Below are 72,089 nucleotides of genomic sequence, written 5' to 3'. Positions count from 1 at the left end.
ATAGGTATTATATTATAGGTATTATATTATAGGTATATGTATTATATTATAGGTATAGGTATTATATTATAGGTATATGTATTATATTATAGGTATAGGTATTATATTATAGGTATAGGTATTATATTATAGGTATTATATTATAGGTATAGGTATTATATTATAGGTATTATATTATAGGTATAGGTATTATATTATAGGTATAGGTATTATATTATAGGTATAGGTATTATATTATAGGTATATGTATTATATTATAGGTATATGTATTATATTATAGGTATATGTATTATATTATAGGTTTAGGTATTATATTATAGGTATTATATTATAGGTATAGGTATTATATTATAGGTATATGTATTATATTATAGGTATATGTATTATATTATAGGTATAGGTATTATATTATAGGTATATGTATTATATTATAGGTATAGGTATTATATTATAGGTATTATATTATAGGTATAGGTATTATATTATAGGTATTATATTATAGGTATAGGTATTATATTATAGGTATATGTATTATATTATAGGTATATGTATTATATTATAGGTATAGGTATTATATTATAGGTATATGTATTATATTATATTATAGGTATGTATTATATTATAGGTATTATATTATAGGTATTATATTATAGGTATATGTATTATATTATAGGTATTATATTATAGGTATATGTATTATATTATAGGTATAGGTATTATATTATAGGTATAGGTATTATATTATAGGTATAGGTATATGTATTATATTATAGACTTTTATCTCCCTCACCAACTTCAAACATCTGCTATCTGAGCAGCTAACCGATCGCTGCAGCTGTACATAGTCTATCGGTAAATAGCCCACCCAATTTTACCTACCTCATCCCCATACTGTTTATATTTATTTACTTTTCTGCTCTTTTGCACACCAATAACTCTATCTGTACATGACCATCTGATCATTTATCACTCCAGTGTTAATCTGCTAAATTGTAATTATTCGCCTACCTCCTCATGCCTTTTGCACACAATGTATATAGACTCTCTGTGTTATTGACTTGTTAATTGTTTACTCCATGTGTAAATCAAATCAAATCAAATCACATTTATTTATATAGCCCTTCGTACATCAGCTGATATCTCAAAGTGCTGTACAGAAACCCAGCCTAAAACCCCAAACAGCAAGCAATGCAGGTGTAGAAGCACGGTGGCTAGGAAAAACTCCCTAGAAAGGCCAAAACCTAGGAAGAAACCTAGAGAGGAACCAGGCTATGTGGGGTGGCCAGTCCTCTTCTGGCTGTGCCGGGTGGAGATTATAACAGAACATGGCCAAGATGTTCAAATGTTCATAAATGACCAGCATGGTCGAATAATAATTAGGGAGAACAGTTGAAACTGGAGCAGCAGCACAGTCAGGTGGAAGTTGAAACTGGAGCAGCAGCATGGCCAGGTGGACTGGGGACAGCAAGGAGTCATCATGTCAGGTAGTCCTGGGGCATGGTCCTAGGGCTCAGGTCAGTTGAAACTGGAACAGCAGCATGGCCAGGTGGACTGGGGACAGCAAGGAGTCATCATGTCAGGTAGTCCTGGGGCATGGTCCTAGGGCTCAAGTCCTCCGAGAGAGAGAAAGAAAGAGAGAAGGAGAGAATTAGAGAACGCACACTTAGATTCACACAGGACACCGAATAGGACAAATCAAATCAAATCACATTGTATTTGTCACATACACATGGTTAGCAGATGTTAATGCGAGTGTAGCGAAACGCTTGTGCTTCTAGTTCCGACAATGCAGTGATAACCAACAAGTAATCTAACTAACAATTCCAAAACTACTGTCTTATACACAGTGTAAGGGGATAAGGAATATGTACATAAGGATATATGAATGAGTGATGGTACAGAGCAGCATACAGTAGATGGTATCGAGTACAGTATATACATATGAGATGAGTATGTAGACAAAGTAAACAAAGTGGCATAGTTAAAGTGGCTAGTGATACATGTATTACATAAGGATGCAGTCGATGATGTAGAGTACAGTATATACGTATGCATATGAGATGAATAATGTAGGGTAAGTAACATTATATAAGGTAGCATTGTTTAAAGTGGCTAGTGATATATTTACATCATTTCCCATCAATTCCCATTATTAAAGTGGCTGGAGTTGGGTCAGTGTCAATGACAGTGTGTTGGCAGCAGCCACTCAATGTTAGTGGTGGCTGTTTAACAGTCTGATGGCCTTGAGATAGAAGCTGTTTTTCAGTCTCTCGGTCCCAGCTTTGATGCACCTGTACTGACCTCGCCTTCTGGATGATAGCGGGTGAACAGGCAGTGGTTCGGTGGTTGATGTCCTTGATGATCTTTATGGCCTTCCTGTAACATCGGGTGGTGTAGGTGTCCTGGAGGGCAGGTAGTTTGCCCCCGGTGATGCGTTGTGCAGACCTCACTACCCTCTGGAGAGCCTTACGGTTGAGGGCGGAGCAGTTGCCGTACCAGGCGGTGATACAGCCCGCCAGGATGCTCTCGATTGTGCATCTGTAGAAGTTTGTGAGTGCTTTTGGTGACAAGCCGAATTTCTTCAGCCTCCTGAGGTTGAAGAGGCGCTGCTGCGCCTTCTTCACGACGCTGTCAGTGTGGACAGGAGAAGTACTCCAGATATAACAAACTGACCCCAGCCCCCCGACACATAAACTACTGCAGCATAAATACTGGAGGCTGAGACAGGAGGGGTCAGGAGACACTGTGGCCCCATCCGAGGACACCCCCGGACAGGGCCAAACAGGAAGGATATAACCCCACCCACTATGCCAAAGCACAGCCCCCACACCACTAACTCTGTGTTGTCTGTTCACACTGCTCTGCTTTATCTTGGCCAGGTCGCCTTGCCAATGAGAACTTGTTCTCAACTAGCCTACCTGGTTAAATAAAGGTGAAATAAAAAAATATATAAAAAAATAGGTATTATATTATAGGTATAATACTGGATAGCAAAAATCTGCCCTTTCCTAAATTAGCCATGAACGGAGATAGGGATTCGGACTTGGTGGTGGGTTTTACTTAATTCTACGTGCTGGTCAATGATTAGAATGGTCCAATCAGTAGTTCATACATTGTGCCCCTGGCCTGAGAGGATGGGAGTTTAATATGTAGCTATATGTAGAAGGCTAATGTTAACCAGGTAGGCTAGTTGAGAACACCTTTATTTAACCAGGTAGGCTAGTTGAGAACACCTTTATTTAACCAGGTAGGCTAGTTGAGAACACCTTTATTTAACCAGGTAGTCTAGTTGAGAACACCTTTATTTAACCAGGTAGGCTAGTTGAGAACACCTTTATTTAACCAGGTAGGCTAGTTGAGAACACCTTTATTTAACCAGGTAGGCTAGTTGAGAACACCTTTATTTAACCAGGTAGGCTAGTTGAGAACACCTTTATTTAACCATGAGAACACCTTTATTTAACCAGGTAGGCTAGTTGAGAACACCTTTATTTAACCAGGTAGGCTAGTTGAGAACACCTTTATTTAACCAGGTAGGCTAGTTGAGAACACCTTTATTTAACTAACTAACATTGCCCATGAAGAGAAGTTAGGCTAGCGAGAGAGCAGGTAGCTTAGGTCAATAACAAATAAAAGTGTGTACTGTATGACAGAGTCGTACACCGTTTCGGCAGTGATACATTTTTTTTTAAACATTACAATACATTCATAACATATTTAACAACACATTAAGCGTGAGCCCTCAGGCCCCTACTCTACAACCACATATATACAACACAAAATCCATGTGTACGTGTGTGTATAGTTTGTATGTTATCATGTGTGTGTGTTTGCATGTGTCTGTGCCTATGTTTGTGTTACTTCACAGTCCCCACTGTTCCATAAGGTGGTTTTTGATCTGTTTTTTTAAACCTAATTTTACTGCTGCATCAGTTACCTGATGTGGAATAGAGTTCCATGTAGTCATGGCTCTATGTAGTACTGTGGAATAGAGTTCCATGTGGTCATGTCTCTATGTAGTACTGTGGAATAGAGTTCCATGTAGTCATGTCTCTATGTAGTACTGTGGAATAGAGTTCCATGTGGTCATGTCTCTATGTAGTACTGTGGAATAGAGTTCCATGTAGTCATGTCTCTATGTAGTACTGTGGAATAGAGTTCCATGTAGTCATGGCTCTATGTAGTACTGTGGAATAGAGTTCCATGTAGTCATGTCTCTATGTAGTACTGTGGAATAGAGTTCCATGTGGTCATGTCTCTATGTAGTACTGTGGAATAGAGTTCCATGTAGTCATGTCTCTATGTAGTACTGTGGAATAGAGTTCCATGTAGTCATGGCTCTATGTAGTACTGTGGAATAGAGTTCCATGTAGTCATGTCTCTATGTAGTACTGTGGAATAGAGTTCCATGTGGTCATGTCTCTATGTAGTACTGTGCACCTCCCATAGTCTGTTCTGGACTTGGGGACCGTGAAGAGACCACTGGTGGCATGTCTTGTGGGGTATGTATGAGTGTCTGAGCTGTGTGCTAGTCGTTTTAAACAGACCACTGGTGGCATGTCTTGTGGGGTATGTATGGGTGTCTGAGCTGTGTGCTAGTAGTTTAAACAGACCTCTGGTGGCATGTCTTGTGGGGTATGTATGGATGGGTGTCTGAGCTGTGTGCTAGTCGTTTTAAACAGACCACTGGTGGCATGTCTTGTGGGGTATGTATGGGTGTCTGAGCTGTGTGCTAGTAGTTTAAACAGACCACTGGTGGCATGTCTTGTGGGGTATGCATGGGTGTCTGAGCTGTGTGCTAGTAGTTTAAACAGACCTCTGGTGGCATGTCTTGTGGGGTATGTATGGATGGGTGTCTGAGCTGTGTGCTAGTCGTTTTAAACAGACCACTGGTGGCATGTCTTGTGGGGTATGTATGGGTGTCTGAGCTGTGTGCTAGTAGTTTAAACAGACCTCTGGTGGCATGTCTTGTGGGGTATGTATGGGTGTCTGAGCTGTGTGCTAGTAGTTTAAACAGACCACTGGTGGCATGTCTTGTGGGGTATGTATGGGTGTCTGAGCTGTGTGCTAGTAGTTTAAACAGACCACTGGTGGCATGTCTTGTGGGGTATGCATGGGTGTCTGAGCTGTGTGCTAGTCGTTTTAAACAGACCACTGGTGGCATGTCTTGTGGGGTATGTATGGGTGTCTGAGCTGTGTGCTAGTCGTTTAAAGAGACCTCTGGTGGCATGTCTTGTGGGGTATGTATGGGTGTCTGAGCTGTGTGCTAGTCGTTTTAAACAGACCTCTGGTGGCATGTCTTGTGGGGTATGTATGGGTGTCTGAGCTGTGTGCTAGTCGTTTTAAACAGACCACTGGTGGCATGTCTTGTGGGGTATGCATGGGTGTCTGAGCTGTGTGCTAGTAGTTTAAACAGACCACTGGTGGCATGTCTTGTGGGGTATGCATGGGTGTCTGAGCTGTGTGCTAGTCGTTTTAAACAGACCACTGGTGGCATGTCTTGTGGGGTATGCATGGGTGTCTGAGCTGTGTGCTAGTCGTTTTAAACAGACCACTGGTGGCATGTCTTGTGGGGGATGCATGGGTGTCTGAGCTGTGTGCTAGTCGTTTTAAACAGACCACTGGTGGCATGTCTTGTGGGGGATGCATGGGTGTCTGAGCTGTGTGCTAGTAGTTTAAACAGACCACTTGTTGCATTCAACAAGTCAATACCCCTCACAAATACAAGTAGTGATGAAGTCAATATCTCCTCCACTTTGAGCCAGGAGAGATTTACATGCATATTGTTAATATTAGCTCTCTGTGTACATCCAAGGGCCAGCCGTGCTGCCCTGTTCTGAGCCAATTGCAATTGTCCCTCTTTGTGGCACCTGACAGCATGACTGAACAGTAGTCCAGGTGAGACAACACTAGAGCCTGTAGGACCTGTAGGACCTGCCTTGTTGATAGTGTTGTTAAGAAGGTAGAAACTAGGGCCTGTAGGACCTGCCTTGTTGATAGAGTTGTTAAGAAGGTAGAAACTAGGGCCTGTAGGACCTGCCTTGTTGATAGTGTTGTAAAGAAGGTAGAAACTAGGACCTGTAGGACCTGCCTTGTTGATAGTGTTGTTAAGAAGGTAGAAACTAGGGCCTGTAGGACCTGCCTTGTTGATAGTGTTGTAAAGAAGGTAGAAACTATGGCCTGTAGGACCTGCCTTGTTGATAGTGTTGTTAAGAAGGTAGAAACTAGGGCCTGTAGGACCTGCCTTGTTGATAGTGTTGTAAAGAAGGTAGAAACTAGGGCCTGTAGGACCTGCCTTGTTGATAGTGTTGTTAAGAAGGTGGAAACTAGGGCCTGTAGGACCTGCCTTGTTGATAGTGTTGTTAAGAAGGTAGAAACTAGGACCTGTAGGACCTGCCTTGTTGATAGTGTTGTTAAGAAGGTGGAAACTAGGGCCTGTAGGACCTGCCTTGTTGATAGTGTTGTTAAGAAGGTAGAAACTAGGGCCTGTAGGACCTGCCTTGTTGATAGTGTTGTTAAGAAGGTAGAAACTAGTGCCTGTAGGACCTGCCTTGTTGATAGTGTTGTTAAGAAGGTGGAAACTAGGCCTGTAGGACCTGCCTTGTTTATAGTGCTGTTAAGAAGGTAGAAACTAGGGCCTGTAGGACCTGCCTTGTTGATAGTGTCATTGAGAAGGTAGAAACTAGGGCCTGTAGGACCTGCCTTGTTGATAGTGTTGTTAAGAAGGTAGAAACTAGTGCCTGTAGGACCTGCCTTGTTGATAGTGTTGTTAAGAAGGTGGAAACTAGGCCTGTAGGACCTGCCTTGTTGATAGTGCTGTTAAGAAGGTGGAAACTAGGCCTGTAGGACCTGCCTTGTTGATAGTGTTGTTAAGAAGGTAGAAACTAGGCCTGTAGGACCTGCCTTGTTGATAGTGTTGTTAAGAAGGTAGAAACTAGGGCCTGTAGGACCTGCCTTGTTGATAGTGTTGTTAAGAAGGTAGAAACTAGGTCCTGTAGGACCTGCCTTGTTGATAGTGTTATTATGAAAGTAAAGGCATAACACATACGTTTTTCCAGCAGCAGACTATGATAGATGATGTCAAAAGCTGCACCGAAGTCTAACAAAACAGCCCCCACAATATTTTTATCATCAATTTCTCACAGCCAATCATCAGTCAGCGTTTGTTGCAGGCATGTCATGCCCAAGTTTGCTAATCTTGTCAATGAAAAAATAATTCAAGTAGTTGGCAATATCAGTGGGTTTTGTGACGAATGAGCCATCTGATTCAATGATTGATGGAGCTGAGTTTGCCTTTTTGCCAAAAATGTAATTTAAGGTGCTCCAAAGCTTTTAACTATCATTATGTCAGGATCGAGGCAAAGATGAACGGAGCAAAGTACAGTGAGATCCTTGATGAAACCTCCGGAGTTTCATCGGTCTGCAGGTTGTATAACTTTTTCATTACATTTCATTACATTTCATTATAGTACAACGGTCTGATTTGTCTAATCTTAGCAATTTCCTCTTAGCTAGCTACATAGTCGTCGTTGTATCAAAGATAATTGCGTAATTATCGTATTTCGTCGTCTCCTATCTGTCCAACACGTTCACCGTCTACCGTAGCACTGTAGTACTATCACACTCAACTGAACGTCTTGATTAGTGTAGTGTTAGCTAGCTACATAGCTAGCTACATAGTTGTCTTTGCTGTCTTCGTATCCAAGATAATTGTGTAGCTTAGAGTGTGGAGTCTTAGAGTGATAATTGCGTTATTATCGTATTTCGTCGCCCTCCTATCTGCCTAGCAGCTAGCATACGTTCACCGGCTACCGTAGCACTGTAGTAACTATCACACTCAACCGAACGACTTGATTAGTGTAGTATTAGATAGCTACATAGTTGTCTTTGCTGTCTTCGTATCCAAGATAATTGTGTAGTTTAGAGTGTGTAGTCTTAGAGTGATTATCTTAATTCACCGAGGTTAGCTAGCCAGCTATTTTGTCGTCCTTAACGTAGGAGACACTCCTAGCTAGCCAATAGCCAGCCAACGTCTACTGAATAGAACTTTCGCATTCCGGTCGCATTCCGTCGCTCCACAGGTAGTATCACTTTTTCACTTCATTTCATTACAGTCCCAACGGTGTGATTTGTTTGATCGTAGCTAGCTACATAGCTAGCTACATAGCCGTCTTTGTTTCAAAGATAATTGTGTAGTCTAGAGCGATTTTCTAGGTTAGCTAGCCAGCTATTGTCGTTCTCCTACGCAACGTAACGTAACCAACACTGCTAGCTAGCCAGCTAGCTCCCGATAAGCAGCATTGTAGAAACTTCACACTCAACGGTACGACTTGATTAGGGTAGTGTCAACAACGCAGCTAGCCTACCCCAGCAGTACTCTATCATTTTAATCATTTTAGTCAATTAGATTCTTGCTACGTAAGCTTAACTTTCTGAACATTCGAGACGTGTAGTCCACTTGTCATTCCAATCTCCTCTGCATTAGCGTAGCCTCTTCTCTAGCCTGTCAACTATGTGTCTGTCTATCCCTGTTCTCTCCTCTCTGCACAGACCATACAAACGCTCCACACCGCATGGCCGCAGCCACCCTAATCTGGTGGTCCCAGCGCGCACGACCCACGTGGAGTTCCAGGTCTCCGGTAGCCTCTGGAACTGCCGATCTGCGGCCAACAAGGCAGAGTTCATCTCAGCCTATGTCTCCCTCCAGTCCCTCGACTTCTTGGCTCTGACGGAAACATGGATCACCACAGACAACACCGCTACTCCTACTGCTCTCTCTTCGTCCGCCCACGTGCTCTCGCACACCCCGAGAGCTTCTGGTCAGCGGGGTGGTGGCACCGGGATCCTCATCTCTCCCAAGTGGTCATTCTCTTTTCTCCCTTACCCATCTGTCTATCGCTCCTTTGAATTCCATGCTGTCACAGTTACCAGCCCTTTCAAGCTTAACATCCTTATCATTTATCGCCCTCCAGGTTCCCTCGGAGAGTTCATCAATGAGCTTGATGCCTTGATAAGCTCCTTTCCTGAGGACGGCTCACCTCTCACAGTTCTGGGCGACTTTAACCTCCCCACGTCTACCTTTGACTCATTCCTCTCTGCCTCCTTCTTTCCACTCCTCTCCTCTTTTGACCTCACCCTCTCACCTTCCCCCTACTCACAAGGCAGGCAATACGCTCGACCTCATCTTTACTAGATGCTGTTCCTCCACTAACCTCATTGCAACTCCCCTCCAAGTCTCCGACCACTACCTTGTATCCTTTTCCCTCTCGCTCTCATCCAACACTTCCCACACTGCCCCTACTCGGATGGTATCGCGCCGTCCCAACCTTCGCTCTCTCTCCCCCGCTACTCTCTCCTCTTCCATCCTATCATCTCTTCCCTCTGCTCAAACCTTCTCCAACCTATCTCCTGATTCTGCCTCCTCAACCCTCCTCCCTCCCTTTCTGCATCCTTTGACTCTCTATGTCCCCTATCCTCCAGGCCGGCTCGGTCCTCCCCTCCCGCTCCGTGGCTCGACGACTCATTGCGAGCTCACAGAACAGGGCTCCGGGGCAGCCGAGCGGAAATGGAGGAAAACTCGCCTCCCTGCAGACCTGGCATCCTTTCACTCCCTCCTCTCTACATTTTCCTCCTCTGTCTCTGCTGCTAAAGCCACTTTCTACCACTCTAAATTCCAAGCATCTGCCTCTAACCCTAGGAAGCTCTTTGCCACCTTCTCCTCCCTCTTGAATCCTCCTCCCCCCCCCTCCTCCCTCTCTGCAGATGACTTCGTCAACCATTTTGAAAAGAAGGTCGACGACATCCGATCCTCGTTTGCTAAGTCAAACGACACCGCTGGTTCTGCTCACACTGCCCTACCCTGTGCTCTGACCTCTTTCTCCCCTCTCTCTCCAGATGACATCTCGCGTCTTGTGACGGCCGGCCGCCCAACAACCTGCCCGCTTGACCCTATCCCCTCCTCTCTTCTCCAGACCATCTCCGGTGACCTTCTCCCTTACCTCACCTCGCTCATCAACTCATCCCTGACCGCTGGCTACGTCCCTCCCGTCTTCAAGAGAGCGAGAGTTGCACCCTTCTGAAAAACCTACACTCGATCCCTCCGATGTCAACAACTACAGACCAGTATCCCTTCTTTCTTTTCTCTCCAAAACCCTTGAACGTGCCGTCCTTGGCCAGCTCTCCCGCTATCTCTCTCAGAATGACCTTCTTGATCCAAATCAGTCAGGTTTCAAGACTAGTCATTCAACTGAGACTGCTCTTCTCTGTATCACGGAGGCGCTCCGCACTGCTAAAGCTAACTCTCTCTCCTCTGCTCTCATCCTTCTAGACCTATCGGCTGCCTTCGATACTGTGAACCATCAGATCCTCCTCTCCACCCTCTCCGAGTTGGGCATCTCCGGCGCGGCCCACGCTTGGATTGCGTCCTACCTGACAGGTCGCTCCTACCAGGTGGCGTGGCGAGAATCCGTCTCCTCACCACGTGCTCACCACTGGTGTCCCCAGGGCTCTGTTCTAGGCCCTCTCCTATTCTCGCTATACACCAAGTCACTTGGCTCTGTCATAACCTCACATGGTCTCTCCTATCATTGCTATGCAGACGACACACAATTAATCTTCTCCTTTCCCCCTTCTGACGACCAGGTGGCGAATCGCATCTCTGCATGTCTGGCAGACATATCAGTGTGGATGACGGATCATCACCTCAAGCTGAACCTCGGCAAGACGGAGCTGCTCTTCCTCCCGGGGAAGGACTGCCCGTTCCATGATCTCGCCATCACGGTTGACAACTCCATTGTGTCCTCGTCCCAGAGCGCTAAGAACCTTGGCGTGATCCTGGACAACACCCTGTCGTTCTCAAATAACATCAAGGCGGTGGCCCGTTCCTGTAGGTTCATGCTCTACAACATCCGCAGAGTACGACCCTGCCTCACACAGGAAGCGGCGCAGGTCCTAATCCAGGCACTTGTCATCTCCCCTCTGAATTACTGCAACTCGCTGTTGGCTGGGCTCCCTGCCTGTGCCATTAAACCCCTACAACTCATCCAGAACGCCGCAGCCCGTCTGGTGTTCAACCTTCCCAAGTTCTCTCACGTCACCCCGCTCCTCCGCTCTCTCCACTGGCTTCCAGTTGAAGCTCGCATCCGCTACAAGACCATGGTGCTTGCCTACGGAGCTGTGAGGGGAACGGCACCTCACTACCTCCAGGCTCTGATCAGGCCCTACACCCAAACAAGGGCACTGCGTTCATCCACCTCTGGCCTGCTCGCCTCCCTACCACTGAGGAAGTACAGTTCCCGCTCAGCCCAGTCAAAACTGTTCGCTGCTCTGGCCCCCCAATGGTGGAACAAACTCCCTCACGACGCCAGGACAGCGGAGTCAATCACCACCTTCCGGAGACACCTGAAACCCCACCTCTTTAAGGAATACCTAGGATAGGATAAAGTAATCCTTCTCCCCCCTTAAAAGACCTAGATGCACTATTGTAAAGTGGCTGTTCCACTGGATGTCATAAGGTGAAAGCACCAATTTGTAAGTCGCTCTGGATAAGAGCGTCTGCTAAATGACTTAAATGTAATGTAAATGTAATTATTTATGTAATTCATCTTTGTTTCATTGTGTACTTTCTTCTAACCCTTTTTATTCAGTTTAGTCACATGATTTCTCAATTTGCAGTACTTTTGTCAATCAGTTTTGCAGCCAGACTTATTTGCCATTCCTTTTGCCTCATCCTTCTCAACCATAACATTTTTCCTCATCAATCCACAGGGATTATAGTCATTTCCTTAAATGGATGCATACTTATTAGTAACTGGGATAAGCACTTGAATAAATATGTAAAGTGCAGCATCTGTTTGTTCCTCATTACACACCACGGACCAACAAATATTTTTTACATCAATAACATAGGAATCGCTTCAAAAATGATTGTATGACCTCTTAGATACTATATTAGGCCCAGCCCTTGGAACTTTGGTTTTCCTAGATATGGCTACTATATTGTGATCACTACATCCGATGGATTTGGATACTGCTTTCAAACAAATTTCTGCAGTGTAAGTAAAGATGTGATCAATACATGTTGATGATTTCATTCCTGTGTTGTGTTGTTTGTAACAACTCTGGTTGGTTGATTGATAAACTGAACCAGGTTGCAGGCGCTAGTTAGAGTTTGAAGGTTTGTCTTGAGTGGGCAGCTTGATAAAAGCCAGTCAATATTTAAATCACCCAGAAAATAAACCTCTCTGTTGATATCACATACATTATCAATCATTTCACACATGTTATCCAGATACTGACTGTTAACACTTGGAGGTCGAACGCAGCTTCCCACCAGAATGGGCTTTAGTTGTAAGGCAGAACACAGGATCCGCGTCGCGGAAAACATATTCTTGGTCGTACTGATGGTGAGTTGACGCTGATCTTATATTCAGTAGTTCTTCTCGACTGTATGTAATGAAACCTAAGATGACCTGGGGTACTAATGTAAGAAATAACACGTAAAAAAACAAAAAACTGCATAGTTTCCTAGGAACGCGAAGCGAGGCGGCCATCTCTGTCGGCGCCGGAATGAGAGCCTCAACCGTAAGGCTCTCCAGAGGGTAGTGAGGTCTGCACAACGCATCACCGGGGGCAAACTACCTGCCCTCCAGGACACCTACACCACCCGATGTTACAGGAAGGCCATAAAGATCATCAAGGACATCAACCACCCGAACCACTGCCTGTTCACCCCGCTATCATCCAGAAGGCGAGGTCAGTACAGGTGCATCAAAGCTGGGACTGAGAGACTGAAAACAGCTTCTATCTCAAGGCTATCAGACTGTTAAACAGCCACCATTGAGTGGCTGCTGCCAACACACTGTCATTGACACTGACCCAACTCCAGCCACTTTAATAATGGGAATTGATGGGAAATGATGTAAATATATCACTAGCCACTTTAAACAATGCTACCTTTATATAATGTTACTTACCCTACATTATTCATCTCATATGCATACGTATATACTGTACTCTACATCATCGACTGCATCCCTATGTAATACATGTATCACTAGCCACTTTAACTATGCCACTTTGTTTACTTTGTCTACATACTCATCTCATATGTATATACTGTACTCGATACCATCTACTGTATGCTGCTCTGTACCATCACTCACTCATATATCCTTATGTACATATTCTTTATCCCCTAACACTGTGTATAAGACAGTAGTTTTAGAATTGTTAGTTAGATTACTTGTTGGTTATCACTGCATTGTCGGAACTAGAAGCACAAGCATTTCGCTACACTCGCATTAACATCTGCTAACCATGTGTATGTGACAAATAAAATTTGATTTGATTTTGATTTGATTTGAATGGGCTTTAGTTGAGGTAGATTAACCTGTAGCCAGATTACTTCAACAGTATTTAACATGAGATCCTCTCTAAGCTTTACAGGAATGTGGTTCTAGATATAAACAGAAACACCTCCACCAATGGCATTTCTGTTTTTCTGTAGATCTTATAACCATGTCTTGCTACCACTGTATCATCAAAGGTATTATCTAAGTGAGTTTCAGAGATAGTCAGAATATGAATGTCATCTGTTACTAGCAAATTATTGATTTCATGAACCTTGCTTCTTAAGCTACATATGTTAAAGTGGGCTATTTTTAACACTTTTCTGGAATGCTTGATTGTTTTCATTGCTTTACTGGGAAGCTTATCAGAAGTAGACATGCTCATGTTATTTATGTTGGTGCAGGGTGAGATGCACACAATGGTCTTCCTACTAGGGCACACCGCCTCAGTGTTAACAGTATAACTCTGGTTTATAGGCACATGATTACTGCATACAATACCTGTAGGATCAGCTGAGGCATTCAGGGCAGTTAGAGGGACATACATTAGGTTACTTACATTGTGTCTGCCAACGCCCCTGGTTTCATGTCCATTTGCTGAAGCATTATGACAACTCAGCGACACAATGGTAGGGATTAACTGAGCTGGGCTCAGGTCATTAATAAATCACTGTCTCAACGCAGCCTTATAATGCTGTGAAAGGATCCTGGAACCCAAATGATTTGGGTGGATCCCATCCTACCTTATATAATGTTACTTACCCTACATTATTCATCTCATATGCATACGTATACACTGTACTCTATATCATCTACTGCATCCTTATGTAATACATGTATCACTAGCCACTTTAACTATGCCACTTTGTTTACTTTGTCTACATACTCATCTCATATGTATATACTGTACTCGATACCATCTACTGTATGCTGCCCTGTACCATCACTCATTCATATATCCTTATGTACATATTCTTTATCCCCTTACACTGTGTATAAGACAGTAGTTTTGGAATTGTTAGTTAGATTACTTGTTGGTTATTACTGCATTGTCGGAACTAGAAGCACAAGCATTTCGCTACGCTCGCATTAACATCTGCTAACCATGTGTATGTGACAAATACAATTTGATTTGATTTGATTTGATTTTGATTTGAAGGATCCAGGAAACCAAATGATTTGGTTGGAACCCATCCTCCTTATAATGCTGTGAAAGGATCCAGGATCATTTCCTCTTTATAAAACAAACTTTGTTTCCAGAAGGCATCAACATTGTCAGTTAATGTTTCACCCACAGAGCTGTAATAGTCTGGTAGCCAGTTATGGAGGGATACAAGTCTGTTGAACTGTTCAATGCCACGATTTAGGGAGGGCAGAGGGCGTTTGTTGGTGTCAAGCAGAGACCCAATAAATTCTTTAAAATCCATCTTCAACTGTTCTGAGCTGCCAGTCATAATGTCATTTGACCCCACATGAACCATGACAGTATCAGCCCCCCGGTGACTGACTCACAGCCTTGGGAAGCAACCTGGTGATATCCTGAACTTTGACCCCACATGAACCATGACAGTATCAGCCCCCCGGTGACTGACTCACAGCCTTGGGAAGCAACCTGGTGATACCTGAACTTTGACCCCACATGAACCATAAGGCTCAGTCCCCAAGTGACTGACTCACATCTTCAGGAAGAACCTGGTGATATCCTGAACTTTGACCCCACATGAACCATAAGGCTCAGTCCCCAAGTGACTGACTCACATCTTCAGGAAGAACCTGGTGATATCCTGAACTTTGACCCCACATGAACCATAAGGCTCAGTCCCCAAGTGACTGATATCCTGAACTTTGCCCCAGGAAAACACAAAGTCTTTGATCCCAGGTACAGATATTTGCTTCACCATCAAGCTCCCTATCACAATATCCGGCCTCTGCCGTGTCTCAAAGCTGATTGCGTGGCCAGAGTCACAGCACTCACCTGAGAAGAGTTTGCTGAGCCGCCGGCTGCGTGCAGGCCACAACAGCCAAAGGTACAGAGCTCTGATCCAGAGTGCATGGCCACGGTGATCCAGGATGTGCCCAGGCAGTTGACTGGGGAGAGGTAGCTTGAGGGACATCCACAGCCACGGAGGGAACACCCAAGTCCCCGGCAGAAGACAGCTGGTACAGGGGCTCAAAGCAATTTGATAGTCTTAAGTCCGCAAGCGGGGGAAGAAGGCAGGCGAGTCGAGAAAGATCCTTATCCTTCTTTCTGGTTCCAACACTCGTTTACGCTCACCTGGAGTTCAACAATGAGCAGCCATGTTCTGGTTCTGGTAGAGGGGAGGAAACTGATCATAGTCCAGGAAGTTCCAATTATTCATCCAAGAGATGTTTTGATAGGAAGCATTTAAAGATGTGGATACTCTCCCTTTTTCAAATGTTGTATTTCTTCATGAAGAGTAATGATCCTTTCTTTAGCTGCAAACAAGTTCATTAAACATTTTCATAAATGAAGGTATCCATCTGACCTTTCCCCGTGACAACTACGAATCTTACTGGTAACTCTCTCTGGTTCTAAATCAATAGTTGTTTACTAGCCCCAAATTCTTGGAAACATCAACTTGCTTGACCATGCTGTAGGTCATGTAACTGTTTGTTGTTAAGGATCAGCTTAATATTGTGGAAAGATTGTTGCTTCCATCAATGTAATTTTCTGCATCATTTCCAATCAACCGTATATTTTTGGGGGGGTAAATAGATATATATCCATATACATGCACGTATGCATATAAATATACACATATATACATACACATACCTATATAGATATACATACTTTTTTAAGAATGTCTATCTTTATTATTCCCCAAACCCTACCACCCTTCCCCCAATTGGAGTAAACTAATAAATACTTAGGCTTCTACCTTCAGTTTATACATCTTACACACATTTTACAGACACAATCTATTTTACAATAGTTATATTTTGTTTGTTTTTAGTCCTTCCTCTATTTCTGATGTCCATCCAGTTTGATTTCTATTTTGTAAAACAACAACATAATTATCAACACAATTATCACAACCCTGTCACGTCCTGACCTTAGAGAGCCGTTTTATATCTCTATTTTGGTTAGGTCAGGGTGTGATGTGGGGTGGGCATTCTATGTTCTATTTTTAAAGTTTTATATTTCTTTGTTTTGGCCGGGTATGGTTCTCAATCAGGGACAGCTGTCTATCGTTGTCTCTGATTGAGAACCATACTTAGGCAGCCCTTTTTCCCACCTGTCTTTGTGGGAAGTTAACTTTGTTTGTGGCACTTACCCGGTAAGCTTCACGGTTGTTTATTTTGTTTGTTGTTTTGTTGGCGTCATTCCAAAATTTAAAAAAAGGAATATGTACGCTCACCACGCTGCACTTTGGTCCGCTTCTTTTGACGGCCGTGACAATAACTACCCACCACAAAAAGGACCAAGCAGCGTGGCCAGGAGTATGAGACAACCTGGGAGGAGGTAGAGAGGTGGTCGGTCGACCCAGGGAGAGTGCCAGAGCCCGCCTGGGATTCTCTGGAGCAGTGCGAGGAGGGATACCGGAGAATGGAGTTGGCGACACGTACAAGGCGAGCGAGGAAGCCCAAGACGCAGCCCCAAAAAATTATTTTGGGAGGAGGCACACGGGGGGTTTGGCTAAGTCAGGTTGGAGACCTGAGCCAACTCCCCGTGCTTACTGTGGCGAGCGTCGTACTGGTCAGGCACCTTGTTATGCGGTGGAGCGCACGGTGTCTCCAGTGCGCGTTCACAGCCCGGTACGCTACATCCCAGCTCCCTGCATCTGCCGGGCCAGGGTGAGCATCCAGCCAGGACGGATGGTGCCGGCTCAGTGTGCCTGGTCTCCAGTGCGTCTCTTCGGCCCAGGATATCCTGCGCCAGCTCTGCGCACTGTGTCTCCGGTACGTCTGCACAGCCCAGTGCGTCCTGTGCCAGTGCCCCGCATTTGCAGGGCGAAGATAACCACCCAGCCAGGACGGGTTGTGCAGGCTCTAATCTCGAGACCTCCAGTGCGCCTCGACGGCCCAGTGTATCCAGTGCCTCTGCCAAGGACAAAGCCTCCTGTATGTCTCCCCAGCTTGGTGAGTCCTGTGCCTGCTCCCAGAGCCAGTGATGATCCATGGCAAGAAGCCTCCAGTGATGATCCATGGCAAGAAGCCTCCAGTGATGATCCATGGCACGAAGCCTCCAGTGATGATCCATGGCACGAAGCCTCCAGTGATGATCCATGGCATGAAGCCTCCAACGATGGCCTTCAGTCCGGAGCCTCCAGCGACGGTCTCCAGTCCGGAGCCCGCAACGAGGGTCCCCAGTCCGGGGTCCGCAACGAGGGTCCCCAGTCCGGGGCCCGCAGAGAGGGTCCCCACATCAGAGGCGCCACCAAAGCGGGGGTGAGCCAGAGTTGGAGCGGGGTCTACATCCCGCACCAGAGCCGCCACCGCGGATAGATGGCCACCCGGACCCTCCCCTATAGGTTGAGGTTTTGCGGCCGGAGTCCGCACCTTTGGCGGGGGGGGGGGGGGGGGGGGTACTGTCACGCCCTGACCTTAGAGACATTTTATTTATCTTTTTTTGACGGCCGTGACAAATACACAGGTTGTAACATGGCTTTATGTCCCTGGATTGGCTTCCCCAGTGATTTAACCCATGTACTACTGGCTGCCGCTAATCATCAGATGGGGGGAAGGAGAGGAGGTACATGGCGCACTTGGGTAAGTGAGGGGCCCTGACTTGATTGGGTAACTGATTAATACAAATTAAAATATACGCATAATAAATACATGTGACTGGTCAATTGTGCGAGTCAGGAACTGGGCCCAAGTCCATAGGTGGCCCTAGAAGAAGAAAAAAATACAAATAATAATTACGTTTTTATTTATTTATTTTTATCCAACCACAGGAGCCTGCTCTCAATATGTAAAATACACCAGAGAGCATAATTTAACAACAGATGATCAATCAATACAATGATTAAACAAAACAAAGCCCCGCGGCCTATGATTTCTTAATCCATTGTTCCGGCCCTGCTAATGGTAATATATACATGTAAACAGGAGTAATAGTGACCAGTAGCAGGATAAAGAACAAACACCGTTGTAAGTACAACCTATATTTACGTTTATAATATCCTTTCTAATGGAACCAAAAACAGACTTTTCTGTTTATCGTTCCAATAATTCTCCGTTCTATTCCTTCCATTTCCATGCGGTCTGTTGCAGACCGGAAGTGTTCAGGACTCGCCACTAGAACCTGAACCAGCGCAGCAGCGATGTCATCATTGGGAGACAGCCAGCAGAATGAATGATGTCATCATTGGGAGACAGCCAGCAGAATGAATGAAGTCATCTTTGGAAGACACTCAGAGTAAGAGGACACTTTGCCCACGTCCCAAATGACACCCTATTCCTTACAGAGTGCACTACTTTTGACCAGAGCCTTATGGGCCTTATAGGCCCTGGTTAAAAGTAGTGCACTATATAGGGAATAGGGTGCCATTTGGGATAAGAATAGGGAACTACATATGGAATAGGGTGCCATTTGGGATAAAAGTAGGGCACTAGATATGGAATAGGGTGCCATTTTGGATGCATTCTTTGATGATGATGTCTGGGAGCCGTCCAGACAGGTTGGCACGGTGTGGGATAACAGCGTGTGTGTGTGTTTTCCGGTACTCCTGGCCTGTGACAGTTACAAAGCACCCCTGGCATGTGGTGACATGATGACATCACTGTAAAGCCCCTGCCAGAGGGCCTGCCGCAAGTACAATTATACAATACATTGCTTTCTTATAACCAGAGATAGAAATGAAGCTGGCTCGCTGGCCCGCTAGCCCTGGCTAGTAAATGAAGCTGGCCCGCTAGCCCGCTAGCCCTGGCTAGTAAATGAAGCTGGCTCGCTCTCCCGCTAACCCTGGCTAGTAAATGAAGCTGGCCCGCTGGCCCGCTAGCCCTGGCTATTAAATGAAGCTGTCTCGCTCTCCCACTAACCCTGGCTAGAAAATGAAGCTGGCCCGCTGGCCCACTAGCCCTGGCTAGTAAATGAAGCTGGCTCGCTGGCCCGCTAGCCCTGGCTATTAAATGAAGCTGTCTCGCTCTCCAACTAACCCTGGCTAGAAAATGAAGCTGGCCCGCTGGCCCACTAGCCCTGGCTAGTAAATGAAGCTGGCTCGCTGGCCCGCTAACCCTGGCTAGTAAATGAAGCTGGCCCGCTGGCCCGCTAGCCCTGGTTAGTAAATGAAGCTGTCTCGCTCTCCCGCTGACCCTGGCTAGTAAATGAAGCTGGCCCGCTGGCCCTCTAGCCCTGGCTAGTAAATGAAGCTGGCTCGCTGGCCAGCTAACCCTGGCTAGTAAATGAAGCTGGCCCGCTGGCCCGCTAGCCCTGGCTAGTAAATGAAGCTGGCTCGCTCTCCCGCTAGCCCTGGCTAGTAAATGAAGCTGGCCCGCTGGCCCGCTAGCCCTGGCTAGTAAATGAAGCTGGCTCGCTGGCCCGCTAGCCCTGGCTAGTAAATGAAGCTGGCTTGCTGGCCCGCTAGCCCTGGCTAGTAAATTAAGCTGGCCTCCTGGCCCGCTAGCCCTGGCTAGTAAATGAAGCTGGCTCGCTGGCCTGCTAGCACTGGCTAGTAAATTATGCTGGCCCGCTAGCCACCTAGCCCTGGCTAGTAAATGAAGCTGGCTCGCTGGCCCACTGGCCAGCTAGCCCCGGGCAAGTAGAAAATGTGCCCAACTAGCCAGCTGGATAGTGAACATTTAGAATTTTAAAATATCATATGGCATAGATTTTGGACGGAGGTTAGTAAAATTACTGAAGTTCAATCACACAAGACAGACAGACAGACAGACAGACAGAGACAGACAGACAGACAGACAGACAGACAGACAGACAGACAGACAGACAGACAGACAGACAGACAGACAGACAGACAGACAGACGATAAGATAGTTGCTAGACCAGTCAGAGGTCTTCTACGTGTCCACTCTGTCTAGCATTCGACAGACCTGAGAAAGCCAGTGACGACGATGATGATGATGATGAGCTTAACACATGGACCTTTCATCTGCTATCGTCTGTCTGCCCTGGATGCTGTCTGAGTGCTGATGCTCCTATCATCCAGACAGCAGTAGACGACCACAGAGCCAGACTCCCTCACAACAGAGGTGCTGAAGAATACTGTCCACTTAGAGCATTCTTTATCAAGTCAGCCAGTCTTTCTGTCTGTCAGTGGAGGTGGATGGACGCTGGTGGAATCTCATGTCTGAGTTGACGGTGTTACCATAAATAAGTCTTCTAGACTAGAACTGTAACGTGTACAATTTCACAATGTCGTTTTGAGAATGAGTAATCTTAGGCAAAGTTAATTTGTGCCATAAGACAGCTATTGTCCCTCATGCCAGGACAACACATTGTCTGCTGTGTTGCAGCTGCCAGGACAACACATTGTCTGCTGTATTGCAGCTGCCAGGACAACACATTGTCTGTTGTGTTGCAGCTGCCAGGACAACACATTGTCTGCTGTGTTGCAGCTGCCAGGACAACACATTGTCTGCTGTGTTGCAGCTGCCAGGACAACACATTGTCTGCTGTGTTGCAGCTGCCAGGACAACACATTGTCTGCTGTGTTGCAGCTGCCAGGACAACACATTGTCTGCTGTGTTGCAGCTGCCAGGACAACACATTGTCTGCTGTGTTGCAGCTGCCAGGACAACACATTGTCTGCTGTGTTGCAGCAGTCTTGGGAGAGACCGCAGAGTTAAAATTGATCGGTAAACTTTTAGGTTTCTTCTCAGGGATTTCCCCGATGACAGATCTATCGCCTGAGACAGAGGTGGCATTCAGCGGAGAGGTCCTCACCACTTCACAGAGACATTTTGCTTCTCAAGCCCCACAGAGGATCAAAGGTGGACATGTTTAGCCTTTCAAAGAGAAAATAGATTGAGCCTTTGAAACAGTTAGGCTTGTTGGTTAGTAGGTTGACTTGTGGTTAGTAGGTTGACTTGTTGGTTAGTAGGTTGGCTTGTTGGTTAGTAGGTTGACTTGTTGGTTAGTAGGTTGACTTGTTGGTTAGTAGGTTGACTTGTTGGTTAGTATATTGGCCTGATGGGTAGTAGGTTGGCTTGTTGGTTAGTAGGTTGACTTGTTGGTTAGTATATTGGCCTGATGGGTAGTAGGTTGGCTTGTGGTTAGTAGGTTGGCTTTTTGGTTAGTAGGTTGGCTTGTTGGTTGGTAGGTTGGCTTGTGGTTAGTAGGTTGGCTTTTTGGTTAGTAGGTTGGCTTGTTGGTTGGTAGGTTGGCTTGTTGGTTAGTAGGTTGACTTGTTGGTTAGTAGGTTGACTTGTTGGTTAGTAGGTTGACTTGTTGGTTAGTAGGTTGGCTTGTAGGTTAGTAGGTTGACTTGTTGGTTAGTATATTGGCCTGATGGGTAGTAGGTTGGCTTGTTGGTTAGTAGGTTGGCTTGTGGTTAGTAGGTTGGCTTGTGGTTAGTAGGTTGGCTTTTTGGTTAGTAGGTTGGCTTGTAGGTTGGCAGGTTGGCTTGTTGGTTAGTAGGTTGGCTTGTAGGTTGGTAGGTTGGCTTGTAGGTTGGTAGGTTGGCTTGTTGGTTGGTAGGTTGGCTTGTAGGTTGGTTGGTTGGTATGCTGGCTTGTTGGTTAGTAGATTGGCTTGTTGGTTGGTAGGTTGGCTTGTTAGTTAGTAGGTTGGCTTGTTGGTTGGTAGGTTGGCTTGTTGGTTAGTAGGTTGGCTTGTTGGTTGGTATGTTGGCTTGTTGGGTAGTAGGTTGGCTTGTTACTTAGTGGGTTGGCTTGTTGGTTAGTAGCTTGTCTTGTTAGATAGTAGATTGGCTAGTTTGTTAGTAGATTGTCTTGTTGGTTGGTAGGTTGGCTTGTTGGTTAGTAGGTTGGCTTGTTGGTTAGTAGGTTGGCTTGTTGGTTAGTAGGTTGGCTTGTAGGTTGGTAGGTTGGCTTGTTACTTAGTGGGTTGGCTTGTTGGTTAGTATATTTGCCTGATGGGTAGTAGGTTGTCTTGTGGTTAGTAGGTTGGCTTGTTGGTTAGTAGGTTGGCTTGTTGGTTGGTAGGTTGGCTTGTTGGTTGGTATGTTGGCTTGTAGGTTGGTAGGTTGGCTTGTTGGTTAGTAGGTTGGCTTGTAGGTTGGTAGGTTGGCTTGTTGGTTAGTATATTGGCCTGATGGGTAGTAGGTTGGCTTGTTGGTTGGTATGTTGGCTTGTTGGTTAGTAGGTTGACTTGTAGGTTGGTAGGTTGGCTTGTTGGTTTGCAGATGGGCTTGTTGGTTAGTATATTGGCCTGATGGTTAGAAGGTTGGGTTGTTGGTTGGTATGTTGGCTTGGTGGTTGGTATGTTGGCTTGTTGGTTAGTAGGTTGGCTTGTTGGCTAGTATGTTGGTTTGTTGGCTAGTATGTTGGCTTGTAGGTTGGCTTGTTAGTTGGTATGTTGGCTTGTTGCTTAGTAGGTTGGCTTGTTGGTTAGTAGGTTGGGTTGTTGGTTGGTATGTTGGCTTGTTGGCTAGTAGGTTGGCTTGTTGGTTAGTAGGTTGGGTTGTTGGGTAGTAGGTTGGCTTGTTACTTAGTGGATTGGCTTGTTGGTTAGTAGCTTGTCTTGTTAGCTAGTAGATTGCCTATTTCGTTAGTATGTTGGCTTGTTGGTTAGTAGGTTGGCTTGTAGGTTGGTAGGTTGGCTCGTGGTTGGCTTGTTGTTTAGTAGGTTGGCTTGTTGGTTGGTATGTTGGCTTGTTGGTTAGTAGATTGCCTTGTTGATTGGTAGGTTGGCTTGTTGGTTAGTAGGTTGGCTTGTTGGTTGGTAGGTTGGCTTGTTAGTTAGTAGGTTGGCTTGTTGGTTAGTAGGTTGGCTTGTGGTTAGTAGGTTGGCTTGTTGGTTAGTTGGTTGGCTTGTTGGCTATTATGTTGGCTTGTTGGCTATTAATTTGGCTTGTTGGTAAGTAGGTTGGCTTGTTGGTTAGTATATTGGCCTGCTGGTTAGTAGATTGCCTTGTTGGTTAGTAGGTTGCCCTGTTGGTTAGTAGGTTGCCTTGTTGGTTATTAACAAATCATGTGATGTCAAATCCAAATGGTCTCTTTCTCTCTCTGTCTCAGACTTTCCAATAATCCTGCTGCCTTCAAATGGCTGTATTGTAACCCTACTCTGCTGTGTTGTACTGAGCTGTGTGTTGTACTGAACTGTGTGTTTTACTGATCTGTGTGTTGTACTGAGCTGTGTGTTTTACTGAGCTGTGTGTTGTACTGAGCTGTGTGTTGAACTGAGCTGTGTATTGTACTGAGCATGTGTTGTACTGAGCTGTGTGTTGTACTGAGCTGTGTGTTGAACTGAGCTTTGTGTTTTACTGAGCTGTGTGTTGAACTGAGCTGTGTGTTGAACTGAGCTGTGTGTTGTACTGAGCTGTGTGTTGAACTGAGCTGTGTGTTTTACTGAGCTGTGTGTTGAACTGAGCTGTGTGTTTTACTGAGCTGTGTGTTGAACTGAGCTGTGTGTTTTACTGAGCTGTGTGTTGAACTCTGAAATGATGGCAGAAGAAAGAACATGTTTTTCTGGAGAACATAATAAATGGCCTTCACTTTCAAACTAAACAGATGAGACATTCTGCATCTCTGATAGGACATACCTCTGATAGGACATACCTCTGATAGGACATACCTCTGATAGGCGATACCATTGATAGGACATACCTCTGATAGGACATACCTCTGATAGGACATCACTCTGATAGGACATACCTCTGATAGGACATACCTCTGATAGGACATACCTCTGATAGGACATACCTCTGATAGGACATACCTCTGATAGGACATCACTCTGATAGGACATCACTCTGATAGGACATACCTCTGATAGGACATCACTCTGATAGGACATACCTCTGATAGGACATCACTCTGATAGGACATACCTCTGATAGGACATCACTCTGATAGGACATACCTCTGATAGGACATACCTCTGATAGGACATACCTCTGATAGGACATACCTCTGATAGGACATCACTCTGATAGGACATACCTCTGATAGGACATACTGTACCTCTGATAGGACATCACTCTGATAGGACATACCTCTGATAGGCGATACCTCTGATAAGCGATACCTCTGATAGGACATACCTCTGATAGGACATACCTCTGATAGGACATACCTCTGATAGGACATACCTCTGATAGGACATACCTCTGATAGGACATACCTCTGATAGGACATACCTCTGATAGGACATACCTCTGATAGGACATCACTCTGATAGGACATACCTCTGATAGGACATACCTCTGATAGGACATACCTCTGATAGGACATACCTCTGATAGGACATACCTCTGATAGGACATCACTCTGATAGGACATACCTCTGATAGGACATACCTCTGATAGGACATACCTCTGATAGGACATACCTCTGTGTCACTGTCATTGTCTTCACACGCTCTTCTCAAGTGTGTGTGTGTGTGTGTGTTTGTGTGTGTGTGCGTGCGTGCGTGCGTGCGTGTGTGTGTGCGTGTGCTTACTCAGCCCACCAAAATGTGCCATCGGAGCGTGGGAACATCTTTGAGGGATCCCAGGGGCAGAGATAAGGGAGAGAGAGACCATGTCCAGATGGGATGCCAGGGGCCGAGTTAAGGGAGAGCAGGCCATGTCCAGATGGGATGCCAGGGGCCGAGTTAAGGGAGAGAGAGACCATGTCCAGTTGGGATGCCAGGGGCCGAGTTAAGGGAGAGAGAGACCATGTCCAGATGGGATGCCAGGGGCCGAGTTAAGGGAGAGAGAGACCATGTCCAGATGGGATGCCAGGGGCCGAGTTAAGGGAGAGAGAGACCATGTCCAGATGGGATGCCAGGGGCCGAGTTAAGGGAGAGAGAGACCATGTCCAGTTGGGATGCCAGGGGCCGAGTTAAGGGAGAGCAGGCCATGTCCAGATGGGATGCCAGGGGCCGAGTTAAGGGAGAGCAGGCCATGTCCAGATGGGATGCCAGGGGCCGAGTTAAGGGAGAGCAGGCCATGTCCAGATGGGATGCCAGGGGGCGAGTTAAGGGAGAGAGAGACCATGTCCAGTTGGGATGCCAGGGGCCGAGTTAAGGGAGAGCAGGCCATGTCCAGATGGGATGCCAGGGGCCGAGTTAAGGGAGAGCAGGCCATGTCCAGATGGGATGCCAGGGGCCGAGTTAAGGGAGAGCAGGCCATGTCCAGATGCGATGCCAGGGGCCGAGTTAACCAGTCAGCGGGAGACGTCCATGTCTGAGGACGTGGGGTGAAGATGTGGAAACCGGTCACTAGGGGCAGCAGTGAGCATTGACATTTCGGATTTTGCCTGGGTGTTGTGGACGGGGATGGCGGATGGGGTGGAACCATCTGCCTCTGATTGGTTGCAAGTTTGAATACAATAATTGAAAGTTGTTCTAGATGTTCTTTTAACAAGCCAATCGAAAACCTTAATTAGGCAAAACCTTCATTTACCCTTACCTTAACCATTCAAAGTAAATTACCTAACCTTAACCATCCAGAGTAAATTCCTAACCTTAACCATTCAGAGTAAATTCCTATCCTTAACCATTCAGAGTAAATACTAACCTTAACCAATCAGAGTAAATGCCTAACCCATTCAGAGTAAATGCCTAACCTTAACCATTCAGAGAAAATGTCTAACCTTAACCATTCAGAGTTAATGTCTAGCCTTAACCATTCAGAGTTAATGCCTAACCTTAACCATTCAAAGTAAATGCCTAACCTTAACCATTCAGAGTTAATGTCTAGCCTTAACCATTCAGAGTTAATGCCTAACCTTAACCATTCAAAGTAAATGCCTAACCTTAACCATTCATAGTAAATGCCTAACCTTAACCATTCAAAGTAAATGCCTAACCTTAACCATTCATAGTAAATGCCTAACCTTAACCATTCAAAGTAAATGCCTAACCTTAACCATTCATAGTAAATGCCTAACCTTAACCATTCAAAGTAAATGCCTAACCTTAACCATTCATAGTAAATGCCTAACCTTAACCATTCAAAGTAAATGCCTAACCTTAACCATTCATAGTAAATGCCTAAACTTAACCTTAAACAACTTTGACAAACATGTATAAATGTCTAATTCTGCCGTGACACCGTGAGAGCTGTTGGGAGTTAACAACAAGCTCTGCAGGGGGGAAAAGAAAAGAGATCCCCTCCTCTGATAAATATTTTGGATTCTCAAAAAAAAATTCCAGGACCATTTGGACCCTTTTGAGTTGAGATCACACAATTCGGCACGAAGCAAAGAGCCAAACCTACAAATGAACACATTCCAGGGATTGAGCGTTTGGAGCAACTACAAAAGGAAATGATTCGGGAAAATAAATATATATGGAAGCCAAGGACTGTTCCCGTTACTAGACATGAGACCACGGAAGACCCAGAGGGACAATGACCACCACCAGACACAATGAGGGAATGATAATCAACTCTCAGACACAATGAGGGAATGATAATCAACTCTCGCATCACTCAAGCAAAGCCAATTTTGTCCACAATTTATTTAACTAGGCAAGTTAGTTAAGATCAAATCAAAGCTAAATGTGATGTCAACAAGGTTTAGAGGACTACTGGGAAATTTAAGTCAGAAATGTTGCATAAAACACAGATAACATCTTTTAATGTTGAGAAATAAATGTGGTTTAGCTTTCCTTTCCCAGATAACTGTGGTTCAGCTTCCCTTTCCCAGATAAGTGTGTGTGTGTGAGTGTGAGTGTGAGTGTGAGTGAGAGAGAGAGAGAGAGAGAGAGAGAGAGAGAGAGAGAGAGAGAGAGAGAGAGAGAGAGAGAGGCGCCATTGTTTATTTAACTTTTGTATATAATCTACCTCACTTGCTTTGGCAATGTTAACACATGTTTCCCATGCCAATAAAGCCCATTGAATTGAGAGAGAGAGAGATACAGAGATAGAGAGAGAGCAGTAGACGTTATGATCTAACTGAAGGACACCTGGGAAACCTATCTTCATGCCCATACATACATCTTACCTTATTAGGACATTGCTGAATGCTTCATATCACTATGCATATCGGGGGGAAATGTTAAAGCTAGTGACATACCATTCCTGCCCCATGATTGGGTCTAGACAACAGTTCTATCTAACCTTTGACCCTAGAATGGGTATGGGAAATGCAAGTATATTTCAGTATACAGTATATTTTTTAGGAATAAAGATGAAACATTGCTGCTCTGTAACTAAGCAGCTGCAAATCAAACGGTTTCTGGTCGGGTGGATCACGGGTTGGGGTAGCTGAGGGCACGGGAATCCTGACGGGACAGAGGAGGAAGCTGGACTTATTTGGGAACTCTCTCTAATGCAATAATAACGTTCCTTGAATTCCTCTTAAGGGGGAAATTTGGGATGGGTCTCAAATGACACCCTATTCCCAAATTCCCTATTGTAAGTGCACTACTTTTGACGGGCTCTGGTCTAAAGTAGTGCACTATATAGGGAATAGGGCTCTGGTCTATAGTAGTGCACTATATAGGGAATAGGGCTCTGGTCTAAAGTAGTGCACTACATAGGGAATAGGGCTCTGGTCTATAGTAGTGCACTACATAGGGAATAGGGCTCTGGTCTAAAGTAGTGCACTACATAGGGAATAGGGCTCTGGTCTATAGTAGTGCACTACATAGGAAATAGGGCTCTGGTCTAAAGTAGTGCACTACATAGGGAATAGGGCTCTGGTCTAAAGTAGTGCACTATATAGGGAATATGGCTCTGGTCTATAGTAGTACACTATATAGGGAATAGGGGCTCTGGTCTAAAGTAGTGCGCTATATAGGGAATAGGGCCCTGGTCTAAAGTAGTGCGCTATATAGGGAATATGGCTCTGGTCTATAGTAGTACACTATATAGGGAATAGGGGCTCTGGTCTAAAGTAGTGCACTACTTTTTAAGGGGTCTGGTCTAAAGTAGTGCACTACATAGGGAATAGGGCTCTGGTCTATAGTAGTGCACTATATAGGGAATAGGGTTCTGGTCTAAAGTAGTGCACTATATAGGGAATAGGGCTCTGGTCTATAGTAGTACACTATATAGGAAATAGGTCTCTGGTCTAAAGTAGTGCACTACTTTTGACGGGCTCTGGTCTAAAGTAGTGCACTACATAGGGAATAGGGTGTCATTTTGGGATTCACACTTTGGCTTGGGTTCAGCTGTTTCGGGACCAAGTCCCTCCATCCTCCACGGCTCCAGATTCCAGAGAGGAACAGAGCGAGTGACTGGGTCTTGTATCATTTCATTACTCATCCTGTCGGGTTCACGTGGGTTATGCCAGCAGAAAAAAAAAAGAGAAGAAGAAAATGAAGTAAATGCTATTAAAATGAAACACTATTTTGAGCAGGGAGAAGAAGGACAGGACAGGGAAAGGGGACGTTTCTGGGTCGGAGTTGTGTCACGCGTTTTTTTTAATGTGTAATAGTTTGAATTACCCACTAGAGGGAGGGCTGTCTATTTCAGCAGGATAGTAGGCCCACATTCATTACCGAGTTCATTAAAGATGATGCTATTTTCATCTAACAATGAATAATACGATCAGATCGAAAAAATGCAAATCATGAGAAATGTCCATTTTAATTGATACCATTGGTCCTTGAAAAGGTAGCAACAAAGTAATTAAACGAAACATTTGCAATTTAAAAGGTAAGAAATATATACAATATGATGAACTGTTAGGATTACATAAGGACACATTATGTTGATATGAGAGGCTAATAGGAAATATCTGAGATGTGAGTTCTAAATCAATACAACTATAATTTAAAAAAATAAAAATAAAAAATTAACGATGTAAGTGAGAAGAGGTATTGGTCTGAAGTTGAAAAATGCACCACCGCCTACTTCTCCCTACCAAGTTTTACAGCAGTTTGATCTACTACAGTAGCTATATGTTATTGGTATTGTACGTCAAACGACGTGTGGTCAGGTTTCTTGGGATTCAAACCTTCTCAAACAGCCTGATTCATCCTCATAGAGGTGCATTCACAATAAATGTGATTTGGATTCTTCACCCCGGAAAGACATTATCTCATTACACCTTTTTATACAAATGTTTTATTAAATGAAAGCTTTGATTTTATACTTACAAGACCATCATGCTTGCTTTGTCTTTTGTTTTATTTATAATTTATTAATTTATTATTATTTCTTATTTGAATAAAAAAAAATGTTGAAATCATAACAACATCCTTTGTGGGTCAGTAGGTTCCCAACATAATCACAGCTGGTGGTGTTGAACACAGTAGCTCAGATTGAGCCTGTCTTTGTTCCTGGCTTCTGCAACTGTTATCTTACCTGTGTAATATTGAAATAAGCCCAAAACCACTTGTTTCAAACATGGTCCTGTTTTATCAATTGCTGATCGATGGATACAAATCATTCAAATCTAAACGGATTTTTTTTTTTTTTTTTACCTCTGTCAAAATAATATATCACTTAAAGTTATGTTTGTACTTATATATATATATAATATATATATATATATACAATACCAGTCAAAAGTTTGGACACACCTACTCATTCAAGGTGTTTTTCTTTATTTTTACTATTTTCTACATTGTATAATAATAGTGAAGACATCAAAACTATGAAATAACACATATGGACAGCTTTGATGACAGCTTTTGCACACGCTTGGCATTCTCTCAACCAGCTTCACCTGGAATGCTTTTCCAACGGTCTTGAAGGAGTTCCCACATATGCTGAGCACTTGTTGGCTGCTTTTCCTTCACTCTGCGGTCCAACTCATCCCAAACTATATCAATTGGGTTGAGGTCAGGTGACTGTGAAAGCCTGGTCATCTGATGTAGCCCTCCATCACTCTCCCTCTTGGTCAAATAGCCTTTATACAGCCTGGAGGTGTGTTGGGTCATTGTCCTGTTGAAAGACAAATGATAGTCCCACTAAGCACAAACCAGGTGGGATGGTGTATTGCTGCAGAATGCTGTGGTAGCCATGCTGGTTAAGTGTGCCTTGATTTCTAAATAAATCACTGAAAGTGTCACCAGCAAAGCACCCCACACCATCACACCTCCTCCTCCATGCTTCATGGTGGGAACCACACATGCAGAGATCATCTGTTCACCTACTCTCACAAAGACACGGTTGGTACCAAAAATATAATCTTTGGACTCATCAGATCAAAGGACAGAGATCCATGTAATTTTGTCTTAAATATGACGGTAAGGAGATTTGAATTAATTTTAACACAGCTTCAACCAATGCCTACATATAGACTTCTATCATATAATAATCATTGGATAACCTGTTGTCCGTCCTCTATCAAAACGTCACAGCATTCGGTATAAAAAAAAAGTGAGCCCATGCTGAATGCTCATAGCTCCGCAAGGTGACTGCAGCAAGGCACAGTCGCGTGCGGGTCAGAGGCAAGCACGAAGTTGTTAAAGACAAATACAAAAAGGAAGGATGCAGAGTTTGTGGGGCGAGTTGGGCGACATAATTGAAAAAAAATAGTTAAATACAAGAATAAGAAAGAAAAGTAAAGTGTCTATATGCGTTCAGTAACTATAACGATGATGGAGACGATGGGTAGATTGTAGGTTTGGCGCGCGCTGGGGAATTCATTCCTTTGGAAAGGCGAATGATGTCTGATGGGCGAATATACACCTGGATTTCTCTGGATTTACAAACCAACAGAAACGGTTTTCCTCGGGAGAGGGCGTATGTGTATGAAGGAGACAAATACAAGTAAAGAGAAAAGTTAGTTAAGAGACTGCTATTAATTTGATTATGAAAAGTTTTGAACATATTTTTACGCGTAGGAACCTTGGGAATTAGTCACATGTGAATCCGTCAGTAATCTGTTATTATTCGAAGTGCTTCCTAAACCAATCAGAGAGAAACAGAATCATGTATCTGGGTAAAACTCTTCTGTTTGTCCTACTCTTAAACTGCGCCACCACGAGCCTATCTTTCTCAACATGCGCTACCGTAGATATAGACCATGTGAAGCGGAAAAGGGTCGAGGCGATACGGGGACAGATACTGAGTAAGCTCCGGACGACCAGCCCGCCACATTCACTGGGACCCAGTCAGGTCCCTTACCAGATCCAGGCCTTGTATAACAGTACCCGGGAGCTGCTTGAGGAGTTGGGGAGAGACCGGCAGCAAAGTTGCGGCCAAGACAACACGGAGACCGAATATTATGCTAAAGAGATATACAAGTTCAACATTGTCCAAGGGCCGCCTGACAACAGTAAGTCATGGTGTGTTTTCATACTGTTTTGGTTGATATAATATATTGCCTGGAAAATTGTTTTTTCTGTTTTTTTGTCAGTTAATGCGCTCGGATATGCGCCAGATCAATAACTGTAAAGCGTGCCAAATGCGTCATTTTGGAAGCTGTATAATTACAAGAGGGAGGGCTATTCCTCCAATGCCAGAGTGATCCCCCCCCCCCCCAAAAAGGATTTAATATGTTTGTTGTGCCAATGAAGGATCGTTTCTGGGCTTTTGAGATGTGTGTGGATAGGCTAACAGAGTGGGTAAACGTCGTGGAATATCTCATAAATTAAATATGTTGACATGGACATAGGGATGCTCTCCTTAGGCGCGTGAACTTCAATTCAGATCAGTTCTGTTATTGTCAGATAAGTTCTGTTATTGTCAGTTAAGTTCTGTTATTGTCAGATAAGTTCTGTTATTGTCAGTTAAGTTCTGTTATTGGCCTTATTCAGGAATGTAGCTCCCATTCATGTTGTCTTCCGCATTCCATGGACTTCAATGAGTGTGTATCTATATGTGTGTGTGTGTGTGTGTGTTTGTGTCTGTGTGTGTGTGTGTGTGTGTGTGTTTCATCAATAAGATGTAGGAATAGTAGAAGATATCTCAGAGTTGTGGATGTTGAAATACAGGAATAGTATTTGGTCTCGCTCCTCCCACTACTCCTCTTACCACACCTCCTCATCTCTCCCCTCCCTCCTTTCCTCCGTGGACCCAGTCCCTCTCGCCAGATGTGTCTGTTTCCATCCCAACCAGGATGAGAGGGACATCTGCCCAGGCGGATAGGAAAGGGAAGCCTTGCCGAGGGGGATAGGAAAAGCAAACATGGAGGGACAGGAACAGTTAACATGGAGACAGGAACAGTTAACATGGAGACAGGAACAGTTAACATGGAGACAGGAACAGTTACCATGGAGACAGGAACAGTTAACATGGAGACAGGAACAGTTACCATGGAGACAGGAACAGTTAACATGGAGACAGGAACAGTTAACATGGAGACAGGAACAGTTAACATGGAGACAGGAACAGTTACCATGGAGACAGGAACAGTTACCATGGAGACAGGAACAGTTACCATGGAGACAGGAACAGTTACCATGGAGACAGGAACAGTTAACATGGAGGGACAGGAACATTTTACATGGAGACAGGAACAGTTAACGTGGAGACAGGAACAGTTTACATGGAGACAGGAACAGTTACCATGGAGACAGGAACAGTTTACATGGAGACAGGAACAGTTACCGTGGAGACAGGAACAGTTAACATTGAGACAGGAACAGTTATCATTGAGACAGGAACAGTTAACATTGAGACAGGAACAGTTATCATTGAGACAGGAACAGTTAACATTGAGACAGGAACAGTTATCATTGAGACATTGAGACAGGAACAGTTATCATTGAGACAGGAACAGTTATCATTGAGACAGGAACAGTTATCATTGAGACAGGAACAGTTATCATTGAGACAGGAACAGTTAACATTGAGACAGGAACAGGCCCCCTGGTGACCTGGCCCCCTGGTTACCTGGTCACCTGGCCCCCTGGTTACCTGGTCACCTGGCCCCTGGCCCCTGGTCACCTGGCCCCTGGCCCCCTTGGCCTCCTGTCCTGTGCATTCCACCTCAGTAGAGAGATGTGACGCAAACAGATCCTCCTCAGGTGAGAGATAACCATTACATCACACAGACACAGACAGACACACATCTTTAGTAGCCGAGGTGTTTCCCAGAGCCTTTGTTAGCATTAAGGTCATCCTCAGAACTTTCCTACGATGTGTCTTTAGTAGCCGAGGTGTTTCCGAGAGGCTTCGATAGTAACGTGGCTCTTAATAAAAACCTCAGCTCCAGCCCAAGTGCATCGTTAGAGATAGTCAAGATGTCTGTCTGACTGTGACTGTCGATAACATCAGAACGAAGTTGACTACAAATACAAAGTTGCAAAGGTATTTGCACTTGTCATCAACAAGTGAAGGAAAAAATTATGCTTCAAATCAAATCAAATGTATTTATATAGCCTTTCTTACATCAGCTGATATCTCAAAGTGCTGTACAGAGACCCAGCCTAAAACCCCAAACAGCAAGCAATGCAGGTGTAGAAGCACGGTGGCTAGGAAAAACTCCCTAGAAAGGCCAAAACCTAGGAAGATACCTAGAGAGGAACCAGGCTATGAGGGGTGGCCAGTCCTCTTCTGGCTGTGCCGGGTGGAGATTATAAACCTAGAGATGAACCAGGCTATGAGGGGTGACCAGTCCTCTTCTGGCTGTGCCGGGTGGAGATTATAACATAACATGGCCAAGATGTTCAAATGTTCATGAATGACCAGCATGGTCAAATAATAATAATCACAGTAGTTGTCGAGGGTGCAGCAAGTCAGCACCTCAGGAGTAAATATCAGTTGGCTTTTCATAGCCGATCATTGAGAGTATCTCTACCACTCCTGCAGTCTCTAGAGAGTTGAAAACAGCAGGTCTGGGACAGGTAGCACATCCGGTGAACAGGTCAGGGTTCCATAGCCGCAGGCAGAACAGTTGAAACTGGAGCAGCAGCACGGCCAGGTGGACTGGGGACAGCAAGAAGTCATCATGCCAGGTAGTTTCTGAGGCATGGTCCTCGGGCTCAGGTCCTCCGAGAGAGAGAAGGAAAGAAAGAAAGAATTAGAGAGAGCATACTTAAATTCACACTGGACACCGGATAAAACAGGATAAATACTCCAGATATAACAAACTGACCCCAGCCCCCCGACACATAAACTACTGCAGCATAAATACTGGAGGCTGAGACGGGAGGAGTCAGGAGACACTGTGGCCCCATCCGATGATACCCCCGGACAGGACCAAACAGGAAGGATATAACCCCACCCACTTTGTCAAAGCACAGCCCCCACACAACTGGAGGGATATCTTCAACCACCAACTTACCATCCTGAGACAAGGCCGAGTATAGCCCAAAAAGATCTCCGCCACGGCACAACCCAAGGGGGGTCAACCCAGGCAGGAAGACCACGTCAGATACTCAACCCACTCAAGTGACGCACCCCTCCTAGGGACGGCATGAAAGAGCACCAGTAGGCCAGTGACTCAGCCCCTGTAATAGGGTTAGAGGCAGAGAATTTTACATTTACATTTACATTTAAGTCATTTAGCAGACGCTCTTATCCAGAGCGACTTACAAATTGGTGCGTTCACCTTAAGACATCCAGTGGAACAGCCACTTTACAATAGTGCATCTAAATCTTTTAAGGGGGGTGAGAAGGATTACTTTATCCTATCCTAGGTATTCCTGAAAGAGGTGGGGTTTCAGGTGTCTCCGGAAGGTGGTGATTGACTCCGCTGTCCTGGCGTCGTGAGGGAGTTTGTTCCACCATTGGGGGGCCAGAGCAGCGAACAGTTTTGATTGGGCTGCGCGGGAACTGTACTTCCTCAGTGGTAGGGAGGCGAGCAGGCCAGAGGTGGATGAACGCAGTGCCCTTGTTTGGGTGTAGGGCCTGATCAGAGCCTGGAGGTACTGAGGTGCCGTTCCCCTCACAGCTCCGTAGGCAAGCACCATGGTCTTGTAGCGGATGCGAGCTTCAACTGGAAGCCAGTGGAGAGAGCGGAGGAGCGGGGTGACGTGAGAGAACTTGGGAAGGTTGAACACCAGGCGGGCTGCGGCGTTCTGGATGAGTTGTAGGGGTTTAATGGCACAGGCAGGGAGCCCAGCCAACAGCAAGTTGCAGTAATCCAGACGGGAGATGACAAGTGCCTGGATTAGGACCTGCGCCGCTTCCTGTGTGAGGCAGGGTCGTACTCTGCGGATGTTGTAGAGCATGAACCTACAGGAACGGGCCACCGCCTTGATGTTAGTTGAGAACGACAGGGTGTTGTCAGGATCACGCCAAGGTTCTTAGCGCTCTGGGAGGAGGACACAATGGAGTTGTCAACCGTGATGGCGAGATCATGGAACCGGCAGTCCTTCCCGGGAGGAAGAGCAGCTCCGTCTTGCCGAGGTTCAGCTTGAGGTGGTGATCCGTCATCCACACTGATATGTCTGCCAGACATGCAGAGATGCGATTCGCCACCTGGTCATCAGAAGGGGAAAGGAGAAGATTAATTGTGTGTCGTCTGCATAGCAATGATAGGAGAGACCATGTGAGGTTATGACAGAGCCAAGTGACTTGGTGTATAGCGAGAATAGGAGAGGGCCTAGAACAGAGCCCTGGGGACGCCAGTGGTGAGAGCGCATGGTGAGGAGACAGATTCTCGCCACGCCACCTGGTAGGAGCGACCTGTCAGGTAGGACGCAATCCAGCGTGGGCCGCGCCGGAGATGCCCAACTCGGAGAGGGTGGAGAGGAGGATCTGATGGTTCACAGTATCGAAGGCAGCCGATAGGTCTAGAAGGATGAGAGCAGAGGAGAGAGAGTTAGCTTTAGCAGTGCGAAGCGCCTCCGTGATACAGAGAAGAGCAGTCTCAGTTGAATGACTAGTCTTGAAACCTGACTGATTTGGATCAAGAAGGTCATTCTGAGAGAGATAGCGGGAGAGCTGGCCAAGGACGGCACGTTCAAGAGTTTTGGAGAGAAAAGAAAGAAGGGATACTGGTCTGTAGTTGTTGACATCAGAGGGATCGAGTGTAGGTTTTTTCAGAAGGGGTGCAACTCTCGCTCTCTTGAAGACGGAAGGGACGTAGCCAGCGGTCAGGGATGAGTTGATGAGCGAGGTGAGGTAAGGGAGAAGGTCTCCGGAAATGGTCTGGAGAAGAGAGGAGGGGATAGGGTCAAGCGGGCAGGTTGTTGGGCGGCCGGCCGTCACAAGACGCGAGATTTCATCTGGAGAGAGAGGGGAGAAAGAGGTCAGAGCACAGGGTAGGGCAGTGTGAGCAGAACCAGCGGTGTCGTTTGACTTAGCAAACGAGGATCGGATGTCGTCGACCTTCTTTTCAAAATGGTTGACGAAGTCATCTGCAGAGAGGGGTGTGTGGGGGGGGATTCAGGAGGGAGGAGAAGGTGGCAAAGAGCTTCCTAGGGTTAGAGGCAGATGCTTGGAATTTAGAGTGGTAGAAAGTGGCTTTAGCAGCAGAGACAGAAGAGGAAAATGTAGAGAGGAGGGAGTGAAAGGATGCCAGGTCCGCAGGAGGCGGGTTTTCCTCCATTTCCACTCGGCTGCCCGGAGCCCTGTTCTGTGAGCTCGCAATGAGTCGTCGAGCCACGGAGGCGGGAGGGGAGGACCGAGCCGGCCTGGAGGATAGGGGACATAGAGAGTCAAAGGATGCAGAAAGGGAGGAGAGGAGGGTTGAGGAGGCAGAATCAGGAGATAGGTTAGAGAAGGTTTGAGCAGAGGGAAGAGATGATAGGATGGAAGAGGAGAGAGTAGCGGGGGAGAGAGAGCGAAGGTTGGGACGGCGCGATACCATCCGAGTAGGGGCAGTGTGGGAAGTGTTGGATGAGAGTGAGAGGGAAAAGGATACAAGGTAGTGGTCGGAGACTTGGAGGGGAGTTGCAGTGAGGTTAGTGGAAGAACAGCATCTAGTAAAGATGAGGTCGGCGTATTGCCTGCCTTGTGAGTAGGGGGAAGGTGAGAGGGTGAGGTCAAAAGAGGAGAGGAGTGGAAAGAAGGAGACAGAGAGGAATGAGTCAAAGGTAGACGTGGGGGAGGTTAAAGTCGCCCAGAACTGTGAGAGGTGAGCCGTCCTCAGGAAAGGAGCTTATCAAGGCATCAAGCTCATTGATGAACTCTCCGAGGAACCTGGAGGGCGATAAATGATAAGGATGTTAAGCTTGAAAGGGCTGGTAACTGTGACAGCATGGAATTCAAAGGAGGCGATAGACAGATGGGTAAGGGGAGAAAGAGAGAATGACCACTTGGGAGAGATGAGGATCCCGGTGCCACCACCCCGCTGACCAGAAGCTCTCGGGGTGTGCGAGCGGAACACGTGGGCGGACGAAGAGAGAGCAGTAGAAGTAGCAGTGTTATCTGTGGTGATCCATGTTTCCGTCAGTGTCAAGAAGTCGAGGGACTGGAGGGGGCATAGGCTGAGATGAACTCTGCCTTGTTGGCCGCAGATCGGCAGTTCCAGAGGCTACCGGAGACCTGGAACTCCACGTGGGTCGTGCGCGCTGGGACCACCAGATTAGGGTGGCGCGGCCCCGCGGTGTGGAGCGTTTGTATGGTCTGTGCAGAGAGGAGAGAACAGGGATAGACAGACACATAGTTGACAGGCTACAGAAGAGGCTACGCTAATGCAAAGGAGATTGGAATGACAAGTGGACTACACGTCTCGAATGTTCAGAAAGTTAAGCTTACGTAGCAAGAATCTTATTGACTAAAATGATTAAAATGATACAGTACTGCTGAAGTAGGCTAGCTGGCAGTGGCTGCGTTGTTGACTTTGTAGGCTAGCTGGCAGTGGCTGCGTTGTTGGCACTACACTAATCAAGTCGTTCCGTTGAGTTGACTTCAACAGTGCTGCTATTCGGGGGCTAGCTGGCTAGCTAGCAGTGTTGATTACGTTACGTTGCGTTAAAAGAACGACAATAGCTGGCTAGCTAACCTAGAAAATCGCTCTAGACTACACAATTATCTTTGATACAAAGACGGCTATGTAGCTAGCTATGTAGCTAGCTACGATCAAACAAATCAAACCGTTGTACTGTAATGAAATGAAATGAAAATGTGATACTACCTGTGGAGCGAATGCGACCGGGTTGTTGAGTGAGGAAGTTCTATTCGGTAGACGTTGGCTAGCTGTTGGCTAGCTAGCAGTGTCTCCTACGTTAAGGACGACAAATAGCTGGCTAGCTAACCTCGGTAAATTAAGATAATCACTCTAAGACTACACACTCTAAACTACACAATTATCTTGGATACGAAGACAGCAAAGACAACTATGTAGCTAGCTAACACTACACTAATCAAGTCGTTCAGTTGAGTGTAATAGTTTTTTACAGTGCTGGTATTCGGAAGACGGTGGACGTTTGCTAGCTGGCTAGCTGCTGGGCAGATAGCAGTGTAGACTACGTTAGGACGACGAAATACGATAATTACGCAATTATCTTTGATACAAAGACGGCTATGTAGCTAGCTAAGAAGAAATTGCTAAGATTAGACAAATCAAACCGTTGTACTATAATGAAATGTAATGAAATGTAATGAAAAGTTATACTACCTGCAGACCGAAGCGCTCGGATGCGACCGCTCGCTCCAACCCGGAAGTAAGACTCGCGGAAAGTCCAGTGGAAAGAGGGGAACCGGCCAGGCAGAGACAGCAAGGGCGGTTCGTTACTCCAGAGCCTTTCTGTTCACCTTCACACTCCTGGGCCAGACTACACTCAATCCTATGACCCACTGAAGAGATGAGTCTTCAATAAAGACTTAAAGGTTGAGACCGAGTCTGCGTCTCTCACATGGGTAGGCAGACCATTCCATAAAAATTGAGCTCTGGGAGAAAGGGAGAAAGCCCTGCCTCCAGCTGTTTGCTTAGAAATTCTAGGGACAATTAGGAGGCCTGCGTCTTGTGACCGTAGCGTACGTGTAGGTATGTACGGCAGGACCAAATTGGAAAGATGGGTAGGAGCAAGTCCATGTAATGCTTTGTAGGTTAGCAGTAATACCTTGAAATCAGCTCTTGCCTTGACAGGAAGCCAGTGTAGCACTGGAGCAACATGATCACGTTTGTTGGTTCTAGTCAGGATTCTAGCAGCCGTATTTAGCACTAACTGAAGGTTATTTAGTGCTTTATCCGGGTAGCTGGAAAGTAGAGCATTGCAGTAGTCTAACCTATAAGTGACAATAGCATGGATTAATTTTTCTGCATCATTTTTGGACAGAAGATTTGTGATTTTTGCAATGTTACATAGATGGAACAAAGCTGTCCTTGGAACAGTCTTGATATGTTCGTCAAAAGAGAGATCAGTGTCCAGAGTAACACCGAGGTCCTTCACAGTTTCATTTGAGACGACTGTACAACCATCAAGATTAATTGTCAGATTCAACAGAAGATCTCTTTGTTTCTTGGGACCTAGAACAAGCATCTCTGTTTTGTCCGAGTTTAGAAGTAGAACATTTGCAGCCATCCACTTCCTTATGTCTGAAACACAGGCTTCTAGCGAGGGCAATTTTGGGGCTTCACCATGTTTCATTGAAATGTACAGCTGTGTGTCATCCGCATAGCAGTGAAAGTTAACATTATGTTTTTGAATGACATTCCCAAGAGGTAAAATATATAGTGAAAACCGAGATGACTGCATTAAAATATTATATATGCAAAAGTATGTGGACACCCTTTCAAATTAGTGGATTTGGCTATTTCAGCCACACCCGTTGCTGACAGGTGTATAAAATCGAGCCCACAGCCATGCAATCTCTATAAACAAACGTTGACAGTAGAATGGCCTTCCTGAAGAGCTCAGTGAATTTCAATGTAGCACAGTCATAAGTCTGTCCTGTTAGAGCTGCCCCGGGTCAACTGTAAGTGCTGTTATTGTGAAGTGGAAACGCCTAGGAGCAACAACAGCTTAACCGCGAAGTGGTAGGCCACACAGTCCCACAGAACGGGACTGCCGAGTGCTGAAGTAGCGCGTAAAAATTGTCTGTCCTCGATTGCAACATTCACTACCGAGTTCCAAACTATCTAGTTAGTACACCCCTGGTAAAATATCTCTAGTTAGTACACCCCTGGTAAAATATCTCTAGTTAGTACAGCCCCTGGTAAAATATCTCTAGTTAGAACACCCCTGGTAAAATATCTCTAGTTAGAACAGCCCCTGGTAAAATATCTCTAGTTAGAACAGCCCCTGGTAAAATATCTCTAGTTAGTACAGCCCCTGGTAAAATATCTCTAGTTAGAACAGCCCCTGGTAAAATATCTCCAATGTAAACAAGCAAAAGACTGATGCATTTATGTCTTGTTTACAAACTATTACATGATAGTTTCACAGGGTTCAAAGGTTCAACAATCTAAACCACGTTGCTTTGCAGCCATCTTGTTCATCCTAAGAAACAATGATCACCTGTAGTGTGTATAAAAGTAGGGCTGTCAGTACCGTAATATTTTCTGTCCATGGTAAAAAATAAAATAAAAATATTTTAAAAAAGCACAATGCAGCCAAAACTATTTGTTCCTTTAAAAACCTGCTATATGTAAAATATGTGCGTTGTAGCTTGGAATAGAAATAAATGAGACTCTGGATCACAACATAATGATATTTGTTTCCAACATTAGGGCTGTTTTCCGAAACGAGTTAAATCCGCTTCATGTTCTGTTTTCCTTGCCACAATACTGTGTGTCGCGATACAATCGTCCCGAAACCTTTAAGGTGACAGTAGTCCTCTGTGTGGTTCAGTATTGGACCCCCCCCCCATTACATTTCTACTGAATATGAATACTTTCAGAAGCTCTAGTGAAACTCTTTCACATTTGTAAAAAAATATGTAAAAAAAATAGGTCAACTACAGTCGAGGTGTAAGATTCACATAATGTCATACTTGGTGTAGTTGTTAATAGTCTCATCGTAGGACTAATGATGCTCTCTGGAAAGAGCCAAGCAGCAGGCATGGTATGAACGGTACGATACTTGTCTCTTCGCTGCAGACGGCATCTTTCCCTTGGCTGGCCACGCTACAGACTTTTACACTTCCTACTTATTAACTCATATTTTCAAATGATTCTCCAACTCTTGGAGGGCTGTGTTATGGCACTGCTGGAGGAGCTATGAGGAGTAATGGTTGATGTGCTTAGCATCGATTGTAGACCGAAAGAGAGTGCACACCACGATGAAGTCACAGTGTTATGATTTAACCTCCCTTTGCGAGGTGGACTCAAACTTCCTCATAGAAAGCAAATCTCGGAAGTTCTCTGGCCTTGATCAAGGTGCTTTCACCTTTTTACTACGATTTGTTTTTCCCAGACCAGACCTTTACTCCAGACCTTCACTACTCCAGACCTTTACTACTCCAGACCAGACCTTTACTACTCCAGACCAGACCTTTACTACTCCAGACCAGACCTTTACTACTCCAGACCTTTACTACTCCAGACCAGACCTTTACTACTCCAGACCTTTACTACTCAGACCTTTACTACTCCAGACCTTTACTACTCCAGACCTTTACTACTCCAGACCTTTACTACTCCAGACTTTTACTACTCCAGACCTTCACTACTCCAGACCTTTACTACTCCAGACCAGACCTTCACTACTCCAGACCTTTACTACTCCAGACCTTTACTACTCCAGACCAGACCTTTACTACTCCAGACCTTTACTACTCCAGACCTTTACTACTCCAGACCTTCACTACTCCAGACCTTTACTACTCCAGACCAGACCTTCACTACTCCAGACCAGACCTTTACTACTCCAGACCAGACCTTTACTACTCCAGACCTTTACTACTCCAGACCTTTACTACTCCAGACCTTCACTACTCCAGACCAGACCTTTACTACTCCAGATCTTTACTACTCCAGACCTTTACTACTCCAGACCAGACCTTTACTACTCCAGACATTTACTACTACAGACCTTTACTACTCCAGACCTTTACTACTCCATACCTTTACTACTCCAGACCTTCACTACTCCAGACCAGACCTTTACTACTCCAGACCAGACCTTTACTACTCCAGACCTTTACTACTCCAGACCAGACCTTTACTACTCCAGACCAGACCTTTACTACTCCAGACCAGACCTTCACTACTCCAGACCAGACCTTCACTACTCCAGACCTTTACTACTACAGACCAGACCTTTACTACTCCAGACCAGACCTTTACTACTCCAGACCTTTACTACTCCAGACCAGACCTTTACTACTCCAGACCTTTACTACTCCAGACCTTTACTACTCCAGACCTTTACTACTCCAGACCTTTACTACTCCAGACTTTTACTACTCCAGACCTTCACTACTCCAGACCTTTACTACTCCAGACCAGACCTTCACTACTCCAGACCTTTACTACTCCAGACCTTTACTACTCCAGACCAGACCTTTACTACTCCAGACCTTTACTACTCCAGACCTTTACTACTCCAGACCTTCACTACTCCAGACCTTTACTACTCCAGACCAGACCTTCACTACTCCAGACCAGACCTTTACTACTCCAGACCTTCACTACTCCAGACCAGACCTTTACTACTCCAGACCTTTACTACTCCAGACCTTCACTACTCCAGACCAGACCTTTACTACTCCAGACCTTTACTACTCCAGACCAGACCTTTACTACTCCAGACCTTTACTACTCCAGATCTTTACTACTCCAGACCTTTACTACTCCAGACCAGACCTTTACTTCTCCAGACCTTTACTACTCCAGACCAGACCTTTACTCCTCCAGACCTTTACTACTCCAGACCAGACCTTTACTACTCCAGACCTTCACTACTCCAGACCAGACCTTTACTACTCCAGACCTTTACTACTCCAGACCAGACCTTCACTACTCCAGACCTTTACTACTCCAGACCTTTACTACTCCAGACCTTCACTACTCCAGACCAGACCTTTACTACTCCAGATCTTTACTACTCCAGACCTTTACTACTCCAGACCTTTACTACTCCAGACCCTTACTACTCCAGACCTTTACTACTCCAGATCTTTACTACTCCAGACCTTTACTACTCCAGACCTTTACTACTCCAGATCTTTACTACTCCAGACCAGACCTTTACTACTCCAGATCTTTACTACTCCAGACCAGACCTTTACTACTCCAGACCTTTACTACTCCAGACCTTCACTACTCCAGACCAGACCTTTACTACTCCAGACCAGACCTTTACTACTCCAGACCAGACCTTTACTACTCCAGACCTTTACTACTCCAGATCTTTACTACTCCAGACCTTTACTACTCCAGATCTTTACTACTCCAGACCTTTACTACTCCAGACCTTTACTACTCCAGACCTTTACTACTCCAGACCAGACCTTTACTACTCCAGACCTTTACTACTCCAGATCTTTACTACTCCAGATCTTTACTACTCCAGACCTTTACTACTCCAGACCTTTACTACTCCAGACCAGACCTTTACTACTCCAGACCTTTACTACTCCAGACCAGACCTTTACTACTCCAGACCTTTACTACTCCAGACCTTTACTACTCCAGATCTTTACTACTCCAGACCTTTACTACTCCAGACCAGACTTTTACTTCTCCAGACCTTTACTACTCCAGACCAGACCTTTACTCCTCCAGACCTTTACTACTCCAGACCAGACCTTTACTACTCCAGACCTTCACTACTCCAGACCAGACCTTTACTACTCCAGACCTTTACTACTCCAGACCAGACCTTTACTACTCCAGACCTTTACTACTCCAGACCAGACCTTCACTACTCCAGACCTTTACTACTCCAGCTCTTTACTACTCCAGACCTTTACTACTCCAGACCTTCACTACTCCAGACCAGACCTTTACTACTCCAGACCTTTACTACTCCAGACCTTTACTACTCCAGACCCTTACTACTCCAGATCTTTACTACTCCAGATCTTTACCACTCCAGACCTTTACTACTCCAGACCTTTACTACTCCAGATCTTTACTACTCCAGACCAGACCTTTACTACTCCAGATCTTTACTACTCCAGACCAGACCTTTACTAATCCAGACCTTTACTACTCCAGATCTTTACTACTCCAGACCTTCACTACTCCAGACCAGACCTTTACTACTCCAGACCAGACCTTTACTACTCCAGACCAGACCTTTACTACTCCAGACCTTTACTACTCCAGATCTTTACTACTCCAGACCTTTACTACTCCAGATCTTTACTACTCCAGACCTTTACTACTCCAGACCTTTACTTCTCCAGACCTTTACTACTCCAGACCAGACCTTTACTACTCCAGACCAGACCTTTACTACTCCAGACCAGACCTTTACTACTCCAGACTTTTACTACTCCAGACCAGACCTTTACTACTCCAGACCAGACCTTCACTACTCCAGACCAGACCTTTACTACTCCAGACCAGACCTTTACTACTCCAGACCAGACCTTTACTACTCCAGACCAGACCTTTACTACTCCAGACCTTTCCTACTCCAGACCAGACCTTTACTACTCCAGACCAGACCTTCACTACTCCAGACCAGACCTTCACTACTCCAGACCTTTACTACTCCAGACCAGACCTTTACTACTCCAGACCTTTACTACCACAGACCAGACCTTTACTACTCCAGACCTTTACTACTCCAGACCTTTACTACTCCAGACCTTCACTACTCCAGACCTTCACTACTCCAGACCTTTACTACTCCAGACCTTCACTACTCTAGACCTTTACTACTCAGCACCAGACCTTTACTACTCCAGACCTTTACTACTCTGGTCTAAAGTAGTACATTATACAGCGAATATACTGCCATTTAGGACAAAGCCTAGGTCTCACACTCTCTCCGGCTCTCGCCCTCTCTCTCCCGCTCTCGCCCTCTCTCTCCCGCTCTCGCACTCTCTCTCCCGCTCTCGCCCTCTCTCTCCGGCTCTCGCCCTCTCTCTCCCGCTCTCGCCCTCTCTCTCCCGCTCTCGATCTCTCTCTCCGGCTCTCGCCCTCTCTCGCCCTCTCTCTCCCACTCTCGCCCTCTCTCTCCCACTCTCGCCCTCTCTCTCCGGCTCTCGCCCTCTCTCTCCGGCTCTCTCCCGCTCTCGCCCTCTCTCTCCCGCTCTCGCCCTCTCTCTCCCACTCTCGCCCTCTCTCTCCCACTCTCGCCCTCTCTCTCCCACTCTCGCCCTCTCTCTCCGGCTCTCGCCCTCTCTCTCTCCGGCTCTCGCCCTCTCTCTCCGGCTCTCTCCCGCTCTCGCCCTCTCTCTCCCGCTCTCGCCCTCTCTCTCCCGCTCTCCCCTCTCTCTCCGGCTCTCGCCCTCTCTCCCGGCTCTCGCCCTCTCTCTCCCGCTCTCGCCCTCTCTCTCCCGCTCTCGCTCTCTCTCTCCCGCTCTCGCCCTCTCTCGCCCTCTCTCTCCCGCTCTCGCCCTCTCTCTCCCTCTCTCGCCCTCTCTCGCCCTCTCTCTCCGGCTCTCGCCCTCTCTCTCTCCCGCTCTCGCCCTCTCTCTCCCTCTCTCGCCCTCTCTCTCCCTCTCTCGCCCTCTCTCTCCGGCTCTCGCCCTCTCTCTCCCGTTCTCGCCCTCTCTCTCCCTCTCTCGCCCTCTCTCTCCCGCTCTCGCCCTCTCCCTCTCTCTCCCTCTCTCTCCCGCTCTCGCTCTCTCTCTCCGGCTCTCGCCCTCTCTCTCTGGCTCTCGCCCTCTCTCTCCGGCTCTCGCCCTCTCTCTCCGGCTCTCGCCCTCTCTCTCTCCGGCTCTCGCCCTCTCTCTCCGGCTCTCGCCCTCTCTCTCTCCCGCTCTCGCCCTCTCTCTCCCGCTCTCGCCCTCTCTCTCTCTCCCCTCTCTCTCCGGCTCTCGCCTCTCTCTCCCGCTCTCGCCCTCTCTCTCCCGCTCTCGCCCTCTCTCTCCCGCTCTCCCCTCTCTCTCTCTCCCTCTCTCGCCCTCTCTCTCCTCGGCTCTCGCCCTCTCTCTCCCGTTCTCGCCTCTCTCTCCCTCTCTCGCCCTCTCTCTCCCGCTCCTCGCCCTCTCCCTCTCTCTCCCTCTCTCTCCCGCTCTCGCTCTCTCTCTCCGGCTCTCGCCCTCTCTCTCTGGCTCTCGCCCTCTCTCTCCGGCTCTCGCCCTCTCTCTCCGGCTCTCGCCCTCTCTCTCCCTCTCTCGCCCTCTCTCTCCCGGCTCTCGCCCTCTCTCTCTCCCGCTCTCGCCCTCTCTCTCCCTCTCTCGCCCTCTCCCCCTCTCTCGCCCTCTCTCTCCCGCTCTCGCCCTCTCCCTCTCTCTCCCTCTCTCTCCCGCTCTCGCTCTCTCTCTCCGGCTCTTGCCCTCTCTCTCTCCGGCTCTCGCCCTCTCTCTCCGGCTCTCGCCCTCTCTCTCCGGTTCTCGTCCTCTCTCTCTCCGGCTCTCGCCCTCTCTCCGGCTCTCCGCCCTCTCTCTCCGGCTCTCGCCCTCTCTCTCTCCGGCGCTCGCCCTCTCTCTCCGGCTCTCGCCCTCTCTCTCCGGCTCTCGCCCTCTCTCTCCGGCTCTCCTTCCTCTCTCTCCGGCTCTCGCCCTCTCTCTCCGGCTCTCGCCCTCTCTCTCCGGCTCTCTCCCTCTCTCTCTCCGGCTCTCGCCCTCTCTCTCCGGCTCTCGCCCTCTCTCTCTCTCCGGCTCTCGCCCTCTCTCTCTCCGGCTCTCGCCCTCTCTCTCTCCGGCTCTCGCCCTCTCTCTCTCTCCGGCTCTCGCCCTCTCTCTCTCCGGCTCTCGCCCTCTCTCTCTCCGGCTCTCGCCCTCTCTCTCTCTCCGGCTCTCGCCCTCTCTCTCCAGCTCTCGCCCTCTCTCTCTCTCTCCCTCTCTCGCCCTCTCTCTCCGGCTCTCGCCCTCTCTCTCTTCCTCTCTCTCTCTCCGGCTCTCGCCCTCTCTCTCCGGCTCTCGCCCTCTCTCTCTCCGGCTCTCGCCCTCTCTCTCCCGTTCTCGCCCTCTCTCTCCCTCTCTCGCCCTCTCTCTCCCGCTCTCGCCCTCTCTCTCCCTCTCTCGCCCTCTCTCTCCCCCCTCTCTCGCCCTCTCTCTCCCGCTCTCGCCCTCTCTCTCCCTCTCTCTCCCGCTCTCGCTCTCTCTCTCCGGCTCTCGCCCTCTCTCTCTCCGGCTCTTGCCCTCTCTCTCCGGCTCTCGCCCTCTCTCTCCGGCTCTCGCCCTCTCTCTCTCCGGCTCTCGCCCTCTCTCTCCGGCTCTCCGCCCTCTCTCTCCGGCTCTCGCCCTCTCTCTCTCCGGCGCTCGCCCTCTCTCTCCGGCTCTCGCCCTCTCTCTCCGGCTCTCGCCCTCTCTCTCCGGCTCTCGCCCTCTCTCTCCCGGCTCTCCTTCCTCTCTCTCTCTCTCTCCGGCTCTCGCCCTCTCTCTCGGCTCTCTCCCTCTCTCTCTCCGGCTCTCGCCCTCTCTCTCCGGCTCTCGCCCTCTCTCTCTCTCCGGCTCTCGCCCTCTCTCTCTCCGGCTCTCGCCCTCTCTCTCTCCGGGTCTCGCCCTCTCTCTCTCTCCGGGTCTCGCCCTCTCTCTCTCTCCGGCTCTCGCCCTCTCTCTCTCTCCGGGTCTCGCCCTCTCTCTCTCTCCGGCTCTCGCCCTCTCTCTCTCTCCGGCTCTCGCCCTCTCTCTCTCTCCGGCTCTCGCCCTCTCTCTCTCCGGCTCTCGCCCTCTCTCTCTCTCCGGCTCTCGCCCTCTCTCTCCGGCTCTCGCCCTCTCTCTCCCTCTCTCTCTCTCCGGCTCTCGCCCTCTCTCTCTCTCCGGCTCTCGCCCTCTCTCTCCGGCTCTCGCCCTCTCTCTCCCTCTCTCTCTCTCCGGCTCTCGCCCTCTCTCTCTCTCCGGCTCTCGCCCTCTCTCTCCGGCTCTCGCCCTCTCTCTCTCTCTCTCCGGCTCTCGCCCTCTCTCTCTCCGGCTCTCGCCCTCTCTCTCCGGCTCTCGCCCTCTCTCTCCGGCTCTCTCCCTCTCTCTGGTTACAGGTTCTTAAGAAGTCCCTCTTTCAGAGGAAAAACCTTTGACTCCGAGCCAGTGCCATCGCTCCCCTGCTTTCTGAAGAAGCCCCTCTTTTAAAGGAACCACTGTTGACTCCAGGCCAGTGTCATCGTTCCCCTTTTTCCTGAAGAAGTCCCTCTTTCAACGGAACCACTGTTGACTCCAGGCCAGTGTCATCGTTCCCCTTCTTCCTGAAGAAGTCCCTCTTTCAGAGGAAAAACCATTGACTCCAGGCCAGTGCCATCGTTCCCCTTCGTCCTGAAGAAGTCCCTCTTTCAGAGGAAAAACCATTGACTCCAGGCCAGTGCCATCGCTCCCCTTCGTCCTGAAGAAGTCCCTCTTTCAGAGGAACCACCAGTGTCATCGTTTCCCTTCGTCCTGAAGAAGTCCCTCTTTCAGAGGAAAAACCATTGACTCCAGGCCAGTGCCATCGTTCCCCTTCGTCCTGAAGAAGTCCCTCTTTCAGAGGAAAAACCATTGACTCCAGGCCAGTGCCATCGCTCCCCTTCGTCCTGAAGAAGTCCCTCTTTCAGAGGAACCACCAGTGTCATCGTTCCCCTTCGTCCTGAAGAAGTCCCTCTTTCAGAGGAAAAACCATTGACTCCAGGCCAGTGCCATCGCTCCCCTTCGTCCTGAAGAAGTCCCTCTTTCAGGGAAAAACCATTGACTCCAGGCCAGTGCCATCGCTCCCCTTCGTCCTGAAGAAGTCCCTCTTTCAGGGAAAAACCATTGACTCCAGGCCAGTGCCATCGCTCCCTTTCTGCCTGACCTCTTTAATGTAGTGTGGGCAAACACGTTAGCTCCTGACCGTTCCCGCTGAAAGGCCTTAGGTTGACATTTGACCTTTGCCAGATCTAAGGTGCATGTCTAAACTCAAATCTCTGACAGGTGCAAATTAAGCAGCAAGAAGAGAGGTAGGAGGGTAAAGAAAGGCAAATGTCAAGTGTTTTGGGAGACAGAAGACAGACATGGGGCTCCTTTTATAGAATGGAACGTCTATCTGGCATATAGCAGCAAGACAGGGATGGAGGAGTGGAGGGTATGAGTTGTTTAGAAAGTCATTGTGTGATTGGGGCAGAGGAACTGTGAGTGCAGGCTCTGGGTTGGTTCTGGACTGGTCTAGGGATGGGCTGGTGTGGTCTGGATCTGGGAATGGCTGGTCTGGGCTGGGGTGGTGTGGTTGGGTCTGGGAAGGTCTTGGCTGGTTTGGGCTGGTGTGGTTGGGTCTGGAAAGGGCTGGTTTGGGCTGGTGTGGTTGTGTCTGGGAAAGGCTGGTCTGGGCTGGTGTGGCCCGGTCAGGACTGGAGCTCATCTGGATTGGGCTGGTCTGGTCTGGTCTTGCCTGGGCTGGGCTGGTCTGGTCTGGCCCAGAATTCATAAATTCACAGTAAGAGTGCTGATATAGGATTTGTTTTCCCTTTTAGATCATAATGAATAAGATTATATGGACAGAGAGGACCTGAATCTAAATCAGCACTGATTAATATGAGTGAAGGTCTGTTCTAGGGGTCACTCCCACCACACTGAGGACAGCAGGGTTTTTTGATACACCAAATACCACAGAGGTGAAGTCACTCCAAACCAAACAGGGACGCTAGTTCACTTAGAAAATAAATGTTCCCTTCTTCCTCTCCGGCTGCGTAACACAGTCAAGATGCAGAATATAGCCCAGTGACTTCAGCTGATAACGGAAACGCGTTATCACATTCCATGCCGGTTGCCATGGAAACACAGACGCTCCAGGACATCGACTGCGGTACATGGTTAAGGGTTACTTTCTGTGTTCCAAATGGCATCCTATTACCGATACAGGGCACTACTCAGGGCCCTGGTCATATGGAGCTCCAGAAAGCAACGGGTTGCCCAGTCATAGAAAGAAGGCTACTGGTGACAGTAGAGGAATCTTAGCAGGGTTCTTGATGCCAAGTCAGCCTCAAAAGAGATGAGCTACGTTGAGGAGGAAATGTGGTATCTACTGGTCTGAAGAGATGAGCTAGGTTGAGGAGGAAATGTGGTATCTACTGGTCTGAGCTACGTTGAGGAGGAAATGTGGTATCTACTGGTCTGAAGAGATGAGCTACGTTGAGGAGGAAATGTGGTATCTACTGGTCTGAAGAGATGAGCTACGTTGAGGAGGAAATGTGGTATCTACTGGTCTGAAGAGATGAGCTACGTTGAGGAGTAACTGTGGTATCTACTGGTCTGAAGAGATGAGCTACGTTGAGGAGTAACTGTGGTATCTACTGGTCTGAAGAGATGAGCTACGTTGAGGAGGAAATGTGGTATCTACTGGTCTGAGCTACGTTGAGGAGGAAATGTGGTATCTACTGGTCTGAGCTACGTTGAGGAGGAAATGTGGTATCTACTGGTCCTGAAGAGATGAGCTATGTTGAGGAGGAAGCAACTACAAAATCCACTATTTCTGTTGATTTATCAGGGTGGTTCAACGTAAAACTGACATCCACATTCTGTCTCTTATCCTATGAGCACAAGAATTTGAAAAGACTTTGAAAATACATATTTTTGGTTGAAAAGACGCTAAAAAAGTAGAATTTTCAACCAGTTTTGCTCACTGGCTAAGTCTACTACCCCACGTTATTTTCATGAGGGTATCAATTGCTTGTCTGAAAAAGGTATTCGATATACATGGGACATTCGTTCACTCTGACCAAAGCTGACATTTCTTTGCGATGTGGAAAAAACCCCATCTGAAGTTCACTGATTAAGCTCATTGTCATCATCTCCTCTGGGACCCCCTAGCCGTTGTCATCATCTCCTCTGGGACCCCCTAGCCGTTGTCATCATCTCCTCTGGGACCCCCTAGCCGTTGTCATCATCTCCTCTGGGACCCCCTAGCCGTTGTCATCATCTCCTCTGGGACCCCCTAGCCGTTGTCATCATCTCCTCTGGGACCCCCTAGCCGTTCCAAGTATTTGAAGTGTTTCAGAACGAGAACAACTTTTCAACTAATCATTAAGCCCCTGACTATTTGAATAAGGTGGGCTAGTTCACGGCTACAAAATATCTGTGAAACGTCTGGGGGTCCCAGAGAAGAGGTTTGAAAAGTATCTAACAATCTATCTGCATGTTTATTTGAAAGCGAGCTGAGCTGGTTCTTTTACTATTTACAGACGACCCAAAAGCACCACCTCCAAACTGTTCAAGCATTACTCTCCACCTCTCTGTCTCCTCTCTGTCCCCTCTCTGTCTCCCCTCTGTCTCACCTCTGTCTCACCTCTGTCTCACCTCTGTCTCCCCTCTGTCTCACCTCTGTCTCCCCTCTGTCTCCTCTCTCTCTCCCCTCTGTGTCCTCTCTCTCCACCTCTCTGTCTCCTCTCTGTCTCCCCTCTGTCTCCTCTCTGTCCCCCCTGTCTCCTCTCTGTCCCCCCTCTGTCTCCTCTCTGTCTCCTCTCTGTCTCCCCTCTGTCTCCTCTCTCTCCCCTGTCTCCTCTCTCTCCCCTCTGTCTCCTCTCTGTCCCCCTCTGTCCCCTCTCTGTCCCCCTCTGTCCCCTCTCTGTCTCCCCTCTGTCTCCTCTCTCTCCTCTCTGTCTCCCTCTCTGTCCCCCTCTGTCCCCCTCTGTCCCCTCTCTGTCTCCCCTCTGTCTCCTCTCTGTCTCCCCTCTGTCCCCCTCTGTCTCCTCTCTGTCCCCTCTGTCTCCTCTCTCTCCCCTCTCTGTCTCCTCTCTCTCCCCTCTGTCTCCTCTCTGTCTCCTCTCTCTCCCCCTCTGTCCCCTCTCTGTCTCCTCTCTCTCTCCCCTCTGTCCCCTCTCTCTCTCCCTCTGTGTCCTCTCTCTCCACCTCTCTGTCTCCTCTCTGTCTCCCCTCTGTCTCCTCTCTGTCCCCCTGTCTCCTCTCTGTCCCCCTCTGTCTCCTCTCTGTCTCCTCTCTGTCTCCCCTCTGTCTCCTCTCTCTCCCCTCTGTCTCCTCTCTCTCCCCTCTGTCTCCTCTCTGTCCCCCTCTGTCCCCTCTCTGTCCCCCTCTGTCCCCCTCTGTCCCCTCTCTGTCTCCCCTCTCTCTCCTCTCTGTCTCCTCTCTGTCCCCCTCTGTCCCCCTCTGTCCCCTCTCTGTCTCCCCTCTGTCTCCTCTCTGTCTCCCCTCTGTCCCCCTCTGTCTCCTCTCTGTCCCCTCTGTCTCCTCTCTCTCCCCTCTCTGTCTCCTCTCTCTCCCCTCTGTCTCCTCTCTGTCTCCTCTCTCTCCCCCTCTGTCCCCTCTCTGTCTCCTCTCTCTCCCCCTCTGTCCCCTCTCTGTCTCATCTCTCTCCCCTCTGTCTCCTCTCTGTCTCCCCTCTGTCCCCTCTCTGTCTCCTCTCTCTCCACCTCTCTGTCTCCTCTCTCTCCCCTCTGTCTCCCCTCTGTCCCCTCTCTGTCTCCTCTCTGTCCCCCTCTGTCCCCTCTCTGTCTCCCCTCTGTCTCCTCTCTGTCTCCCCTCTGTCCCCCCTCTGTCTCCTCTCTGTCCCCCCTCTGTCTCCTCTCTGTCCCCTATCTGTCTCTCTGTTCTCTCTGTCTCCTCTATGTCCTCTCTGTCACATCTTCTGTCTCCTCTCTGACTCCTCTCTGTCTCTTCTCCTTCTCTTACAGATTACCTGCTCGACTGTCCTAAGGGTATCACTTCAAGCATTACTGAACTTTGTCCTCTCTATCTCCTCTCTGTCCTCGCCCTAAAACGGTCCCATGCGTTACTCAGCTGTCTCCTCTTTCTCCTCTGTCCTCTGTCTCTTACAGACCATATATCCTACTGTCCCAAGCTTCCAAAGTGTTCAATGATTACTGAGCTGTCTCCTCTTTCTCCTCTGTCCATTACAGACAACCTGCCCTACTGCCCCAAAGGCATTACCTCCAAAGTGTTCAAACATTACTGTCTTCCTCTGCTTGTCTTTTACAGAGAACCTTCCCTAGTATCTCCTGTCTGTCTCCAACAACCTGCCCTACTGTCTCCTGTCTGTCTCCAACACCTGCCCTACTGTCTCCTCTCTGTCTCCAACAACCTGCCCTACTGTCTCCAACAACCTTCCCTACTGTCTCCTGTCTGTCTCCAACAACCTGCCCTACTGTCTCCTGTCTGTCTCCAACAACCTGCCCTACTGTCTCCTCTCTGTCTCCAACAACCTTCCCTACTGTCTCCTGTCTGTCTCCAACAACCTGCCCTACTGTCTCCTGTCTGTCTCCAACACCTGCCCTACTGTCTCCTCTCTGTCTCCAACAACCTGCCCTACTGTCTCCAACAACCTTCCCTACTGTCTCCTGTCTGTCTCCAACAACCTGCCCTACTGTCTCCTGTCTGTCTCCAACAACCTGCCCTACTGTCTCCTCTCTGTCTCCAACAACCTTCCCTACTGTCTCCTGTCTGTCTCCAACAACCTGCCCTACTGTCTCCTGTCTGTCTCCAACAACCTGCCCTACTGTCTCCTGTCTGTCTCCAACAACCTGCCCTACTGTCTCCTGTCTGTCTCCAACAACCTGCCCTACTGTCTCCTCTCTGGCTCAAACAACCTTCCCTACTGTCTTCTGACTGTCTACAACAACCTGCCCTACTGTCTCCTCTCTGGCTCAAACAACCTTCCATACTGGCTCCTGACTGTCTCCAACAACCTGCCCTACTGTCTCCTCTCTGTCTCCAACAACCTGCCCTATTGTCTCCTGTCTGTCTCCAACAACCTGCCCTACTGTCTCCTGTTTGTCTCCAACAACCTTCCCTACTGTCTCCTCTCTGGCTCCAACAACCTTCCCTACTGTCTCCTCTCTGGCTCAAACAACCTTCCCTACTCTCCTGTCTGTCTCCAACAACCTGCCCTACTGTCTCCTGTTTGTCTCCAACAACCTTCCCTACTGTCTCCTCTCTGTCTCAAACAACCTGCCCTACTGTCTCCTGTCTGTCTCAAACAACCTGCCCTACTGTCTCCTGTCTGTCTCAAACAACCTTCCCTACTGTCTCCTGTCTGTCTCCAACAACCTTCCCTACTGTCTCCTGTCTGTCTCCAACAACCTTCCCTACTGTCTCCTGTCTGTCTCCAACAACCTGCCCTACTGTCTCCTGTCTGTCTCCAACAACCTTCCCTACTGTCTCCTCTCTGGCTCAAACAACCTTCCCTACTGTCTCCTGTCTGTCTCCAACAACCTGCCCTACTGTCTCCTGTCTGTCTCCAACAACCTGCCCTACTGTCTCCTCTCTGGCTCAAACAACCTTCCCTACTGTCTTCTGACTGTCTACAACAACCTGCCCTACTGTCTCCTCTCTGGCTCAAACAACCTTCCATACTGGCTCCTGACTGTCTCCAACAACCTGCCCTACTGTCTCCTCTCTGTCTCCAACAACCTGCCCTATTGTCTCCTGTCTGTCTCCAACAACCTGCCCTACTGTCTCCTGTTTGTCTCCAACAACCTTCCCTACTGTCTCCTCTCTGGCTCCAACAACCTTCCCTACTGTCTCCTGTCTGTCTCAAACAACCTTCCCTACTGTCTCCTGTCTGTCTCCAACAACCTTCCCTACTGTCTCCTGTCTGTCTCCAACAACCTTCCCTACTGTCTCCTGTCTGTCTCCAACAACCTGCCCTACTGTCTCCTGTCTGTCTCCAACAACCTTCCCTACTGTCTCCTCTCTGGCTCAAACAACCTTCCCTACTGTCTCCTGTCTGTCTCCAACAACCTTCCCTACTGTCTCCTGTCCGTCTCCAACAACCTTCCCTACTGTCTCCTGTCTGTCTCCAACAACCTTCCCTACTGTCTCCTGTCTGTCTCCAACAACCTTCCCTACTGTCTCCTGACTGTCTCCAACAACTTCCCTACTGTCTCCTCTCTGTCTCCAACAACCTTCCCTACTGTCTCCAACAACCTTCCCTACTGTCTCCTATCTGTCTCCAACAACCTTCCCTACTGTCTCCTGTCTGTCTCCTATCTGTCTCCAACAACCTTCCCTACTGTCTCCAACAACCTTCCCTACTGGCTCCTCTGTCTCCTGTCTGTCTCCAACAACCTTCCCTACTGTCTCCTGTCTGTCTCCAACAACCTTCCCTACTGTCTCCTGTCTGTCTCCAACAACCTGCCCTACTGTCTCCTCTCTGTCTCCAACTATCTTCCCTACTGTCTCCTCTCTGTCTCCAACAACCTTTCCTACTGTCTCCTGTCTGTCTCCAACAACTTCCCTACTGTCTCCTCTCTGTCTCCAACAACTTCCCTACTGTCTCCTCTCTGTCTCCAACAACCTTCCCTACTGTCTCCAACAACCTTCCCTACTGTCTCCTATCTGTCTCCAACAACCTGCCCTACTGTCTCCTGTCTGTCTCCAACAACCTGCCCTACTGTCTCCTGTCTGTCTCCAACAGCCTGCCCTACTGTCTCCTCTCTGGCTCCAACAACCTTCCCTACTGTCTCCTGTCCGTCTCCAACAACCTTCCCTACTGTCTCCTGACTGTCTCCAACAACCTTCCCTACTGTCTCCTGTCTGTCTCCAACAACCTTCCCTACTGTCTCCTGTCTGTCTCCAACAACCTTCCCTACTGTCTCCTGACTGTCTCCAACAACTTCCCTACTGTCTCCTCTCTGTCTCCAACAACCTTCCCTACTGTCTCCTCTGTCTCCTATCTGTCTCCAACAACCTTCCCTACTGTCTCCTGTCTGTCTCCTATCTGTCTCCAACAACCTTCCCTACTGTCTCCTGTCTGTCTCCTGTCTGTCTCCAACAACCTTCCCTACTGTCTCCAACAACCTTCCCTACTGTCTCCTGTCTGTCTCCAACAACCTTCCCTACTGTCTCCTGTCTGTCTCCAACAACCTGCCCTACTGTCTCCTCTCTGTCTCCAACAACCTTCCCTACTGTCTCCTCTCTGTCTCCAACAACCTTTCCTACTGTCTCCTGTCTGTCTCCAACAACTTCCCTACTGTCTCCTCTCTGTCTCCAACAACTTCCCTACTGTCTCCTCTCTGTCTCCAACAACCTTCCCTACTGTCTCCAACAACCTTCCCTACTGTCTCCTATCTGTCTCCAACAACCTGCCCTACTGTCTCCTGTCTGTCTCCAACAACCTGCCCTACTGTCTCCTGTATGTCTCCAACAGCCTGCCCTACTGTCTCCTCTCTGGCTCCAACAACCTGCCCTACTGTCTCCTCTCTGGCTCAAACAACCTTCCCTACTGTCTCCTGACTGTCTCCAATAACCTTCCCTACTGTCTCCTGTCCGTCTCCAACAACCTTCCCTACTGTCTCCTGTCTGTCTCCAACAACCTTCCCTACTGTCTCCTGACTGTCACCAACAATTTTCCCTACTGTCTCCTGACTGTCTCCAACAACCTTCCCTACTGTCTCCTGTCTGTCTCCAACAGCCTGCCCTACTGTCTCCTCTCTGGCTCCAACAACCTTCCCTACTGTCTCCTGTCTGTCTCCAACAACCTTCCCTACTGTCTCCTGTCTGTCTCCAACAACCTTCCATACTGTCTCCTGTCTGTCTCCAACAACCTTCCCTACTGTCTCCTGTCTGTCTCCAACAACCTTCCCTACTGTCTCCTCTCTGGCTCAAACAACCTTCCCTACTCTCCTCTCTGGCTCAAACAACCTTCCCTACTGTCTCCTGTCTGTCTCCAACAACCTTCCCTACTGTCTCCTGGCTGTCTCCAACAACCTTCCCTACTGTCTCCTGTCTGTCACCAACAACCTTCCCTACTGTCTCCTGACTGTCTCCAACAACCTTCCCTACTCTCCCTAATGTCATCATCTCCAACCAGTTAAGCTTAGTAGTAACTTAATCTAAGGTTGATTGTTACTGACTGTGGCCTCCTCTCTCTGTGCTACAGATGACCTTCCCTACTGTCCTAAAGGAATCACTTCCAAAGTGTTCCGTTTCAACATCTCAGTGATGGAGAGGAATTCCACCAACCTGTTCCGAGCCGAGTTCCGAGCTCTGAGGGTTCCAAACTCTGCTGCCAATAGGAATGAACAGAGGGTGGAGCTCTACCAGGTGTGTAAAGGTACCCTTCCGTCTCTCCATGTCCTTCAGAGATCTTCAACTCAACCTGACAGCGTTAACAGTCTTTCCCCCCTAGTTTCATTTCTAGGCGGGGGGGGCACAGGCCACAGGCCCCCAAAGCAACTTCCAGGTCCTAAGGCATCAACATTGGGCACCCTATTCCTTCATTCTGTATCATTTAGCCTTTATTTAACTAGGCAAGTCAGTTAAGAACACATTCTTATTTACAATGACGGTCTACACCGGCCAAAACCGGACGACTCTGGGCCAATTGTGCGCCGCCCTATGGGACTCCCAATCACAGCCGGGTTGTGATACAGCCTGGATTTGAACCAGGGTGTCTGTAGTGACGCCTTTAGCACTGAGATGCTGTGTCTTAGACCGTTCCGTTTGGAACGCAGCCATTGTCAATTACTACCAATTGAAGTCAATCACTTTAGGTAAGGGGGGGGGTTGCCTGGTAGAGGAAACACAGTACATACCTCCATCACTCAGACATTCTTTTTTTTTTAAAGCACATCAACAAATCAACAGCTTTTGTTGTTACGGAGCATGATCTGTAGTAGACTTTAACCAGAAATGTGTCTACCTAAGCAAGTTTCAGTTCACTTAGATAGGTTTACCATACTAACACAGACATGAAATCTAGTCGCTTATTATTCCACAAGACCCATTTCTCAAACTTCCCAGTTCCAACTGAGGAAGGGCAAGAGAGCCTCAGCCAGTAAAAGCCAGCTGTGGTTTGGTGGTGGGTAGCCAGCCGCCAGACCCTAACTCCAGCTCTCGTCAGGCCTGGAGAATGTGTGCAGGGTCTGGCTCTGGGCGGGGTAACTCTGGTGTGTCCTGGAGAATGTGTTCAGAGCTCTGGGCAGGGTAACTCTGGTGTGTCCTGGAGAATGTGTTCAGAGCTCTGGGCAGGGTAACTCTGGTGTGTCCTGGAGAATGTGTGCAGGGTCTGGCTCTGGGCAGGGTAACTCTGGTGTGTCCTGGAGAATGTGTTCAGAGCTCTGGGCAGGGTAACTCTGGTGTGTCCTGGAGAATGTGTTCAGAGCTCTGGGCAGGGTAACTCTGGTGTGTCCTGGAGAATGTGTGCAGGGTCTGGCTCTGGGCAGGGTAACTCTGGTGTGTCCTGGAGAATGTGTTCAGAGCTCTGGGCAGGGTAACTCTGGTGTGTCCTGGAGAATGTGTTCAGAGCTCTGGGCAGGGTAACTCTGGTGTGTCCTGGAGAATGTGTTCAGAGCTCTGGGCAGGGTAACTCTGGTGTGTCCTGGAGAATGTGTTCAGAGCTCTGGGCAGGGTAACTCTGGTGTGTCCTGGAGAATGTGTGCAGGGTCTGGCTCTGGGCAGGGTAACTCTGGTGTGTCCTGGAGAATGTGTTCAGAGCTCTGGGCAGGGTAACTCTGGTGTGTCCTGGAGAATGTGTTCAGAGCTCTGGGCAGGGTAACTCTGGTGAGTCCTGGAGAATGTGTGCAGGGTCTGGCTCTGGGCAGGGTAACTCTGGTGTGTTCAGAGCTTTAGGCAGAATACTGTCAGCAGACCAGCACCACACATGAGTTAAATTAGTAGTCGTTCCCTTTCAAATAATGTGAGAGTTTCATTGAGCCTGTATGGATGCCGATTCACTTTTTTAATTGAAAACTGAATTGACCTCAAACCTTCTACAATCATCAGTCTCAAAAGCGTCTGCTCCAGAATCTATGGCATTTGGTGCCATGCGGTAATGCCATAAAGCAGGGGTATTAACATCTAACCACTGAGGGCCAGACTACTGCTGCTTTTCTGTTCTACCTGATCATTAATTACACCCACCTGGTGTCCCAGGTCTAAATCAGACCCTGATTAGAGGGGAATCACCCACCTGGTGTCCCAGGTCTAAATCAGACCCTGATTAGAGGGGAATCACCCACCTGTTGTCCCAGGTCTAAACCAGTCCCTGATTAGAGGGGAATCACCCACCTGGTGTCCCAGGTCTAAACCAGTCCCTGATTAGAGGGGAATCCCCCACCTGATGTCCCAGGTCTAAATCGGTCCCTGATTAAAGGGGAATCACCCACCTGGTGTCCCAGGTCTAAATCAGGCCCTGATTAGAGGGGAATCACCCACCTGGTGTCCCAGGTCTAAATCAGACCCTGATTAGAGGGGAATCACCCACCTGGTGTCCCAGGTCTAAATCAGGCCCTGATTAGAGGGGAATCACCCACCTGGTGTCCCAGGTCTAAATCAGGCCCTGATTAGAGGGGAATCACCCACCTGGTGTCCCAGGTCTAAATCGGTCCCTGATTAGAGGGGAATCACCCACCTGGTGTCCCAGGTCTAAATCAGTATCTGATTAGAGGGGAATCACCCACCTGGTGTCCCAGGTCTAAATGGTCCGTGATTAAAGGGGAATCACTCACCTGGTGTCCCAGGTCTAAATCAGTTCCTGATTAAAGGGGAATCACCCACCTGGTGTCCCAGGTCTAAATCAGTCCCTGATTAAAGGGGAATCACTCAACTGGTGTCCCAGTTCTAAATCAGTCCCTGATTAAAGGGGAATCACTCACCTGGTGTCCCAGGTCTAAATCAGTCTCTGATTAGAGGGGAATCACCCACCTGGTGTCCCAGGTCTAAATGGTCCGTGATTAAAGGGGAATCACTCACCTGGTGTCCCAGGTCTAAATCAGTATCTGATTAGAGGGGAATCACCCACCTGGTGTCCCAGGTCTAAATGGTCCGTGATTAAAGGGGAATCACTCACCTGGTGTCCCAGGTCTAAATCAGTTCCTGATTAAAGGGGAATCACCCACCTGGTGTCCCAGGTCTAAATCAGTATCTGATTAGAGGGGAATCACCCACCTGGTGTCCCAGGTCTAAATGGTCCGTGATTAAAGGGGAATCACTCACCTGGTGTCCCAGGTCTAAATCAGTTCCTGATTAAAGGGGAATCACCCACCTGGTGTCCCAGGTCTAAATCAGTCCCTGATTAAAGGGGAATCACTCAACTGGTGTCCCAGTTCTAAATCAGTCCCTGATTAAAGGGGAATCACTCACCTGGTGTCCCAGGTCTAAATCAGTCTCTGATTAGAGGGGAATCACCCACCTGGTGTCCCAGGTCTAAATGGTCCGTGATTAAAGGGGAATCACTCACCTGGTGTCCCAGGTCTAAATCAGTCCCTGATTAGAGGGGAATCACCCACCTGGTGTCCCAGGTCTAAATCGGTCCCTGATTAGAGGGGAATCACCCACCTGGTGTCCCAGGTCTAAATCGGTCCCTGATTAGAGGGGAATCACCCACCTGGTGTCCCAGGTCTAAATCAGACCCTGATTGAACTAGTTTCGAGTTCCAGGTTGGAATTTGAGGGTTATAAAGATTATCCTTTTTCAATAGCGAATGCTTCTCACTTCTCCAGGCTTCTGATAAATATAGACTGCTGTCTCCTCAAGTTTCAACAGCACCTGTTATATTTCTACATCAGTGTAGTGGATCATTGTATTGTTCATATGCAGTAACTCCCCCCCCCCCAACCTTGGTTTTCAGATCCTGAGGCCAGACGAGCACATAGCTAAACAACGCTACATCGGAGCTAAGAACGTGCTGACCAAGGGAACGCCAGAATGGGTCTCCTTCGACGTGACAGAGACGGTACAGGAGTGGCTGATGTACAGAGGTGAGCTGATCCCACTCGATTCATTGGTTCGTTGTTCTACTGTCTTTCACAAGAAAATTATTTCCACCGTTACGAGTTTTGTATAGACTCCAGTGACATACTAACTCAAGAACATCAACAACAACATCAACAAAAGTAAACAATCCAAAAAAAAACACCACAAGCGGTAATTTTTCCCGTTTTTGAGTTGGTGTGTGAAGATGACCTCATCTTCCCCATGATGCCTCTCTCCTGTCAGAGACCAACCTGGGTCTGGAGATCAGCGTACACTGCCCGTGCCACACCTTCAACCCCAACGGTGACATCATCGACAATGTGAACGAGGTGCTGGAGGTCAAGTTCAAAGGTCAGTAAAGGTATAACATTCTCTTCTTCGTGGGGTCTTTTCAAACCGGGGAAAACCTCAAGTCCTTTTTTGCTGTTGTTATTTTTGTCGCCAACCAATAACTGGCAATGTACTGCTAGGCAATGTACTGCTAGGCAGTGTACTGCTAGCATTGTACTGCTAGGCAATGTACTGCTAGGCAATGTACTGCTAGGCAATGTACTGCTAGGCAATGTACTGCTAGGCAATGTACTGCTAGGCAATGTAGCTTTCAGATCTGGAGGCAATGTACTGCTATGAACAACTGGCAATAAAAGTGCTAGCATTTTTTGTTTAACATGACTGTCACAACATAGCTTTCAGATCTGGATCGGTTAATCCTGTCTGACAACTGAACTATGAACTGTGAACTATGAACTGCGAACTGGCAATAAAAAGTGTAATTGCATTTTTTGTTGTTGTTAGAAGGGGAGTTAAGCATGACCTGGGTTAGAGTCACAACATGATTTGTCTGACCTCTGCTTGCTCACTGCTGTAGGGGTAGAAGGGGAGTATGAGAACTGGGACCTTTAATACTGTCTGACCTCTGACCTCTCTGCTGTAGGGGTAGAAGGGGAGTATGAGGAGCAGGGTCGTTGGGACCTGGGTTAGAGTCAGGGCACGGAACATAATACTGTCTGACCTCTGACCTCTCTGCTGTAGGGGTAGAAGGGGAGTATGAGGAGCAGGGTCGTTGGGACCTGGGTTAGAGTCAGGGCACGGAACATAATACTGTCTGACCTCTGACCTCTCTGCTGTAGGGGTAGAAGGGGAGTATGAGGAGCAGGGTCGTTGGGACCTGGGTTAGAGTCAGGGCACGGAACATAATACTGTCTGACCTCTGACCTCTCTGCTGTAGGGGTAGAAGGGGAGTATGAGGAGCAGGGTCGTTGGGACCTGGGCAGGTTGAAGAAACAGAAGGAGCGGTCCCTGCCTCATCTCATCCTCATGATGATCCCTCCTCACCGTCTGGACCCACAGCCACGTAGACGCAAACGGGCCCTGGACACCAACTACTGCTTCTCGTAAGGACGCCCACCACTGAAACTGTTGTCACTTCTGTTTCCACCGATCGTCATGGAGATGTCTCAGTCCTGAAGGGCTCCTTTGAATTAGCAGGGTTTGTAAACCAGACGTCAGCAAATACATCTCTGCTGTAACATTAACAGCAGTAGAAGAAGGTTCAATCCCCCTCTCCTCCACCCCCTCTCCTCCACCTCAAACCATTCAACATGTGTTGGTTGATCAAGATGAGATAAACTTGAATAAAAACTGAGTGGTTCGAATCCTGAGTGCTGATTGGCTGACAGCCTGTGGTATATCAGACCGTATACCACGGGGTATGACAAAACATTTATTTCTACTGCTCTAATTACATTGGTAACCAGTTTATAACAGCAATAAGAGCACCTCAGCTAATGGCTGTATCCAGGCACTCTGCGTTGCGTCGTGCCTAAGAACAGTCCTTAGTCATGGTACATTGGTCATATACCACGACCCCTCGTGCAGTAGCAGTAACTAACTGCAGCTATATCTGACTTGAACTAAAGTTTTTTGTGTTTAATAAGAAAATCCTTGAGTTCAAACTGAAAAGTTATCAAAGCTGAGACATTGTTGTATAAGTGAGTGATGAGTGATGATTCACCGTAGTTTGTTGTACCCCCCCAGCACTGTTGAGGAGAACTGCTGTGTACGTCGTCTCTACATCGACTTCCGTCGGGACCTGGACTGGAAGTGGATCCACGAGCCTAAAGGATACTTCGCTAACTACTGCTCTGGGCCCTGCCCTTACCTGAGGAGCTCCGATACCACACACACACAGGTGAGGGCAGTCTGATACCACACACACACAGGTGAGGGCAGTCTGATACCGCACACACACAGGTGAGGGCAGTCTGACACCACACACACAGGTGAGGGCAGTCTGACACCACACACACACAGGTGAGGGCATTCTGACACCACACACACAGGTGAGGGCAGTCTGATACCACACACACACAGGTGAGGGCAATCTGACACCACACACACACAGGTGAGGGCAGTCTGATACCACACACACACAGGTGAGGGCAATCTGACACCACACACACAGGTGAGGGCAGTCTGACACCACACACACACAGGTGAGGGCAGTCTGACACCACACACACAGGTGAGGGCAGTCTTGACACCACACACACACAGGTGAGGGCAATCTGACACCATACACACAGGTGAGGGCAATCTGACACCACACACACACAGGTGAGGGCAGTCTGACACCACACACACAGGTGAGGGCAGTCTGACACCACACACAGGTGAGGGCAGTCTGACACCATACACACAGCTGAGGGCAATCTGACACCATACACACACAGGTGAGGGCAGTCTGACACTACACACACACATGTGAGGGCAGTCTGACACCACACACACAGGTGAGGGCAGTCTGACACCACACACACAGGTGAGGGCAGTCTGACACCACACACACAGGTGAGGGCATTCTGACACCACACACACAGGTGAGGGCAGTCTGACACCACACACACACAGATGAGGGCAGTCTGACACCACACACACACACAGGTGAGGGCAGTCTGACACCACACACACAGGTCAGGGCAATCTGACACCACACACACAGGTCAGGGCAATCTGACACCACACACACAGGTCAGGGCAATCTGACACCACATACACAGGTCAGGGCAATCTGACACCACACACACACACAGGTGAGGGCAATCTGACACCACACACACAGGTGAGGCCAATCTGACACCACACACACAGGTGAGGCCAATCTGACACCACACACACAGGTTAGGGCAGTCTGACACCACACACACAGGTGAGGGCAATCTGACACCACACACACACAGGTGAGGGCAGTCTGACACCACACACACACACACAGTGAGGGCAATCTGACACCACACACACACACAAGTGAGGGCAATCAGACACCACACACACAGGTGAGGGCAATCTCACACCACACACACACACAGGTGAGGGCAATCTGACACCACACACACACACAGGTGAGGCCAATCTGACACCACACACACACACACACAGGTGAGGCCAATCTGACACCGCACACACACACAAGTGAGGGCAATCTGACACCACACACACAGGTGAGGGCAATCAGACACCACACACACAGGTGAGGGCAATCTCACACCACACACACACAGGTGAGGGCAATCTGACACCACACACACACACAGGTAAGGCCAATCTGACACCGCACACACACAGGTAAGGGCAGTCTGACACCACACACACAGGTGAGGGCAGGTTATTTGCACCATGGCCATAAGCAGAAGCAGAAGTCCCTCTGCTGCTCAGTAGTTACTGATAAATTATATCCCGCGATATGATCAATAACACCATGTACAGAAATCAATAAAAAATAAAATTCTGATCAGCCAAGACAGCTTATTAGGGCTCATGTATTTACTTGTGTTTATTTCTGTAGTGGGACAGGACAGTTGAATCAACATTCAACTTCCACATCAGAAACACCTAAATATCTATTTCCTGTCTCTCCGTAGCTGCTGAGCCTGTATAACACTCTGAACCCAGAGGCTTCAGCCTCTCCCTGCTGCGTTCCCCAGGACCTGGAGCCTCTTACCATTCTCTACTACTCTGGACGTACCCCTAAAGTAGAGCAGCTGTCCAACATGATCGTCAAATCCTGCAAATGCAGCTGAAGAGGTTCGGGAGTAGGCCCGAAGCCTGGGAGTAGGGTGGTGGGGTTGTCCCACGGAAGGTGACCTGTATTGGGGCACTAGAGCCAGCCAGCCTGCCTAGCTGTAGAAAACTACCACCATCCATGTTATTTTGTATTCGGACTATGTTGCCTGCCACGTGGCTCTTAACACCACTTGAACTGAAGGACCCTATCCTCGTGTGAGGAGGACATAGTATGTTAGACTTTGCGATTCTAACTTCATTTTTTTGGGGGGTTTAGAGAGAGAGAGACGCCAAATCGTTTCATTTTGACATGTTTAACAAACTGGGTTTCCTTCACCTTCCTACAAACATTGGGCATTATTCATAACACACAAAGGAGAAAGGACAGACTAGCTGCCGTATCCAAAGACAGCTAGAGGGAAAGGAGAAAGGACAAACTATGAGACGGAGAGAGAAGAGAGAGAGAGAGAGTAGAGAGAATGCCTGCAGGGTTTGCAATGGAAAGTAAAGTGAGCAGAAGAGATAGAAGCCAAGATTATTATTTTTTTTATTATAATTTTTTTTGTCCAACCAAAAAAGCAGCGACCATTTTTTTTTGTCGTCTTCGAATGCGAACGGAGCGGAGGGAGGAAGGACCTTTACAGATGGAGAAAGATATTATTCTGTGGCTATTAGCCATTTAGCACTCTTCCAAAACACCCACCGCGACTCCCTTTGAAGACTTTCTTGACATGTTTGAATTTAAAAATAAATTTAAAAATCGGACCCAAACACAATGTGCTGGAAAATAATATTGATCTGTAAAACTCATGTACAACTCAAACTTATGTACAAATCTTCTTCTTCTTCTTCTTCTTCTTCTTCCTCTTCTTCTTCCTCTTCTCCTTCTTCTTCTTCTTCTCCTCCTTCTTCTTCTTCTTCTTCTTCTTCTTCTTCTTCTCCTTCTTCTCCTTCCTTCTTCTTCTTCTTCTCCTCTTCTTCTCTTCTTCTTTTCTTCTTTCTTCTTCTTCTTCTTCTTCTTCCTCTTCTTCTTCTCCTCCTCCTTCTTCTTCTCCTCCTCCTTCTTTTTCTTCTTCTCCTCCTTCTTCTTCTTCTCCTCCTCCTTCTTTTTCTTCTTCTTCTTCTCCTCCTTCTTCTTCTTCTTCTTCTTCTTCTTCTTCTTCTTCTTCTCCTCCTCCTTTTTATTTTTCTTCTTCTTGAAATTGGCAGATGTTCTCTGTTATGCAGCGTGTTGTCATACGGTGATTGATTGATGGTTGCTGTATCTGTCTAATCCCTTTGATATTAAACTGTTAAACTCGTCACATGGTTCTACTGATGATTTAGAGGACCCGCTACGTAGTCATGCTGGAACGGCTTTAAACCAGCTGTTTTGCTTATTCGAGAAGATGAAAAGAGGTGAAATCCGGTCATGATAACTAACTGGCACAGTCGAAACATCTTCTGTTTTGCTGCTCTTGACATTGCAAAGCCAAAAAGCAGTGCATTCGAGCAGTGCACATCTCCTTTGTACCAAAGCCACAACAACAAAAGAAATCAGAAGCCGTGTTTGGGTTTGTTAAAATGCCTAGAGGTCACCACCCACAATGCATCAGTCACATTACTACCTAGAGATAGATAGAGGGCTCTAGTGCCCCAAAAATCCCATTTTAACATGGGAAGCACAATTGAGGACTTTCACTGTCTTAAGGCACTGCAACTCAGTGTTAGGGGCGTCACTACAGACCTGGTTCGATTCCAGGCTGTATCACAACCGGGCCATGATTGGGAGTCCGATAGGGCGGCGCACAATTAGCCCAGCATCGTCTGGGTTAGGGCTTGGCCGGGGTAGGCCGTCATTTTAAATGAGAATTTGTTCTTAACTGACTTGCTTAGTTAAATAAAGGTTAAATAAAATCAAATAAAACCATTGTAAAGTAAACAACTGGGCGGGACTTCCTGTGCGTTAAAGATGGTTGGGATAATTCCATCCAGGTTGTCAGAAGCAATCAGTTGTAGAAGAAGAGCATTGACTACTTCAAAATGGAGATGGTTCTCAATGGCGCTGCCCATGCGCTCACATAATGGGACAGATACAATATTGCGTATCTCTAACTATCTCTACGAGAAGAGAGATAGGTTAGAGAGATAGCCGCTTCCTGGTAACCTCACCCTGCCCTTCTACAGTCTCTAACCCATCATCCTTTGCTCATAACAGCTGACAAGGGCCTTTTATTAAATAGATTTGCTCACCTCCTGCGTCCTCCTTCGCCTCTTTGGGTGGATCCCACAATAAATGATGTTCACAGGTGTGGATCCCACAATAAACGAGTAAAGTGATCAAAACAGATGACAGTGCCTTCAGAAAGTATTCACCTGCAGCCTGAATTGAAAATGAAAAGACACACAATACCTGAATATGTCAACGTGTAATTTTTACAAAATTAATAAAAAATGAAAAGTCTTGAGTCAATAAGTATTCAACCCCTTTGTTTATGGCAAACCTAAAAGAAGTTCAGGAGTAAAAATGTGCTTAACAATTCACGTAATAAGTTGCACGGACTCTGTGCGTAACAATATTATTTAACTTGATTTTTTGAATGACTACCTCATCTCTGTACCCCAACACAATTATCTGTAAAGTCTGTCAGACGAGCGGCGAATTTCAAACACAGATTCAACCACCAAGACCAAAGACAGTTGCAGACGGACAGTAGAAAACTGAGAAAGGATCAACAACATTGTAGTAATTCCACCGTACTAATGTAATTGACAGAGTGAAAAGAAGAAGGAAGTATATTCTAAAATATCCATCCTGTTTGCAACAAGGCACTAACGTAATACTGAGAAGAAAAGAAATGTGGCAAAGTAATTCAACTTTTTAGTCCTGAATACAAAGTGTTGTGTTTGGGTCAAATCCAATACAACACATTACTGAGTACCCCTCTCCATATGTTCGAGCATAGTGTTGGCTGCATCATGTTATGGGTATGCTTGTCATCCTTAAGGAGTAGGGAGTTTTTCATGATAAAAAGAAATGGAATAGAGGTAAAATCCTAGAAGAAAACCTGGTTCAGTCTGCTTTCCACCAGACACTGGCAGATTAATTCACCTTTCAACAGGACAATAACCTAAAACACAAGGCCAAATCTACACTGGAGTTGCTTACCAAGAAGACAGGGAATGTTCCTGAGAGGCCAAGTTACATTTTTTTACCTAAATCTACTTAAAAAATCTTTGGCAAGACTTGAAAATGGTTATCTATTAATGATGAACAACCAATTTGAAAGAGCTTGAAGAATTTTGAAAATAATAATGGGCAAATGTTGCACAATCCAGGTGTGGAAATCTCTTAGTGACTCACAGGTGTAATCGCTGAAAAAGGTGATTGATGTAAGGATGTGAGTACTTCTGATATTTTTGTATTTAATTTTCAATAATTAGCTAGGAATTATTTTTAAATAAGACATGAGAATAGACATGTTTTACAGCTCCTTCTAGAGAATAGACATGTTTTACATCTCCTTCTAGAGAATAGACATGTTTTACATCTCCTTCTAGAGAATAGACATGTCCTGATTCTGCCTCCTCAACCCTCCTCTCCTCCTTTCTGCATCCTTTGACTGTTTTACAGCTCCATCTAGAGAATAGACATGTTTTACAGCTCCTTCTAGAGAATAGACATGTTTTACAGCTCCTTCTAGAGAATAGACATGTTTTACACATCTCCTTCTAGAGAATAGACATGTTTAACACAGCTCCTTCTAGAGAATAGACATGTTTTACAGCTCCTTCTAGAGAATAGACATGTTTTACAGCTCCTTCTAGAGAATAGACATGTTTTACAGCTCCTTCTAGAGAATAGACATGTTTTACAGCTCCTTCTAGAGAATAGACATGTTTTACACAGCTCCTTCTAGAGAATAGACATGTTGTACATCTCCTTCTAGAGAATAGACATGTTTTACAGCTCCTTCTAGAGAATAGACATGTTTTACAGCTCCTTCTAGAGAATAGACATGTTTTACAGCTCCTTCTAGAGAATAGACATGTTTTACACAGCTCCTTCTAGAGAATAGACATGTTTTACATCTCCTTCTAGAGAATAGACATGTTTTACAGCTCCTTCTAGAGAATAGAAATGTTTTACAGCTCCTTCTAGAGAATAGACATGTTTTACACAGCTCCTTCTAGAGAATAGACATGTTTTACACAGCTCCTTCTAGAGAATAGACATGTTTTACAGCTCCTTCTAGAGAATAGACATGTTTTCCATCTCCTTCTAGAGAATAGACATGTTTTACATCTCCTTCTAGAGAATAGACATGTTTTACAGCTCCTTCTCTGAGAATCTCCTTCTAGAGAATAGACATGTTTTCCTCTCTCTCATCCTTCTAGACAGCTCCTTCTAGAGAATAGACATGTTTTACATCTCCTTCTAGAGAATAGACATGTTTTACATCTCCTTCTAGAGAATAGACCTGTTTTACAGCTCCTTCTAGAGAATAGACATGTTTTACACAGCTCCTTCTAGAGAATAGACATGTTTTACATCTCCTTCTAGAGAATAGACATGTTTTACAGCTCCTTCTAGAGAATAGACATGTTTTACAGCTCCTTCTAGAGAATAGACATGTTTTACACAGCTCCTTCTAGAGAATAGACATGTTTTACACAGCTCCTTCTAGAGAATAGACATGTTTTACAGCTCCTTCTAGAGAATAGACATGTTTTACAGCTCCTTCTAGAGAATAGACATGGGAGAATAGACATGTTTTACAGCTCCTTCTAGAGAATAGACATGTTTTACATCTCCTTCTAGAGAATAGACATGTTTTGACATCTCCTTCTAGAGAATAGACATGTTTTCCCTTCTAGAGAATAGACATGTTTTACATCTCCTTCTAGAGAATAGACATGTTTTACATCTCCTTCTAGAGAATAGACATGTTTTACATCTCCTTCTAGAGAATAGACATGTTTTACATCTCCTTCTAGAGAATAGACATGTTTTACACAGCTCCTTCTAGAGAATAGACATGTTTTACACATCTCCTTCTAGAGAATAGACATGTTTTACACAGCTCCTTCTAGAGAATAGACATGTTTTACACAGCTCCTTCTAGAGAATAGACATGTTTTACACAGCTCCTTCTAGAGAATAGACATGTTTTACAGCTCCTTCTAGAGAATAGACATGTTTTACACAGCTCCTTCTAGAGAATAGACATGTTTTACAGCTCCTTCTAGAGAATAGACATGTTTTACATCTCCTTCTAGAGAATAGACATGTTTTACATCTCCTTCTAGAGAATAGACATGTTTTACACATCTCCTTCTAGAGAATAGACATGTTTTACACAGCTCCTTCTAGAGAATAGACATGTTTTACAGCTCCTTCTAGAGAATAGACATGTTTTACAGCTCCTTCTAGAGAATAGACATGTTTTACACAGCTCCTTCTAGAGAATAGACATGTTTTACATCTCCTTCTAGAGAATAGACATGTTTTACAGCTCCTTCTAGAGGATAGACATGTTTTACATCTCCTTCTAGAGAATAGACATGTTTTACATCTCCTTCTAGAGAATAGACATGTTTTACATCTCCTTCTAGATAATAGACATGTTTTACATCTCCTTCTAGAGAATAGACATGTTTTACATCTCCTTCTAGAGAATAGACATGTTTTACAGCTCCTTCTAGAGAATAGACATGTTTTACATCTCCTTCTAGAGAATAGACCTGTTTTAAAGCTCCTTCTAGAGAATAGACATGTTTTACATCTCCTTCTAGAGAATAGACATGTTTTACATCTCCTTCTAGAGAATAGACATGTTTTACACAGCTCCTTCTAGAGAATAGACATGTTTTACATCTCCTTCTAGAGAATAGACATGTTTTACACAGCTCCTTCTAGAGAATAGACATGTTTTACAGCTCCTTCTAGAGAATAGACATGTTTTACAGCTCCTTCTAGAGAATAGACATGTTTTACACATCTCCTTCTAGAGAATAGACATGTTTTACAGCTCCTTCTAGAGAATAGACATGTTTTACACAGCTCCTTCTAGAGAATAGACATGTTTTACATCTCCTTCTAGAGAATAGACATGTTTTACAGCTCCTTCTAGAGAATAGACATGTTTTACACAGCTCCTTCTAGAGAATAGACATGTTTTACACAGCTCCTTCTAGAGAATAGACATGTTTTACAGCTCCTTCTAGAGAATAGACATGTTTTACAGCTCCTTCTAGAGAATAGACATGTTTTACACAGCTCCTTCTAGAGAATAGACATGTTTTACATCTCCTTCTAGAGAATAGACATGTTTTACAGCTCCTTCTAGAGAATAGACATGTTTTACATCTCCTTCTAGAGAATAGACATGTTTTACATCTCCTTCTAGAGAATAGACATGTTTTACATCTCCTTCTAGAGAATAGACATGTTTTACAGCTCCTTCTAGAGAATAGACATGTTTTACATCTCCTTCTAGAGAATAGACATGTTTTACATCTCCTTCTAGAGAATAGAGAATAGACATGTTTTACATCTCCTTCTAGAGAATAGACATGTTTTACAGCTCCTTCTAGAGAATAGACATGTTTTACATCTCCTTCTAGAGAATAGACATGTTTTACATCTCCTTCTAGAGAATAGACATGTTTTACAGCTCCTTCTAGAGAATAGACATGTTTTACAGCTCCTTCTAGAGAATAGACATGTTTTACAGCTCCTTCTAGAGAATAGACATGTTTTACACAGCTCCTTCTAGAGAATAGACATGTTTTACATCTCCTTCTAGAGAATAGACATGTTTTACAGCTCCTTCTAGAGAATAGACATGTTTTACATCTCCTTCTAGAGAATAGACATGTTTTACATCTCCTTCTAGAGAATAGACATGTTTTACATCTCCTTCTAGAGAATAGACATGTTTTACATCTCCTTCTAGAGAATAGACATGTTTTACATCTCCTTCTAGAGAATAGACATGTTTTACAGCTCCTTCTAGAGAATAGACATGTTTTACACAGCTCCTTCTAGAGAATAGACATGTTTTACAGCTCCTTCTAGAGAATAGACATGTTTTACATCTCCTTCTAGAGAATAGACATGTTTTACATCTCCTTCTAGAGAATAGACATGTTTTACATCTCCTTCTAGAGAATAGACATGTTTTACATCTCCTTCTAGAGAATAGACATGTTTTACACATCTCCTTCTAGAGAATAGACATGTTTTACACAGCTCCTTCTAGAGAATAGACATGT

At 46.8% G+C, this 72,089-nt stretch overlaps 1 protein-coding gene across 2 annotated transcripts; it reads left to right on the top strand.

Moving 5' to 3' along the window:
* The first annotated feature begins 30,752 nt into the window (after nucleotides 1-30,752).
* LOC115123908 (transforming growth factor beta-3 proprotein-like) lies at nucleotides 30,753-65,775 on the top strand. Of its 2 annotated transcripts, XM_065008573.1 has the most exons (8): nucleotides 30,753-31,617; nucleotides 52,751-52,774; nucleotides 56,956-57,119; nucleotides 60,646-60,775; nucleotides 61,014-61,121; nucleotides 61,999-62,164; nucleotides 62,808-62,961; nucleotides 64,691-65,775. In XM_065008573.1, exons 1-8 carry the CDS (start codon nucleotides 31,272-31,274, stop codon nucleotides 64,847-64,849), a joined length of 1,251 nt encoding a protein of 416 aa, XP_064864645.1. In that variant the 5' UTR covers nucleotides 30,753-31,271; the 3' UTR covers nucleotides 64,850-65,775. The 2 variants fall into 2 exon arrangements, with proteins under 2 accessions (XP_064864645.1, XP_064864646.1); XM_065008574.1 differs by lacking the exon at nucleotides 52,751-52,774 and having other exon boundaries at nucleotides 64,691-65,773.
* Nucleotides 65,776-72,089: the final 6,314 nt, after the last annotated feature.

Source organism: Oncorhynchus nerka, linkage group LG24 (genome assembly GCF_034236695.1).
Source record: "Oncorhynchus nerka isolate Pitt River linkage group LG24, Oner_Uvic_2.0, whole genome shotgun sequence".
Classification (NCBI taxonomy): domain Eukaryota; kingdom Metazoa; phylum Chordata; class Actinopteri; order Salmoniformes; family Salmonidae; genus Oncorhynchus; species Oncorhynchus nerka.
This window is presented reverse-complemented; position numbering and strand designations above follow the sequence as displayed.

Excerpts from the sequence above, each read along its gene's own strand:
- LOC115123908 (XM_065008573.1), top strand. The coding sequence starts at position 31,272 with ATGTATCTGGGTAAAACTCTTCTGTTTGTCCTACTCTTAAACTGCGCC. Across the intron at positions 31,618-52,750 it reads CCAAGGGCCGCCTGACAACA|ATTACCTGCTCGACTGTCCT; the intron begins GTAAGTCATGGT and ends CTTCTCTTACAG. Across the intron at positions 60,776-61,013 it reads GGAGTGGCTGATGTACAGAG|AGACCAACCTGGGTCTGGAG; the intron begins GTGAGCTGATCC and ends CTCTCCTGTCAG.